At 35.0% G+C, this 60,948-nt stretch overlaps 2 protein-coding genes across 2 annotated transcripts; one reads left to right on the forward strand and one right to left on the reverse strand.

The window, feature by feature from the left end:
* Window positions 1-37,247: 37,247 nt before the first annotated feature.
* On the reverse strand, window positions 37,248-38,189 carry LOC123655875 (DNA replication complex GINS protein PSF1-like). Its single transcript, XM_045591621.1, has 3 exons — window positions 38,005-38,189; window positions 37,814-37,878; window positions 37,248-37,717 (listed from the first exon to the last, which is right to left on the reverse strand). Exons 1-3 carry the CDS (start codon window positions 38,074-38,076, stop codon window positions 37,267-37,269), a joined length of 588 nt encoding a protein of 195 aa, XP_045447577.1. The 5' UTR covers window positions 38,077-38,189; the 3' UTR covers window positions 37,248-37,266.
* A 4,586-nt stretch (window positions 38,190-42,775) lies between these two features.
* LOC123655957 (NF-kappa-B inhibitor cactus) lies at window positions 42,776-60,278 on the forward strand. The gene is made up of 5 exons (XM_045591693.1): window positions 42,776-43,359; window positions 47,221-47,546; window positions 56,100-56,188; window positions 57,456-57,650; window positions 58,272-60,278. The coding sequence occupies exons 1-5, from the start codon at window positions 43,007-43,009 to the stop codon at window positions 58,347-58,349; spliced, it is 1,041 nt and encodes a 346-aa protein (XP_045447649.1). The 5' UTR covers window positions 42,776-43,006; the 3' UTR covers window positions 58,350-60,278.
* Window positions 60,279-60,948: the final 670 nt, after the last annotated feature.

A 60,948-nucleotide genomic window follows, 5' to 3' on the forward strand; every position in this document is an offset into this window, starting at 1 on the left:
CCAACTCTTTTCATTTCTGTACTGGAGAATGTTTTTAGGTATCTAGAGAGGGGTTGTTGGGGCATAATTGTACAAGGTAATATAAAATAAGGTGTTAACCTTATAAAAATTTAGCAATTATTATAATAATTAGCAATTATTATAATTAATATAAAATTAACACCTTATAAAAATTATAGCAATAACTTTTACATTAACATTGCTTTTTAATTATTGAAGGGAGTGTGAAATATGAAAATAGGACTTTTTTTAACCACCTTCAAAAAACGAGGAGGTTACTCAATTCGACCGTGTATATATAATTTTTTTAAGTATGTTCGGAGATAACTACGTCGCTTATGAACCGATTTTCATTTTTTTCTTGTTGGAAAGAGATATCCCAAGTGTGGTACCATGATAAGGAAACCAGGATCTGATAATGGAATCCCAGAGAAATCGAGGAGAACCTTCGACAGTCGTAGTGACGACTATTGCGTTGGTTAATTTTTTTCGTCTACTTCCGTATGAATATATATTTTTATCTGTGTTCGCAGATATCTTCGTCGTCTATGAGCCGAATTTGCTGATTCTTTTTTTGTTAGAAAGGTGATATCCCAAAGGCGGTACCATAATAAGGAAGTTAGAATATGATGATGGAATTCTAGAGAAATCGAAGGGAACCTCCGAAAATCACAGTGGCGACTTGTGCGTTTGTTAATTTTTTTTTTCGTCTACTTACGTTGTATTACTTGTCGATGTAATTGAAGTCGGTTATTTTCGTTTGCTAGCAAACACAATTATCATGCTATGTTTTTATTAATTTCATTTAAATCAATGACTTGTACATAAAATAAATCTTTTGTTATAAAATTTTACACCGTCAGAGCATCTATCTAGGACTGATGACATGAGTGCGCTAGGCTTAATTTTCCGATCGCATTGATAATAAATATATTAGAAATAATAAATACAATAAATAAACGCCTCTAAACTCAAACGTCTCGCAAGATTTTAAATCCAAACTAATATCTATATGGCCTATTATGCAAAGCGAACTTTATAGAGCAGAGATTCAACACATTATCGATCTGCTGGTCGCAAGTACAACAACTATGTCATAAATATGACATAAATTATTTATTTAATTATTTATTTAATATGAACCACCAACAGAATAACATGTTTAAAAAAATTACATTTAGTTATATGCTAAGGTATTAAATATATACATATAATTGATGACATAATAAACGATTAAAAGCAGTCGAAACATGCACTGTCCACACCTTTTTGATCCTAGGGTAAATATGCCCATTTCTCTGATGCTACGAGTTGTAACCATGGTACAACTCAGACAAACAGACGAAAGGGCTTAAAAAATATTGTTATTTTCCATACTGTTTATTTCCCACTACAGCACTGCTATAAAATAATGGGGTAAATGTTCTTCAATTATTATCTTTATTGACTTTAGCAATGCTTCTGACATTGTTGACCTTGGCTTACTTTTCGCTTATCTAGCTCGCTTAAATGTTCAAAACTTCGTCAGGCAATTGTTTTTATTTTGTCTTGAAAGGCATCATTAGATTTAAACTATTACGACTTCTACTATTGCAGCGCAGTCATCCCTCTATATAGTGCAGTCAGGCGGTGAACTTTTTCGCAATTTTTACAACTACCTTTACGTCGAGGTAAGTTTCATCAAGAAAAATCTGTTCAATATCTGGAGCGACTTGTGAAGTTACACATCCTTACAGATTACAGCTAATTATTACTTCTCTCAAGCGCTGTTGTGTTCCTGTGATGATCGAGGTCTCCTACTGGGAAAAATATTTATTTATTTATCTACACATAAATGTCTTTTTTTTTTTATTCAAGTGATATACATCTACGGGCTTTTGAACCCATGTCCTTTTTATTCTAAAAACATGCAATTTTTATTTTTATTTTTTTTTTATTTCAAGGTAGTATACACATAAATGTTAAGTGCCCTGCGGTTACCAACCCGGCTGCCCAGTATGATGACTACGGGCAAAACACATGAGTTCGTTCCATAATGTTTGGCGCGAACTTGAGTAGGCCTATGTCCGGCATTGGACTTCGATAGGCTGAAGTGAAATCTCTATTGAAGTTAAACAGAAAACTGTCTACCTCCGAAATTGTGTCCACATAACATTAATAATAATAAATATATACATATTTCGATTATATATAAACTTAACACTAAACTGATGAATAAATAAATAATATTAATACTAAAAATAAAAAATATATAGTACAAAACATAATACAAAGTAAATAGTACTATATATGAGACACATAAAAATTAAATACACATAAATTTTAAGTTTAATTATATAAACACGTTCAACATAAAAAGATCATCTGCTCCTAACCTGCCCCTAAATGCCTGTGTTAAAAAACAAAAAAAAAGTTTGCTAAAAAAAGTTAGATAACATTCGGTTAAATATATACAATAAATATGTTAATATCAAACGCAGACGAAATTGTATAAATTTGTTAACTTTTATTTTTTATACTTCGAAGCGAACTTAAATATTTTTGCTCAAACAGAATCACAACGTTAAATAGACCGTATTCGAAATTTCATTTGAATAATACAAATTTCGTCATTTAATCGTAAGTATAGCGTCGAATACAAATATGTTGTAATCATCGTTGATGCAGCAAAAAACAATCATTGCGATGGAAGCGATCAGGAAGCAATCGCATTAAATTGCTCATTAATCTCGAACTGATCGCTACGTAACGACGAGTCGTCATCAGCGCCATGATACCACTGTTTATTTAAACTAACCTACATTCAATACGTCCGGAGCAGTATTTTCCAGGAAAGTCTACTGCGGATTTCCAGTCGTTTAAAACAACGTTTTGTATACATTTGGGTATTTTCCAAATACATTTTCTTCAAAATTTCATATCTTAAAGCAGGGATTTACGTTATACTCTGACTAAACTGTATACATTTGTGCTCTGTTTACCTTTTAATAATTAGTACTATAAAAAATAATTTTTAATAAAAACAAAAACCGACTTCAAAAAGGAAACTAAAAAGTGAAAAATAAATTTACTTAGTACAAAGTAATTCGTATTTTGATTTAGTTAATCAGAAATGATTAAATAAATATTTTATAATTTTGAAGTCGGTGCCAAGTAAAACAATAACTACTCTAGTATCTACTCGTAAGTTGTATTCAGTTTTCTTTCATAATTTGTTTCATTGACTATTAGGTTGAATACTGTGATTATTTTGTTATTGTTTTGACATATCTAATAATATTTTTTGTACTTGTTTGTTGTGTGTGTGTTGTTTGTATCTGTTATTGTAGCCAGGTTGTTGTAGTATTTACTTGGCACCAACTTCAAAATTATAAAATATTTATTTAATCATTTCTGATTAACTAAATCAAAATACGAATTACTTTGTACTAAGTAAATTTATTTTCCACTTTTTAGTTTCCTGTTTGAAGTCGGTTTTTGTTTTTGTTAAAAATTATTTTATTTTACAATTTTTAGTGATGGGTAGACCTAACAAGGATGCTTTTTCTCTTATGTCGGGGGTTCGGAAACATACACAATACACAAGCACAAACACCCAGATCATGACAAACATCTATATGGCCAATACAAATGTCTGTCGTGCGCGGGGATTGAACCCACTAAGGCCAGCGCAACAGCCGGTGCTGTGACCGCTGCGCTAACGCGTCGACATACTATGAGTAAAGTTCGCTATCAGGTGTACGTAATAACAACCGGGACTGACAGCCTAGCGTGTAGCGAGGCTAGGTTGGGAGAACCACAAGGATTAACAACTAGACTGAAAATAAATATTTGTATAAACATAAATATCCACTCCGAGCGGGAATAGAACCCGCGACCGTCGGTGTCGGTGGACCGGAGGCGCCGCCGACACGGCACATGCACCATTATATCAAAGCGGTCGTCAAACAGCAAAAGGTAACTGCTGTAAATTGTTAAGAAATTCCCTCGAGTGTTTATGGGCTCCATCATCAAACCTGGTCCTGCGACACAGATGATCACACAGCAGGTAATTGCTATAAATCGTTGAAAAGTTCCCTCGACTATCTTTCGTCTCCGTCATCAGACTTTAATGGCACTTGTAACTCATATAGGTGCAAAGTTCTCATCAATAGAAACAAATTAAGTTCAAACAGCAGGTAATTGCTATAAATCGTTCAAAAGTTCCCTCGAATATCTTTCGTCTCCATCATCAGACTGTAATGGCACTTGTAACTCATATAGGTGCAAAGTTCTAATCAATAGAAACGAATTGAGTTCAAACAGCAGGTAATTGCTATAAATCGTTGAAAAGTACCCTCGACTATCTTTCGTCTCCATCATCAGACTTTAATGGCACTTGTAACTCATATAGGTGCAAAGTTCTAATCAGTAGAAACGAATTAAGTTCAAACAGCAGGTAATTTCTATAAGTCGTTGAAGAGTACCCTCGACTATCTTTCGTCTCCATCATCAGACTGAAATGGCACTTATAACTCATATATATGCAAAGTTCTCATCAATAGAAACGAATTAAGTTCAAACAGCAGGTAATTGCTATAAATCGTTAAAGAGTTCCCTCGACTAATTTTTGTCTCCATCATCAGACTGTAATGGCACTTATAACTCTTACGGGTGCAAAGTTCTCATCAATAGAAACGAATTAAGTTCAAAAAGAAGGTAATTGCTATAAATTGTTGAAGAGTTCCCTCGACTATCTTTCTTCTCCATCATCAGATCGACTCCAGACCTTTATTAAATAGTAGTGCTTTATAGTGCTTAATGAAAACATGATTAAATTTACTAGTCACCCTTACGATTTTTGAAAGTTTCCCTCGATTTCTCTGGGATCCCATCATCAGATCCTGGTTTCCTTATCATGGTACCAAACTATGAATATCTCCTTTCGAACAAAAAAAGAATTATCAAAATCGGTTCATAAACGAAGAAGTTATCTCCGAACATACATAAAAAAAAATATATATATATATATACGGTCGAATTGAGTAACCTCCTCCTTTTTTTTGAAGTCGGTTAAAAATCACACTCTGACTCATAAGAAGGAGAATAAATTGACATTTTTAAAACTATTAAAAAATACGACTTAAATTATGAACAGTAGGTAACTTTAAATTATTAAGAACCCTCACCTCCTGTTCGTCGTCATTAATTCTACTGATAATGAATACAAAACATAATATTAACAACATCTTTACACACAGCAGGAAACTTCCTGCTCGAAATATGGAGCAACCCGACTGTAAGTACCTCGACCTTACAGAAGATCACAGCTAAATAATACTGTTTTAAGCAGTGTTGTGTTTCTGTTGGTAAGTAAGGTGACCAGAGCTCCTGGGGGGAGCCATACGCTTGTTTGCCGACCGTCGTTGTAGTTATATTTAAAAAAAACTATATAATCTGTATGATCCCCGAACATGACAAACATTTGTATTGGCCATACAGGTGTTTGCCGTGGTCTGGGTGTTTGTGCAGTCCTAGTGGGTCTCCCCACCGTGCCTCGGAGAACACGTTAAGCCGTCGGTCCCGGTTGTTATCATGACACCTGATAGCGATCGTTACTCATAGTAGGGAATATATCCGCCAACCCGCATTGGAGCAGCGTGGTGGATTTAGCTCTGATCCTTCTCCTACGTGGGGAAAGAGGCCTATGCCCAGTAGTGGGATATTACAGGCTGAGGTGTTACTATTTCATGTGCGTAATATTAATATTTCTATTAAATTTTTAGATAACTGTCATTTTAAATGCTCGGAAAACACTTTCCAACAAATCCACGTCCACAAATATAGGGAAAACGTTCGAATATGATTTAGGATGAAAGTGGAGTGCTTTAAGCGACGCTGTGTCAACGTCAGGCATAGTTTTTCAAGCATCGGGCCCCATAAAAATATTTGATACTATTTTGCAGTTTATCGGCCATGTCTCGTGTCATATATCTGCGACGTAGCTTTGATACGTTGGTTTTTTGATTTATTGTTTTACGTATATTTTTAATTCCTACTATTAGTTTACCATTTCCATGTATATGGATTGTATAAAATAAGTCAATTCAAAGTACAAACACATTTTTCAAAATTCTAATGTATGATGTTAAAAAACATAATATACAATTTTTTTTAATATAATATCTGACATTAAAGAAATCATCTGTTCTCGCTTAACACTATCGAAAGTCATTAATCTTAAAGAAGAAGAAGAATATCAATTCATTGCATAAATTCAAACAATTCATTAAAGTTTAATGAATAAGACAAAATATATATGTAGAAAAGGTCTTAAATTATTTTATTGTTTTATTTGTTCGCACTTTTGTCGTGTCACGTACGTAACTAAAAATTATTTCAATTTATCGATACCATTAATCCCGCCTTTTTGTACAATTTAAAAATGTATTGTGCAATAGAAAAATAAATACTCTACATCGTAAACAAACATTGGCGATTAAATGTTATCTGTGTATATCTGTTTAAATTAGGGGTTAACAACACAATAAAAATAAAAATATATGGTATCAAAAAAACCCAAATTCAATTTACATCAACGACCGGTTTATTAGAGGCTATAATAATAATAATAAACTCACCGGTGCCAGTACTCGAACGCGACGGAGTCCGGCTCTACTGGGACCTGCCTATCGCCACAGACAGGACGATACTGGCGAACAAGCCTGATATCGTGGTGATGAACAGGGCACGGTCGAGGGTATTTTTAGTGGACATCACCGTCCCGCATGACGAGAACCTCGTGAAAGCCGAGACTGAGAAAAAACGTAAATATCTGGATCTGGCGCACGAGATTGTCGACATGTGGGGTGTGAGGTCTGCTGAAATAATCCCTATCGTAATATCTGCCAACGGTTTGATCCCGGTTAGCCTCGCTCACCATCTGAGGCAACTGGGGATCCGGGACGGTTCGCTCGCAGCCAGGATGCAGAAGGCGGTGTTACTTGACTCGGCTAGGATTGTCCGCCGGTTTCTCAGCCTACAGCCCTAACCCCCGGCCGTTTGATCTCCCTGCCGGGGCGTATTCCTCCACCCGCTTATATTTATATATGTAAGTATAAGTTAATTTACTATATTATTTATATAAGTAGTTATTATAATATATGTATCAGATACATCCGCCCGCCCAATACATAATAGATTCTATTATGTATTGGGCGGGCGGAGTGACATTCAGTAAGATAATAATAATAATATCACTTTATTGCAACTAGGAATAGCATACATAGCAAAGCTTAATATTAGATGCATTTAGTGCTATGGGCGATCTTATCACTAAATAGCGATCTCTTCCAGATTACCCAAGGAGCTAGCAGTGTAACAGGCTTGCGCAACGGTCATAAAGTTTAATCAAAATACATATACAAATTCATACATACATCCATATAAATACTATAATACAATAATATATATATATACAAAAACAAACATAAATACACATACATACACCAATTAATAAACGTACGCAATAGAGAGATGGGTACAAACAGTGAAAATAAGCATGCATAGAGATGTTATTATGCTATGTGATCTACGAGCTATGTGATCTATGAGCTATGTGATCTATGTATTCGGTTTGAATTTGTCCATTTTTATGAGGGTTATGAGATAATTTAAAATGATACTTTTTTTCTATCGCCCCAAATTTTTTCATTCATCTATCGCGTGTCGCACCGTGTCGCCAAGGCTATTTATGGCGGCGCCCATAGCTCGTATCAGCTGACCGAGCATTTATATTCTCACTTGTTCGTGCAAGCGTTCCGCGGTATTTGTGTTTTGATGTGTGTAAATGTTCTTATTCACTAATGTTTCAGTTGCATCGTGATTTTATAAAACCACACAATTCCGTTTTATAGGGAAGTCGTAATAAAATGAGAACGCATTTATAGCAATAACATAAATTACTCATCAGATCTATAGAGTTATCTAAGAACCAAACATCATATAAATATATACATACAGCTGTGCCCGCGGCTTCGCCCGCGTTGAAATTAGTGTGTCACAAAGTTTTTCCGGCAAACTTCCAATGAAACTTTCATCAAAATCGGCTTAGCCGTTTCGTAAACCTTCCTCTTGCCAATGGTGGAGCTCTCTCTCCAATGGTGAAACCGCATGAAAATTCGTTCAGTAGATTTTGAGCAAATTGATCACATACACTTTTGGGGACTTTGTTTTATAATACCCTAACTGTTGCCCGCGACTACGTCCGCGTGGTTATGAAGATATGCATTACTATTAAGATGTTTAACAAAAATTATTTTTTTATTTCAATTACTTGAAATGCTTATCAAACTGAGTAACTTTTTAAAAGGCACAATTAAGTATAATTCATTAGTTCTTTTTATAAAACCTCTCTCTATACACCACATTTTTAGTTTTATTTTCAGGCTGTATATGTTTCATACAAACTATCAACCCCAATTAAACCCCCTTAGCGGTGGAATATCGTAAAATCCGTTCTTAGCAGACGTCTGCTAACTATAATCTACCTCCCTGCCAAATTTTATCTTTGTCCAACCTGGATGGATAGACCATCCAGCGGTTTTTGAGTTCTCGTGATGAGTGAGTTAGTGACCTTTCTCTTTTATATATATAGATTACGATGCACTATTTGGACACTCCCTCACCATCTATAGAGCATATAATTTAAATTTCAAGTCTCTTACTTCAAAACATAAGACTTTCATACAACCTTCCGACCCCCGTTTTATCCCTGTAGTGGTCGATTTTCTTAAAATCAGTTCTTAGCGAATGTCTACGTCCTATAAGAAACCTACCTGCCAAATTTCAAGTTTGTAGCTGTTATAGTTTCGGAGGTTTCGTGATGAGTGACCTTTCGCTTTTATATAATGTATAGATATAGATAAAATATGTATGTATTACCGAACTATACGAAAAATAAAAATAAATATACCTATTTATTGGTTTCATTACACATTAACCGGACACAGCTATAGGTACCATATAATTGTGTTTGCTCGCAAACGAAAACAAAATTACTTTAATACATCGATAAGTAATACAATATGGATAGGCGACAAAATAGTCAATTTTAAACACATTTTTCTAACGCTGACTCTTTTGCAAATCTTATTAATAGAATTGATAATGATTTTTTTAAAGTCTCGAAATATGCAATGTTGTAATTTATTAATATACAATGTAACTATTGAGATCACGAGAATCATTCTTTAACACTCTTTAATTTTGTTGGTATTGTGATAACAACATTATTATAGAAACATTGATATACCTTAGAGATAAAATGTAATATGTGGTTAGTGATGTATTTCTGTGGTAGTTTCTGTTTCTATATGTGGGAAACTATTATTAGCCTTATGTTTCTATGTAAAATGTGTATTTGTGAAAGTATTTTAGCTGTTGTTCCTCCTCAGAATTAAATAAATAAATAAAAATAACTAAATATGTTAAAAACAACAATGAAACAACTTTTTCAGACTTTATCGCGGCTTAAGTTTTTTAGATGCCCGACGTGTCGGATACTTTACAGCAACCATGGTCGCGGGAGGACTACTATTGAATTTTTTGCAGGTTCTTTTTACCAAATCTATATCCGAATTAGTACTCTCTTCCAATTAAATATAATTTTTAAATTAAATAATAAGCAGAAGCAGCAAAAAAAAAAACAAGTTTGTAAAATGACGATTGCAAATTGCCTTTGAATCCTATAAAAGGAATCCTCGATTGGAATTTGATTTACAAATTACGTGTAGATTTGTAAAATAATACATTTTTATAACGGTGTTAAAAATTTCGTGGGGAAAACCAGTTACATAAATCAGGAATATTGTGACGCATGTACTTCGCGTTATCTAGACCAAATAGTGTTTGGTAAAACCCTCGTTTTTAAATATCTGATTCGATATCATTTAATGATCATAGTTATACTTCGTTTTTATTTTTTTATTTTCATATTTATTAATTGATTATATGTATAGATACGCTGTGTAAATGTCGATAAAATTATTTATTTGGTATTGGTGTTGGAAAGGAAATATCCTAAGTGTGGTGTCATGATAAGAAAACCAGGATCTGATGATGGGATCTTAGAGAAATCGAGGAAAAGAGGGAAACCCTTGAAAATCCACATAACTTTTTACTGGGTGTAAGGATTTTGATGATTTTCAATTTAATCGAAAGTCGATGTTTATCATGTGGTCACATTTAAATTTCATCGAGATCTGATTACAACTTTTGGAGTAATCTTTGATAATGCGTATTTACTGGACTATTTTTTCGTCTACCTACATTGTATTACTTGTCGATGTAATTTAAGTCGGTTTTTTTTTCGTTTGCCAGCAAACACAATTTAATTTTTAACTGACTTCCAAAAAAGGAGGAGGTTCTCAATTCGACTGTATTTTTTTTTTTTTTTATGTATGTTACATCAGAACTTTTGACCGGGTGGACCGATTTCGACAAATTTTGTTTTAATCGAAAGGTGGTGTGTGCCAGTTGGTCCCATTTAAATTTATTTGAGAGCTAACAACTACTTTTCGAGCTATATCTAATAATGCGTTTTTACTTGACGCTTTTTTCGTCAATCTACGTTGTATTATACCACATAACTTTCTACTGGATGTACCGATTTTGATAATTCTTTTTTTGTTGAAAAGAGGATATTCCTAGTTTGGTACCATGATAAGGAAACCGGGATCTGATGATGGGATCCCAGAGAAATCGAGTGAAACTCTCGAAAATCCGCAATAACTTTTTACTGGGTATACCGATTTTGATAATTCTTTTTTTGTTGGAAAGGGGATATCCCTAGTTTGGTACCATGATAAGGAAACTAGGATCTGATGATGGAATCCCAGAGAAATCGAGGGAACTTCTTGAAAATCCGCAATAACTTTTTACTGGGTGTACCGATTTTATTAATTTTTAATTTAATCGAAAGCTTATGTTTGTCATGTGGTCACATATAAATTTTATTGAGATCTGATAACTACTTTTTGACTAATCTTTGATAACGCGCAGTTACTTGACTATTTTTTCGTCCATCTACGTTGTACTACTCGTCGATGTAATTGAAGTCGGTTTTTTTTCGTTTGCGAGCAAACACAATTATTTTTATTTTATTATTATTATCAGTAGATGCTGCTTTTTCCCAGTAGTCACAGCAACAGACTGTTACTCGAGTAGTTCGATCTCTGCTCACAGGAAATATTTGAATAGATCATACAGATAGATATTTGTCGTAGTCTGAGCGTTTGTGACTATGTTGTATCTGTTCTCTGACTTCTGACACAGGATTACACTCTATTTACGCTTCAATCTGTAATATCCCACAGCTGAGCATAGGCCTCTTTCCCCATGTATGAGAAGGATCAGAGCTTAATTCACTACGCTGCTCCAGTGCGGGTTAGCGGATATATTCCTTACTATGAGTAACGATCGCTATCAGGTGTACATTATAACAACCAAGACCGACGGCTTAACCGGCTCTCTGAGGCACGGCGGGGAGACCCACAAGGACCGCACAAACACCTGGACCACAGCACCACCAATACACAAATGTTTGTCATGTGCGGGGATCGAACCCGCAACCACCAGCGCAATAGCCACAAACCAGTGCTGTGACTGCTGGGCCAACGCGGCACATTCTACTTCATCATTTCCGCCTATTGCAGTCCACTGCTGGACATAGGCCTCCACAAGCTAGCGCCAAAAATGGAGTGAACTCATGTGTGTTGCCCATAGTCAACACGCTGGGCAGGCGGGTTGGTGACTGTAGGGCTGGCTTTGTCGCACTAAAGACGCTGGTGCCCGTCTTCGGCCTGTGTACTTCAGAGCCAGTAGTTGGATGGTTTTCCCACCATATGTCGGCTTCATAAGTTCGAAGGTGGTAATGGAACTGTGTTATCCGTTAGTCGTCTCTTACGACACCCACGGGAAGAGAGGGGGTAGCTATATTCTTTAATGCCGTAGCCACACAGATCATGCTACTATTCTCATATTATTCTTTCGGACACATAATATGGAATTTCATTCCTATTAGAAGCTGTTAAGAATAGCAAGCATTCTTAACAGCTTTTAATAGGAATGAAAGCAAGACAAGCCATGGCAGATAGACAGATAGACAAAAATTATAAAAAATGTTATTTTGGTATATGTACCGCGTATGTATCCATGTGCATTTAGTAAAAAGCGGTTATTTTAATATTACAAACAGACACTCCGATTTTATTTATTTGTATAGATTTAATTGTTGCGTCGTCAATATAATTAGTTATACTTAATAACGAACATCCGACAATAAACCCACGTTTTTTCCCGAGCTTGATATATTTGTTACGCGGGGAATTAGGTATTTTTCTTTTTCTTTCTTTGCCTGTAAAAAGAGTGTTCCAGAAACTTGAAAACGTGCAGTGTCTGATGTTTAAACTTGTCAATATTACCAGGTCTTATTAGCTAAAATATGACCTATGTATAATATATATTAGATAGATTTTATTAAAGGAGCACAGCTAAATAATTAAGAAAAGAAACAGGTTATAAAGTGTAACAGTTAATAAAGGATTTTTCTTTTTGCAAACATAGTATTACGGTCACCAACCCGCCTGCCCAGCGTAGTGACTATGGGCAAAATACATGAGTTTACTCCATTTTTGGCGCGAACTTGTGGAGGCCTATGTCCAGCAGTGGACTGTATTAGGCTGAAGTGATGAAACATAGTATGACTTTAAGCTTTATACCGATTAATAAAAATAATTTAAAATGTGTATTTGTAATAAATCACATTTTTCAATTTTCGGTTCTAGACTTTTCAATAGAAAATGCATCGGTCTGTAAAAGTATAAAGACAAAAATAGTTAAGTAATTTTTTGGGCTTCTCTCGGTCTCATAAAACCTTACCTCTATAATTCGTTTTAGTCTCCCTTGCATAGACGGCCAGTTATAGCTTTAATATATGTATTTTTACTTTACTTTAAAATATACCATAACTGTACAATTTTATATAATTTACAGGAAACTGAATATTACCCGCCAACCCGCATTGGAGCAGCGTGGTGGATTAAGCTCTGATCCTTCTCCTACATGGGAAAAGAGGAGCGTAAAGATTGCATACAGAAAATAATTTAATATTTTATTTTTTAATTCCATGAAAGCGAAGTAACAGTTTTTTTTTTTTAAATACATGTAGGTCGGCAAACAAGCATACGGCTCACCTGATGGTAAGCGATTATCGTAGCTTATAGACGCCTGCTACACCGCAAGCATTGTAAGCGTGTTGCCGACCCTATCCCCCCAGAAGCCTTTACATACCTTACCACAGGAACAGAAGACTGATAGAAAGCAGTATTATGAAGCTGTCATCTTCTGTAAGGTCCAGGTACTTCCCCAGTTGGGCTGGATATTGAGTAGGGTATTCCCTACTGTACCCTATCTCAGTTTCAGTAATAAATCACTCACATAATTCAACTAATGTCAGATAAATATACAATCAAATAATCCAACTCATATCAGAGCTAACGGCAAGTAAAAATAAACATTTATTACTTCAAGTAACATGATAACCTTATTTTTAGTAAATATACATTAAATTATGTCAAGCTAATGTCATATCTTCTTTGAAGATCTAACACATTACATAAGATTGTTTTGTGATGTTGATACGTTCGCCAGAAAATTGAGCATTTTAACTAATCATAAACAAACATCATTAAATAATATTTGTATTGGTGTACAATTAAAAAAACGACCTTAATTTACAATACAAGTATATATATATATATATATATATATATATATATATATATATATATATATATATATATATATATATATATATATATATATATATATATATATATAATATTATTATATAAATATATATATATAACAATAAATATTATTAGGGATAAACCAAAAACTGTACATGAACTGATATATATGCAGTCAAATGGGATTGGATGGGTTCAAAGTTGAAAGGGACCACTTGACATACACCAGCTATAGAATAAAACAAAAAAATCATTGAATTCGGTATAATCAGTAAAAAAGGTCATAAAAAACAGTCGAATCGAGAATCTCCTCCTTTTTTTAATCGGTAGAAAATGTGTAAAATAAAGAACAAAGTAATCTATAATATATATAAACGCGAAAGGTCATTCATCACGAAATCTCCAAAACTATAACACCTATAAACTTGAAATTTGGCAGGTAGGCTCCTTATAATACGTAGGCATCCGCTAAGAACGGATTTTATGAAAAACGACCCCTAAGGGGATAAAACGGGGGTTGGAAGTTTGTGTGAAAGTCCTATGTTTTTGAAGTAAGAGACGAAGTAGTGAGGAATATAAAATGTACTCTCTTTAGATGGTGAGAAGGTGTCCAAATAATGCATCGTTATCTATATTTATAAAAGAGGAAGGTAAATAACTCACGCATCACGAGAACTCAAAAACCGCTGAATGGTCTATCCATCCAGGTTGGACAAAGACAAAATTTGCCAGGGAGGTAGATTATAGTTAGCAGACGTCCGCTAAGACCGGATTTTACAATATTCCACCGCTAAGGGGGTTTAATTAGGGTTGATAGTTTGTATGAAACATATACAGCCTGAAAACAAAACTAAAAATGTGGTGTATAGAGAGGTTTTATAAAAATAACTATTAAATTATACTAAATTGTGCCTTTTAAAAAGTTACTTAGTTTGATAAGCATTTCAAGTGACTGAAATAAAAAAATAATTTGCGTTAAACATCTTAATAGTAATGCATATCTTCATAACCACGCGGACGTAGTCGCGGGCAACAGTTAGTGTATTATAAAACAAAGTCCCCAAAAGTGTATGTGATCGATTCGCCCAAAATCTACAGAACGGATTTTCATGCGGTTTCACCATTGGAGAGAGGGCTCCACCATTGGCAAGAGGAAGGTTTACGGAACGGCTAAGACGATTTTGACGAGAGTTTTACTGAAAGTTTGACGGGAAAACTTTGTGACACACTAATTTCAACGCGGGCGAAGCCGCGGGCACAGCTAGTAATTAACATAACTGTTTTCGTGTAACATTGTATAGTTTTTCACTCCTAAAAAGTTCGTAATTTTGACATATCGCCGGATATACGAAACACAACAACGAAAAGTAATTGAAAACATGACGATTTGGAATCGTACACCCAACTTTCATATTACCAAACTAAAACCAATAACATGGCGCTTCAACTTCCAGAACTTTGCGAGTCTCGCTTGAGACTTCACTGCTTACAATTGGAGTCTTTTAATGACGGGATCGTTTTGCCGAAGCGATTGCGATTCAAAGTCTGAACCTTTCCAGTTCATCACGATGTCGTAAACGGTACGAGGTTGGAAGGCATTTATGATGGTCGTAAATCGCTCCACCATCGCTTTACTTAATAGCATCTTTATGACCGAGACCTCGCGATTCAGCGATCTGATGGGCAACTTTCTTAACGCAATTTGAACTTCAATTTTGTATAAGTCAGTTCTATGATGATCTCTCGATAAAACTTAAGTGCGTTAATGTTTTAATCAGTTTGGCATTGAAATGGATCTCGATACAATAAATATAAATACAATATTTCATAACATCCACACGGTCGTCTGTTCCTATGATAAGTGTAATGCTTGTCACTGGTAAACAGCTGACTGTTATAGCTAAAAATATATTTTTTAATAAATATACATGGATATAATTTAAATGAAACCCGCGGCGCAGTAAGTACCACTACAAACTGCCCCAACGGGCTAGTCAAGATACAAAACTGAAAATTGACACAAAAATTTTAATTTAAAGTTGAGCCTATTTTTTGCTAATAATACGTATTAAGCTTCCTAACGAAAATGCTAGGACACAGTACCTAACTTTTTAATATATCATACTTTAGTTTAGAAAGAGGGAAGAACTCTAGGAAGACAAATTGTCGACAGTATTGAAAGAGAAGAAATTGTTTGGAATTCCAACTAACGATATTTTACCACTAAACAGTAATTTATAAATAATTAAGGCGACGGTTTTCCCTTATCGTGGTTTTCCTTAAAAATGATTTGAACAATTTTGACGTATTAAATACTAAGAAAGAGAAGATAAAGATTCAACTTTTTATTCTTTTTTTTACTTAAAAACGATTTATGAGAAACTAGCAACCCGCCCCAGCTTCGCACGGTTGCAAAAACTATGAGTGTTCCTCTACTATATTATGCATGTATTATACATATAAACTTTCCTCTGTAATCACTCTATTTACTAAAGAAAACCGCATCAAAATCCGTTAGCGTAGTTTTAAAGATCTAAGAATACAGATAGCGGGAAGCGACTTTATATATGTAATAATACTGTTTAGCTGTAGCAAATTTTACAAACAACTCTTGTTTGCTGCAACGACATAAAAAATAAAACTTTTAACCACACGAATGAAGCAAAACTTATTTAGTATTAGGCCTGCACTGTGTCTTAGATGAGCGAAACAGAGAAAGAAAATGTACTCTCACGTCTCTCTCCTGCTCCGTTCGCCTCGTCTGATCATCAATCTGTTTTCATCAATCTAGTACTAACTAAAAATATAGTTAAAAAGGAGTATTGTTAAGCACTTAAAGATAATAGTTTTATTGGGAAAAAATTCTATCTATTGGATTTCCTGACTCTTGATTTCAAGACTCAAAAGAATGTTAACAAAATTTTATAACTTACTTTACAAAAAAATGTTTTTTTTTATGTTACCATATAAATTTTCTGTGTGGCTACGGCAGTAAAGAATATAGCCACCCCTCTCTTCCCGTGGGTATCGTAAGAGGCGAGTAAGGGATTACACAGTTCCACTACCACCTTGGAATTTAAAAAGCCTTTTGGCGCGAACTTGTGGAGGCCTATGTCCAGCAGTGGACTACGATAGGCTGATATGTGTAAACAAAGGAAAATTTTACAGTCCGCCTTGCGAAGATTTGATTGGTTAAAGGATTGATCAAGGATCAGACCTGCAATGTCTAACGGAATAGCCAGTTGCTGTGACCATTGCATCACCCTTCATTTATTTATTTATTTTATTTATTTATATAGGAAGCCAACGTAGTATACAGTGGTTTCTATCATAATTATATAGTTAAACAGAATATCTTACACTATACACCACACTTATAAGCTAACTCAGCATGCAAATACACTTTAAACAGTTGCTTCGAAACTTATACTAACAATAAATATCTATCTTATGAAAAATTAACTCATCAATAAAAGTATAAAACAAACTATCAAAAAAAATTACAACAATTAAAACCCGTGCTAAAACAGTAAAAAATATTTAAAAGAAAAAAGTTAAAATATGTAGGTATATGTAAAAAGAAAAAACAACAGAAGACAACAATTAATATGATAATACATCGGGAATTCTATGCATAAATATAAAAATTATAAATGTAATATATCTATAAGTAAACCGTTTGAGGTACAAGAAATCAGCTGATTTAAAGTATAATATGGAAAGAATGTTCATAACTTCATACAGTAGGTAATTTGAGTTCAAATGTGTTCAATCATTCCTCAACAAACGTGACGTCAGCTAGCAATCACGCGATGTTTACCATTCTTACATCTTATTGTTTGTTTACTCAAACGACGGAGATCTTTTAATGACAATTCTATCCCGGTTTCCCCCACTTGACATTACAGGATACGTCAACCCATTAACATCTCATTGGTTTTTGAACGACTTCAAAAAAAAGGGTAAACTGTATTTTTTGTGACACACTCATAACTTTTACGGAGTGTAATCGTTTTGATGATTATTTGAAAATCAAAAGCTGCTTTTCGAATCCCATTTAAATTTGATCGAGATCTGGCGAGTGCTTGGAGTTATAAGTAATAATGTGAATTCAATTGTCTACTTTTTCAACTGCCTACGTTGTGTTAGTCGATGTAAATTAAGGGTGTTTTTTTTTCGTTTGCGAGCAACACAATTATTCCTGAATAACGAAACATCACACAAAGAACGAAACGCAATTACGTTTCGTAAACTTCTAAAACCACTCTAGAACTAAACTATGTTCAATTGGAGTTCGATTCTAAATTAAATTTGTTCACACGCGGCTTTTGAATAGTTACAAAATAATTCCATTTAATTTAAATTGCTATCACTTGTTTTACGTTGTAATAAAAACAATAACAGTACCTAAGTGATATCTTTACTCGTTATGTTTGGTTTTTCCAAGTGGCGTAGTAGGGGGGGGGGGGGGGCAAGGGGGCATGCCCCGGGCGCTACTGACAAAGCGGCACCAAATGGTCCGCAAAACAAAAAATTCCTGGACACATTATATGATTTCCGAGGGGTGGGGCTAAAAAGGTATTGTGTCCTGGGCACAAGCTCAGCTGGCTACGTCACAGGTTTTTTCTCATTAATATTTGAGTTCTTAACCTTCTTCTTTCGGATCTTTAATTATAGATAAAACCTAAAAATATGACAAGTACATAATCTACAATGCTCTGAATCAAATTCCAGTTCACTTCAGTTGTTGAACCCATGACTCAAGTGTGATCTCACTGAAAGCTGATAAGTACGACAATAAGTTTACTCGTCACGTTAAATGATTGATTTATTTTTTCCTTCCGTTTAAAAATGCCCGAACCGCAAGTCACATGGTGTGTGTCGAGTGGGAATTTATTTTGAAACACACTGAAATTTATTTATTTTCCTGAGATAAAAATATCAACAAATATTGATGTGTAAGTTTTTAAGCCTTCACGATGACTATTACGCGATTTATAGTTATCATTTTGAGATTTCCGGTATTTCAACGACTTTGTACGCGTCATAGTCGGGGCGTCCCGTTTTTTTTTTTTTTTTAATGTTACTTACGTCCATTAAGATCAAATATAATAAGTAAGATTTACTTTGATTTTAATTTATTTGGAAAACAAAGAATGTACCTATATATCGTATATAAAACCTTTTTATCAATAAAGTTTCCAACAATAATATAAAGATATAACATCATGTTATTTTCAGCGTGTACTTTTATCCATATTAAACAGTATATATTTATTGTGAGATTTATAGAACATAGGTAGACATTTTTTAATATCATATCAAAAATCGACCGTTTCAGCGGGGATCGAACCTACATCTCCGACTGACCGTGTTGGTGCTCTAGCCAATTAATCTATGGAACGATGTAGTCGCTAGATCGAAATTTTTGATATGATGATTTTATGTTTGGTTCTAAGCGACCGCGGTATATGTAGACATGACAATAAATATTTTTGTGTTGATGAAAATACTACAAGTCGCCTGTGGCAGATATGATCGCAGATATAGTCATAATGTTGTATGTATATAATGTTCAATGTACTTTTTTAATTCTTTACATTCAAAATTTTATCGACATTATACATATTATAATTCACAACTTAAGAATTAATTATAATTATTTACAAATATTTGCGGTGTAAGTCATGTCCGCGCAATGGTGCCAAGTCTGCGGGCGGCATTTCCCCTTTGAATCATAATAGCGATTCGCAGACAAACCAGAGACGTAGAGTTAAGTGTTTTAGAAATGAAAGTTATTTATTGAACTAATATTAGTAACAACTATAGTGTACTTGTGGCTAATCTTCTCAAGCGAGTAGATTAAAATTTTAAAGATTGTATTAATTTATATACCTATTTATTATCTATATATTAGTACGTGAAGCAAAAACTTTATACCCCTTTTCACGAAAATTGTGCGGACTGAGGATTATGACATTTCGCAAACTAATAGTTTATATAGAGCACCTACAAAAGCTACTTGTTCAGGATCCATAAACACACACAAAATAAACTCAAACAACAACACTGTAAATACACATATTTGTAAATTTCATACATACAAAATATTCGCTATAAGCAACACTGCGACCTCTAGCTCAACAATCAATAGCTGTGTCCATGCCAAACTTTCATCAAATTATATCTTGTTGATAATGTTTTTTTATTAGTTATGGAGTAGTTATGGAGTCAGGTGAAATTAAAGAGATGAGGGAGTTCCAGAGAGCAATAACCTTAAAACGAATTCATTTATCTTATAAAAAATTGTTATTAATATTTTCACAAGTGACTCACGGTACGATTGGTAAAACCTTTTTTGAATTTTCTCATTCGACCCCTAAAAGTCATTGTCAAGTCATCCATTCCATCATTAACATCCGCGTTGGTCACAGAATTTCGTATACGTATCTAATTTCAAATGAATTCACTCGATCGACTTGTAGTGAATCAGCTGTGAGACGCTGGCTTTTCAAGTTTAAGATTGAATACAGGTAAATAAACATAAGACATAAAACGGGGAATCTACTGTGTTTCATTGGTCATTCTATTCTGATATTTCGGGACTGTTGCTAGCTGCTTGGTTGAAAACGCTTCTATACTAATAAAAAAGAACTGTCTCAAAGTAAAAAAATTAACAATTCTTAAGTGACAACAGGAATCAGAATAGATTAAAAATAGTTTTGTTGTAACTCGACGCTAAAATACCTAGTTATCGATATAGCCAGTCAATGTTTTATCTAGTAAAAAGAATGAAATAAAAAAAAGAATGAGCGAGAGTCCATATGAAATGCAAGAGACGCCACATCAATAGCAATGGGACCTTTGGACCTTGATGACAGTTTACATAGATAAATAAATAAAATTGATAAGGTACTTTTTATTGGCCATATAAGTGTTTGCCGTGGTCTGGGTGTTTGTGCCTCGGAGAGCACGTTAAGCCGTCGGTCCCCGTTGTTATCGTGCACACCTGATAGCGATCGTTACTCATAGTAGGGAATATATCCGCAAACCCGCATTGGAGCAGCGTGGTGGATTAAGCTCTGATCCTTCTCCTACATGGGGAAAGAGGCCTATGCCCAGTAGTGGGATATTACAGGCTGAAGCGTTACTACTGAATGATTTTATTAGGGTTCCGTACCTCAAAAGTAAAAAACGGAACCCTTATAGGATCACTTTGTTGTCCGTCTGTCTGTCAAGACCCTTTTTCTCAGAAACGCAGATATTAAGCTAAAATTCATATCAAATACTTAGGTCTACTGTCCCTTCCTTCCCGTGAACTCAGAATCTTGAAATTCGTTACGAAGCAACGTATTATAGCACAGATAAAGTAAAAATTGTGAAAAGCATAAATTTTTAGTTACATTATATAGTAAAAAGACTTTTAATAACTTTTTTACGGAACCGCGAAAATGGTGGGCGAGTCTAACTCGCACTTGGCTGATTTTTTCGAAGAGAGATGAAATATATTATGCATATATTATATTTACTTAAGTAAATGGTTTATGGTAAATGACGGAACGGAATGTTCTATTGAAAAATTTCTTTAAATTATTTTGAGGAATATCTCAATTTGGAAATTATTATGTTGAAAAGATTAATTCTTGTTCGAAACGAATCGATGATCCTGGGACAGTACTTTTAATGCTTTCATGGCAGATCTATTCATTGCCTGAAATTGACCTAGTTCGTTATTGCAAGCTGCTGATAATATAAAAAACAGGAGTAAAATGGCTTTATTTTAAATACCAGGATCTTCCTATACCAGTGGTTGGTAGAGGGTTCACCGCCCTTAGGATGTCACGGTTTTAAAATCGCATCACTCTCATTAGCATTAACACCACTTGGACGCTTCATTTGCGTCCAAAGTACAAGATGCTCATTTTTCCAACCTATGTGCGGACTGTGGAATGACCTTTTTTTTCTTTTTTGAGGTTTTCCCTAAGCGCTAGAATTAGATCTGCTGGCAAACAAGCACCCCTTTTTATATATGAAAAATACTATAATATTGGACTTATTTTACTTAGGTCACGATGAATCAAAACTGTATTTATTTAAATAATTAACTAACGTTAATATAAATATGTACTGTGTGGCTACAACAATACTAAAGAATATAGCCACCCCCTCTCTTCCCGTGAGTGTCGTAAGAGGCGACTAAGGGATAACGCAGTTCCACTACTACCTTGGAACTTAAAAAGTCTTTGGGGTGGTGTGAGGAACAACGTGTTGAGTCCCTCGTCCGCCCTTGAAAAGGGAGGATCTTTCGACCAGACGGGAGTTATGTTTGGTGGGCTACCGACCCCAACGGTTGTTGTCGGGTTCTTGTATATATGTACTCAATCACTTTGATAACTTTTATAGCGCGATGTAGGATACGTCAGTTTTCTCTAGTTTGCGTGTCGCGCGATAGATGTCGCTACAAGCCGACCGATGGCGGTATAACCATCCAACGGCTGGCTTTCAAATACACAGGTCGAAGACGGGCAGCAGCGTCTTTGATACGACAAAGCCCGCCACCAACCTGCCTGTCCAGCGTGGTGACTATAGGCAACAGACATGAGTTAATGCAATTTTTTGGCATGAACTTGTGGAGACCTATGTCCATCAGTGACTTGCGATAGGCTGAAGTGAGTGTGTGAAGTGTGTGAAACCAGGGGTCATCATCACACATCATCATCACATCAGCCTTTCACCAGGGGTCATAGCTAGTATTAAATAATAATAATTAAGTAAAGCTTGTGCTGTGTGGTTACGGCACTAAAGAATTTAGCCACCCCATCTCTTCCCGTGGGTGTCGTAAGAGGCGACTAAGGGATAGCACAGTTCCACTACCACCTTGGAACTTAAGAAGCCGACCGATGGCGGGATAACCATCCAACTGCTGGCTTTTTAAATTCACAGACCGAGGACGGGCAGCAGCGTCTTCGGTGCGACAAAGTCAGCCCTGCGGTCACCAACCCGCCTGCCCAGCGTGGTGACTATGGGCAAAAACCCCCATGAGTTCGAACCTAAAAATAAGGCCCTCAGTTCCCGGCAGCCCCACTATTCCCGGCTACGGCAGCGGCCGTGGTAACGGTGGGGTAGAGGGTGCTAAGAATCACCGGGGTACGGGAGGCTGCCATAGAAAAATATTCCTGGCTACGTATAATGGACGCACGCTACGGTTGGACCATCACCTCACCGAACTTGAGGTAGAACTTAGTCACATTAAGTGGAGCATACTGGGGTTGTCTGAAGTCCGAAGAGAGGGAGAGGACACGATGATCCTGGACTCCGGGCACTTGTTCTACTTCCGTGAAGGTGATGAGCTTTCCCAAGGTGGCGTCGGTTTTCTGGTTCACAAGACTCTCACTAACAACGTTGTGGAAGTCAGTAGTGTGTCGACCCGGGTAGCGTACCTTGTACTTAAGCTCACCGACAGGTACTCCCTGAAAGTGATACAGGTATATGCGCCGACCTCGGCACACTCTGACGATGAAGTCGAAGCCTTGTATGAAGATATTACAAGGGCCATACATGGCACTACTTCGACCTTCTACAGCGTTGTTATGGGAGACTTCAACGCTAAAGTGGGAGTACAAGGCCGCGACGGATCGAGCATCGGACCACACGGATTGGGGCACAGGAATCACAGGGGGCAGACGCTTGTCAACTTCCTCGAATCGGAGGGGCTCTTCTTGATGAACTCATTTTTTGAGAAGAAGCCCCAAAGGAGGTGGACATGGCAAAGCCCCGATACTGTGACGAGGAACGAGATAGATTTCATCATAGCGGATAAAAGGCATATATTCAGAGATGTCTCAGTGGTTAACAGGTTTAACACCGGCAGCGACCAACGGCTAGTACGGGGCACTCTGAATATATGTCTCCGAAAGGAGCGGACCCGCTTGATGAAATCTACTCTCCGACCTACGCTGCCCCAAATACTATGTGGCTCCGAGCAGTTTCAGTTGGAACTCCAAAACCGATTCGATTCGCTGGAAACTACTAGCGACGTGGACGAGATAACCGACAACGTGGTGAAGACGGTGTGTACACTGGGTCGCAGGCACTTTCCACCAACAAAGCCAACGAAGCAGTCCAAACTTTCTCCCGAAGCCTTGGATCTGATGCGGCAGAGGCGCGAGTTGCCGGCTGCTTCGCCAGAACAGAGGGCTCTTTCCAAGAGGGTACGGAAAATTATTCGCCGAGACCTCCGCTGCTCAAATACGAGAGAGGTTGCTACTCTGATTGAGCAGAATAGGGGGTCCAAAGTTTTCCAAAGACCATTGGGGAGAAGCCTTCTTGCGAAGCTTAAAACAGCAGATGGCAGAACCGTCTGCTCTCGCCCTCAGGTCCGAGAAGAGGTTGAGAATTTTTATGGACAGCTGTACTCGTCGAGCGCACGCAAGCCTGCGACTTGGGACACCGAAGATCCACGGGCACCATTGTTGCGCCATTATTCGGAGTGTATCCCGGACTTCGAAGAGGATGAGATTGGTGCAGCGCTCGGGCAGCTTAAAAACGGAAGGGCCCCGGGGGATGACGGAGTTACCACTGAACTCCTTAAAGCCGCAGGGCGACCTGTCCTGAAAGCCTTGGCAAGACTATTTAACGCCGTCATCCACCGAGGTACCACGCCGGAGGCGTGGTCCAGGAGTGTGGTGGTGCTGTTCTTTAAGAGAGGCGATAAGTCTCTGTTAAAGAATTACAGACCGATCTCACTTCTGAGCCACGTCTATAAGCTGTTTTCGAGGGTTGTTACGAATCGTCTCGCCAGAAGACTCGACGAATTCCAACCACCAGAGCAGGCTGGATTTCGAAATGGCTACAGCACCGTGGACCACATCCATACTGTTCGGCAGATTATCCAAAAGACGGAAGAATATAATCAACCGCTGTGTATGGCATTTGTGGACTACGAGAAAGCCTTCGACTCCGTCGAGACCTGGGCTGTCCTGGACTCTCTGCAGAGATGTCATATCGACTGGCGATATATCGAAGTACTAAAATCTATGTACGACGCGGCGACGATGACCGTTCATGTCAATGACCAAAGAACAAGACCTATTTCCCTCCGGCGCGGGGTAAGACAGGGGGATGTAATATCACCGAAACTGTTTACCACTGCGCTAGAGGATGTTTTTAAGACCTTGGATTGGGGGGAACGGGGCATCAACGTCAACGGTGAATTCATCTCTCACCTTCGTTTCGCCGACGATATTGTCATCTTTGCGGAGACGCTGGATGAGTTAGGCCAAATGCTGGCCGGCCTAAACGGGTCCTCCCGACGTGTCGGTCTCTGTATGAACTTGGATAAGACGAAAGTTATGTTTAACAACCAAGTCATACCGATACCGGTATCGGTCGATGGTACCCTTCTTGAAGTTGTTCAGGATTATATTTACCTAGGCCATACTATCCAACTAGGCCGCAACAACTTCGAGAAGGAGGCCGATAGGAGGATTCGGTTGGGCTGGGCGGCGCTTGGCAGACTCCGTCGAGTCTTCACTTCGAAGATTCCGCAATGCTTGAAGACAAAAGTTTTCGAGCAATGCGTCCTGCCTGTGTTAACATACGGAGCCGAGACGTGGACACTGACCAAGGGACTGGTCCACAAGTTTAAAGTCGCTCAACGTGCAATGGAACGGGCTATGCTTGGGGTCTCTCTCAAAGACAGGATTAGAAATGAGACTATCCGCGAGAGAACGAAGGTAACCGACATAGCCCACAGAATTAGCAAGTTGAAGTGGCAGTGGGCTGGTCATCTGTGTCGCAGGACCGATGGCCGTTGGAGTAGACGGGTCCTAGAGTGGAGACCGCGTCTTGGCAAACGCAGTGTGGGACGTCCTCCGGCCCGTTGGACCGACGATCTACGTAAAATTGCCGGGGTAGGCTGGATGAGGATTGCGGAAGACCGGGATGTGTGGCGCGAACTTGGGGAGGCCTATGTCCAGCAGTGGACTGCGATAGGCTGAAGTGAAGTAAAGCTTTTATTTTTACAATTTTTTTTCCTTGGACGTCATAAATAAAAATTACGATGATTAAATTGTTTCTTATATAATAACACCATTGTACCAAACTGGTCGCTCGCATTAACTTCGTGTAGTATTATTTTAAAAATAGGGATCAAGAGTTGCGGAAGTGCTATAGCGTCCCCGCGATGCCGCGATAAGCGCGTTGGCGGAACAGAGATTTTAATCTGTGCGATTCGGACATACCCTACGGTACCCCGGGCCGCGGGCACCCATAAGGGGTTTCCTCTGGGTCAACAAGAAAAAGAGCAAGCAGCATGTTGAGCATCTTGCTCAAAATCTGGAGCAGCCCGACTGGGAAATTACCTCGACCTTACAGAAGACCACATATAACCTATATAATTATATAGACCACAATAATATTGCTCTCAACCAGTGTTGTGTTCCTGTGGTGAGTAGTGACAAAAGGGAGATTGGGATTTGGATCGGCAACCCGTTTGTGATATTTTTATCAAGTGACTTATCAATTTTCATCTGTCATAAAAATTCATATGAAATAATTGTACAAAACCTTTGTTCCTCTTAAATCCACACAGAAGAAATATGTAATTCCTATTAAATAATTAATCGTAACTTTGGAGATTCCCAATAAAATGCAGTAATGCTAGAGCTACCTTGGCTACGCCACCAAACCATCAATATCGCACTAATGTGAGTCAGTTTGACATACATTTATTCTACGAAATATAATAATTATCTTTAACTAGCTAACCCCGCGACCTTTTTGCATACATATTTTAATTCGTAAATATTCCGATTTTTTTTTATTATTTTCACACAAATCTTGTACTAATGATTAAAAAAACTATTCAGCCATTTTGATTCATTTGTTCCGTAACTATACGCGTATACGAGTATTTTAAATTTTGGCAATTTATTTTCAATTATATATTATTAATGTACCCTAGACTCGTACAATAATAGAGAAAATGTTGTTTGTCTATTCATTATACCAATGCTAGTTAATTCAAATATATATTTGACGACCTTACGGTAACTTTTGCCTTGATCTGAGCCAGAACCAGAGAGGGCACTTTACAGGTTCTTGTTCGTAGACTGGATTAATTATGTTACCGACTTCAATTACATTGACAAGTAACACAACTTAGGTAGACGAAAAAATAATCAAGTAAATACACGTTATCAAAGATTACTCAAAAACCATCAGATCACGATCAAATTCAAATGAGACCACATGATCAATCATATAAAGCGGTACACCCAGTGAAAACTTAGGCGCTATAACATCGCAGGTTAACGAAAAAATAGTCAAAAAAATACATATTATTTGATATAACTCGAAAAGTACTTGTCAGAGCTCAATTAAATTTAAATAGAATCACATGACACGCGGTACCTTTCGATTAAAAAAAATATCGAAATGGGTCCACCCACTCAAATGTTCTGAGGTAACATTTAAAAAAATCATTTGAATTAAGAACCGACTTCTTCTTTGTCAATCAGTTAAACAATTAAGGAGCTTTGTAAAGTATGTTTAAATTAAGAGGCTAAAAACTGTAGACCGTATCAAATTGCCGATAGGTATTCTGTGCTGTTTCTAATTTCTATTCTATTTGGCTTTTATCTCACTGTTCTGCCAGCGACACAAACTGTCACGTCGCGCTAGTAATTTAGAGAGACATTAAAATTTCATGTTTTTTAGAAAACCCACTTAAGATAAGTGCGTATCGTATCACTTCGTGTCGATTTATCAGAGACAATTATTTTGAAAATTGTTGTTGTTTATTATGATCATTTTCCTTATTATTAGACAGAAAATGCTCAATTTTCACAATGACACGTCATATATTTTTGGTATGCAGTCATAACATTAGCTGTCCTATCCTGTAGCATGTATGTCCTGTTAGGGGTACATTTGTTTATAATCCAGTTACTATAATGAGTACTCTCGTATGAGTCGTAGCCCAACGTTGCTAAAGCTTCATAAATAAGCAGACTAATTAAATTTAGACTAAAAAAGTTTTTCTTATAGAACTAGGTTGCCAAACAGGCGTATGGCTCACCTGATGGTAAGCGATTACCGAAACTTGTAGACATTTGCAACACGAGATACATCGCAAAAGCGTTGCGACCCTACCCTGACACTCCCCAGAAACCCTGGTCACCTAACTCTCTACAGAATCACAACACTACTTGAGAATCATGTTACTTAGATGTGATCTTCTGTAAGATCGAATGCCCTAGATTTTGAGTATGATATATTATATCCTTTTGTGCCCTACCTCAAAACAAACAAAAAGAATCTAGCAATATATCCTCAATTTTATTCTTAAATATTTTTAATTCATCTGTTTGGATTTAATGATAATGACTAATGAATGACTATTGACTATTTAATGATTTTCTTGCTTTTGGCCTTTTTAACTACGACGACGTTCATGGCGCAGCTATAATTTCTTTTGAAAATATTATAATGACTATATTATAATTTCTAAATATTTTACAGAAATTACATATAATATTAGTAAAAATTTAATTAAAAACGAGATCAATATTCCTACAGCCAGGTTTAACCCAATCGAAATATTTTTTTCCTGAAATCGTTTTCCTAAAAATACACGGGATGAGTAAAATACATATTTCTAACAAAAACTCTCAACGTCCCATAGTTGCCTACAGTTCGTATTACCGACCGGGTTTTCCTCCCCACCGGGAAAACCTCGCATTAATAATGTTTATTGATGTTAGTCGACTAACAAACACCTGACGGATGTTTCACGATTCTTCTTCACGTAGTTAAGAACAAATAAATTCTGGAACATTTTATTATCTTGTGTAATACTAGTATTAATAGAGAATTTTCTGTATGTAAAGTTTACATCGCTTTTATTTTAGCCTGTAACATCCCACTACTGGGCATAGGCCTCTTTTTCCATGTAAGAGAAGGATCAGAGCTTAATCCACCACGTTGCTCCAATGCGGGTTGGCGGAAATATTCCCTACTATGAGTAACGATCGCTATCAGATGTACACGATAACAACCGGGACCGACGGCTTAACGTGCTCTCCGAGGCAAGGTGGGGAGCCCCACAAGGACTATACAAACACCCAGACGATCGAATAGAAGATCGAACCCGCAACCGCCAACGCAACAGATACAATCCATGGCTGTAACCGTTGCGCTAACGCAGCGTCACTGATATTATAGTTTAAATTTATCTGCTAGTTGTAAACCGATTTTTAAAATTATTTTAGCCTTTGATTAATAAATTATTCCTCGGTGCCATAATTCCCTAAAAATAAGTCTTCGGATAAAACATTGAGCATCTGTAATAAAGATCAGAAGAAAAAGCATTACCGACTGCATCTCTATCAGCTTAGCCAACAAGTTCAAAGGTGTTAAATAGAGATAAAGCTCCTAAAAATATGAAAATGACGTCTAGAAAAAAGGGTCGGAAGGATTTTCTGGCACGCAAAAAATTGCATAATATAAATAACAAATTATGTTGCAAAAAAATCCATTTTTTGTTAATAATAAATTTTAAAAAAAGTTCCTTATAGAGGAAATTTTCAATTAAAAAATCTGAACTCCTAGAGTTTTATTTCTGTTATTTATAATTTCAATTTAACTCTGAAAATAGGACTCCGAGCGGCCGCTAAGGCATGCACGCGCCGCCGCCAAAGCGAGTACGTCCGACAATATAATTTTTGTTGAGTATTAAATATTATATTAAAATTTTAAAAAATATGGTGTATTTATTATAAACACTTGAATGGATAAATTCCCATTGGAAAAATTAAAAAAAATCTATCCATAAACAAAAAGGGCTTCTTGGAACCTTTCTTATATATGGACATACTCAATAGGACGTTGATAAAGTTTTTTTTTTTAATCATATAATTATATTATTTATAATATTTTTTTTAAATTAACAAAATATAAAATTATATTTTGCATAATCTTTCAGACTAAATTTATTAGTGATAACGATTTATATTCTGATATTTCATAATCCACGGATGTAAACGCCAACGTATCTTATTATCTGGACGACAAAGCTAAATATATATCATGATTATCGGCATGGCTCAATAACCTGTCCTTGATATTCGTAACTAGATAAAAAAGTGTCAAACTACACATTAATTTGTATGAGAGGCCTTAGGCCTTGCCTCGAATGTTAGAGTAGAGGCACTTGCCTTGCTATGGTTGATTCCGTCTTTTAGTTCAATTCCTTTTTAGAGTTCCGTACTTCAAGAGGAAAAATGGAAGCCTTCTAGGATCACTTTGTTGTCCGTCTGTGTGTCAAGACTCTTTTTCATTTGAAGCATCGCAAGCGCGTTGCTGACCCTATCCCCAATTTTCCCTAGGAGCTGTGTCACCCTACTCACCAACAGGAACACAACATAGCTTGAAAGCAGTATTATTTAGCTGTGATCTTCTGTAAGGTCGAGGTACTACCCCAGTCGGGCTGCTTCATATTTTGAACAGGTAACTTCCTGCTGTGCTCTACCTCAGTTAACCTTATCAGTATGTGGTTAAACTGGTCCCTAAATACGTATAAACATCACATACAGGTAAGTTATAAAGTCACAATAAAGAGTGCATAGTCAAATCGTATTACTTACTAACTAATGATATGGTTTTGACCTCAGGTTTAACACTAACTCAATACGAATTGTGTCAGAATTTTATCGCCAGTAAGCAACCAGATGTATTGATTATCGGAACTGGCCGGAAGATGATGTCATTTGACACTGAAAGGGCGCGGCAAAAAGAGCGATTGGCAATATATCTTGATTGATTAGTAATAGTACTAAGATATCTTTTATAAAAATTTACATAAAAACTGTATCCGCGGTTGAACGACCTACGCATGAGATGTCAACGTGTTATTATCAACATTATTAACAGATATGATATTGGACATAGTAGAATAAGTTACACGTTATGGAAATATAAAATAAACATCATCATCATCATCATCATCATTCCAGCCTATTGCAGTCCACTGCTGGGCATAGGCCTTCACAAGTTCGCGCCAAAAATGCGTGAACTCATGTGTGTTGCCCATAGTCACCACGCTGGGCAGGCGGGTTGGTGACCGCAGGGCTGGCTTTGTCGCACCGAAGACGCTGCTGCCCGTCTTCGGCCTGTGTATTTCAAAGCCATCAGTTGGATGGTTATCCCGCCACCGGTCGGCTTTTCAAGTTCCAAGGTGGTAATGGAACTGTGTTATCCCTTAGTCGCCTCTTACGACACCAACGGGAAGAGAGGGGGTGTCTATATTCTTTGGTTTAAATCACACTTATAATACAGTTTATTCGGTTCCGATTTATCAACGAAAACTTCCTTAATCTTAGTCCACAATATTTTCTGTTGTCTAAAATTCTTGTTCCACAATTTGTCATTTACGTGAACCTTAAAATTAAGAAAATTTTCTTGTGTCATATTTTTTACTACATACGGTTCTCCTTTTGTTTTTGCCCATCTTACAAGTAAACGCCATTCATCTAGTGTGTAAATAGTTTTTGAAGAAGAGGACCGCTCTTTATGGGCATGCACACTGTCTCCCTTGTTCTGTGTATGTCCCTTTTCAAGAAATCGATGTGTGATTGATGCCTTGTACTTTTTGGCTGCATACAAATATGAAAAAAAGACAAAATAATCTATTCCGATTTTGGCCAGCAAAACTATCTGACCAGAAAAGAAATTCTTTGGCTCCTAATTCTATAGTTTTTATTTACAATTTCGAGATATTGACGCGTAGTAGTTTATTGATATATTCTTCAGTACCGTAGCCACACAGTTATAATTAATTAAATACGAATTATTGGGTATAGCTCAAAACGTGCCGTCATATATCCATTAAATTCAAACAAAACCACACGACAAGCACCAGCTGTCGATTAAAAAAGAATCAAAATCGGTGCACTGAGTAAAAATTTATGAGATAACACACATAAAAACAAAATAAAATAAATACAGTTGAATTGAGAATCTGCTTTTTGAAATCAGTAAAAAAGCAATAATGACTTCAATTGTTTATATATCGATTAGCATATCGGTTGCCCAATTTCAAAACACAGTAAGGGACAAAAATTGTTTTTTTCAAATTGATTTCGAAAACTTTGTCCTTTACTGTGTTTTGAAATTGGGCAGTCGATATGCATTCGATATAGCATGAGTCGTACTATTAACGCTAGTCGTTATTGACATGACACAAAGGGGATTGAACTAATCCGTTTGTCAATAAGTCAAAATATGGTTTGACTGCGTATGTCGTGCTCATCTATAGTGACTTATCTGACAGTGAACTAGACAATTGCTTGCAAATACAAAGGGATATGACAAAGCGAATGTCGAAATGTTAATCAAAGTGTTGAATCATTCGATTACTGTTTGATGCAGAGGTCAAATCGTCTAGTTAATAAGCTAGACATCGCGATTTCAACCACCGCTCATGAAATATATTCGTATTAGGTAGATATGTTATTTGATAGATTTATTTATTAAACTTTATTAAAGTTATTAAGAACAAATTAATAGCTAAATCATGTTATTCGGCTCAAGATTATATTATTAGAAAAGATATGAGCTTAGTGGGCCTGTACTCCATGCAAGACATGTTTCACTGGCAAAATGTCGGCGGCAATCAAAATCTGGATCAACACGTCTGGGTAAGTAGTTCAACCCCACAGAAGATCACAGCTAAATGACAATGCTTGCAGTAGTGTTATGGTCCTCTAGTGAGTAAGGTGGTCAAAGCTGCTGGGGAGGGCTGCGGTTAGGGTAGGCAACAAGCTTGCCATACTTCTGTTGTTGCAAACATCTAAAATCGGTTACTACGGTATCACATCGATATCACCACCTATCGATGGCACCCTAATACTATGAAAATAAGTGTGCTCTATACTTCCGGAACCCTTTCGTCTTACTGGCAAAAGATGAGTATGAAGCATTCCACAATGGCGGCAAAAATGACATCATTAAAACTGATCAATAGATCCCAAAATGAAATCATATTCTAGCAATCCAAAATAAATGTAGGTAGAAATTCTAAATATATATTAAAGCTATGTTTCATCCTGATCGTTTTTATAATTGGAAAATACTCTGTGGTCGACCGTTACGATTCCGGTAAATAAATTTAAAAAACCCGAAACCACAATCCCACATTATTCATATGTTATCAATAAAAAATACTTATAAAAAAAATCTTTATTTTTACCCGTCTTATATTTTTATCAGCCTACAAAAGAAAATGAATCGTCAATAATCTCGGCTACTGCCAGTAGGTATGTGCTGTAAAGTAATATATTATTTGTTTCTAAATGCATACGTACATATTTTATTTTAAATTCGGAACTGCTATTTTAACAAAACATGTTATTTATACTTTTAAATAGTAAATACATCTTCAAATAAAACAAAAAATAAATATATAGGTTAACAATTTACAAAGATACTAGCAAACAGTCAAGAGAAATATCTACTCTAGCAAACATACTCGCCATACATTGCGAACATACCCTGCGATACCAAAAAAAAAGGTTCCACGTGGGAAAAAATTCCTAGCTCGTTTTTAAATTTTGCTAAATATTTAATACAATGAAATCTCTTTACTTCAGACTTCTTTTACAATTTACTATTGTTCAACTACAATTCTTATAAAATTTTACATTTGATTCGACCGTTCGTAAAAGTATATTTATGGTTGCCCGGTAACCATCTACATTCACATCTGCGCACTCAAGCTTCATCTTACAAATACTTCTTATTATAACATCATTCGAAGGCGAGTTCCTTGATGGCGTCTTGTCCGTTGCACCCGTTGTTCTCAAATATTGACACGCTGTTATATATGTACCTAGTGTTTAATAGTAACTTGGCGAAGTTAAAGCAGTCTGGCAGTCTATACCAAAGTGATGCAATGGCCCCGAATATGATAACATAGATAGCTAGAACTTGTAACCCATTCCACTTAGATCCAATACGAACACTTTATTGTTATCTCCCGAGAAGAGAACAAGCTAATATACCCGGCGCAGGTGTGCGGATGAACTGCAAGGTTTTATCAGCGTTATTTCTATCCAGTCTATATTGCATCAAGTGCACGCCGGCCTGAGTTCTACTTATAAACCGCTTAGAGAATTTTATTTTATAGCGACCATTTATTTTAAGAGATTTTTATTCTATACAGGCGATTGTTGGTTCTGAAGTTGAGTACTATTATCAACTTTATGAAAACCTTTTTTATTCGTTAGTCGAAAAATTCTTGAAAGTGTATTTCTTGAGATTTTTTTTTAATCCTTTTACTTACCTATTAAAGACACGCTTCATAGAAATCAGTTGTTTTTTATTGATATGTAAAATATAGGTTATCAAGAAGGTTATTTAGAATAATATGATTATTCTTAGAATAGAATAATTGCTTCTGAGAATAATATGATTTTAGTAGGTACGATGAATCGGAATTATAGAAAAAAAACCCACTTTTGGGGAAATTAAGAATAGGCACAGGGAAAAACCTTTTCAAAACCGTTTCTCTTTCTCCTTTACAGAAGAAAAAAAATTGTTTTTACATTTTTACACTACAGGAAAGGACGCCGCGTTGGCGCAGCGGTCACAGCCATGGATTGTAACTGTTGCACTGGCGGTTGCGGGTTTGATTCCTCGCACATGACAAACGTTTGTATTGACCATACAGGTGTTTGCCGTGGTCTGGGTGTTTGTGCAGTCCTTGTATGTCTCCCCATCGTGCCTCGGGGAGCACGTTAAGCCGTTTAGTTAAGCACGTTAGTAGGGAACATATCTCTATTAAGCTCTGATCCTTCTCCTACATGAGGAAAGAGGCCTATGCCCAGTAGTGGGATATTACAGGCTGAATCGACTACAGGAAAGATAAGCAGCAGTAAAATTATTGTCTGGCTCTGGACTCAACTAAAAAATATATGTTACTATTTTTCAGTAACCGATATACACATTAAATAACTTAAAAAAGTCCCATCACAGTTTATTTATAAGCATGCCTGTGTATTTAGCTCAAACATTCCGATTTAATACGGTAGAGATCATAAATTAGAAGTAAAACTTGAAATGTTTGTTCTAACCGAACTACTCTGCACCTATCGTCCCTCGAGCTATTTGCGAGCCACGTTAGCGTCATATAAATTTAAATTATAATTCATGTAACGAAGGCGTACTCCTCGAACTGACACATAGTCGATATGATACATATATATCGTACATATATGTACATGTGTTTGTATGAAAGGGACTCGTAAACTAAATCCTTCAATGATATCCTTTCAGTTTATCGTTTCCTAGACGTCCCAAGTTTTGGCCGCTATGACATATTTTATGGGAACTGCAATCTGTAGTGTAGTTATATTTTATAGTCAACACCGTTCTTATATATCATCATTACAGCCTAAACAGTCCACTGCTGGACATAGGCCTCCACAAGTTTACGCCAAAAATAACGTGAACTCGTGTGTTTTGCCGCACCGAAGACGCTGTTGCCCGTCTTCGGCCTGTGTATTTCAAAGCCAGCAGTTGGATGGTTATCCCGCCATCCGTCGGCTTCTTAAGTTCCAAGGTGGTTGTGGAACCTTGTTATCCCTTAGTCGCCTCTTACGACACCCACGGGAAGAGAGGGGGTGGCTAAATTATTTAGTGCCGTAGCCACGCAGCACTCTTATATATTGTCTTCTAAAAATAAAAACTGTAAGATTGGGATAAGTGGTAGTTTACTATGCCATGTCACTAACAAATACCAATCTTTTCTCTTTATAATTTTACTAGTTACTTAATTCACGAAAAATAATTTTTTAGAACCTTGTTTTTGCTCTCCTGTAAAATAATGATTTTCAACTAGTGTCATTTGCCGTAGACGGCATTTGAAATGAAGATTCAGGACAATACGTAAGCTACTTTTCATCCTGACATTCCCATTGGATCGGAAAATACGCCGGACGAATCCACGAAGCTAATTATAATATGTATAAGCGATGACACACAATCATAGAATTGTAGATTTTCACCAACTATAGCTACAATGTATTTAAAAAAGGTAAATATTTAAGGAGCTGATTGCTGGTTTTTATAAGTCATTACTTTGCAGAGAAGAGAGAAAGAGAAACTTTCTATAAATACAAGAGGGTAAGGTTCTCGCTCAAGATTTTGATGAAATATTTGCTTTGTTTGAAGTTACGACTTACATACATAATGCTACCTATGTTCCTCCCATCAACCAACTAAGATTGACTTAAATTTATACGCATAATTATCGACTAAGCCAGAATATTTTCTCCGATTAAAAAAATATGAAATGAAAGAATTCTCACTGAAGCGACATCTATCTGAAAAACGAGTAAATATTCGTTTTTATAATGAAACAACTTTTACGGATTTTATCGCAGATTATTAAGTTTTTTAAATGCCCTAGTAATATTAGGTACTTAGTAGAATTAGGTCTGATCTTTAACTAAAATTTCCGCACTACATCGTCCTTCATAATTAATCAAACAATACGGTATAATGTAGCAGTGTAGCTTTCCAGTGCTAAAATTTTTTTCACACAAATGACACAAAAAAATTACCTACCTAACAAACTTCACTGCTTTATAATAATACTATTAATAGATTTATTTATTACATTTTTAAATGCGTCGCTATTTGTCAGCCATTATCCATATCGAAGAAATCAATAGGCCATATAAAATTACGCTACGACCAATCAGACCCTAGCATCAACAAAAATAATGCAAAAGCGAGGTCCGTCAATAGCATTAGACATACAAACAATGTTGCACCTGGTTTTGTATGGGTGAAGCTATGGGTGAAAACTAGTATGTGATATTTACATACAGAAATAGTTGTTATTCAATAAGAACACATGTTTCTTTGTTCATACTTTATTAATAATATAAAATATCACATATCAAATGCCTTTTTATTTTCTTTAAGACAATAGTTTTTTAACCTTTTCAACATATCAGACCTGCACGTAAGATCCAAATGTTCATATTGTAAAGGCACCAATTTCAGTAGAAATAGTTAACTTATTAAAACAGGTTTAGATTAATTTGGTAGTACTAATTTTAACCGGCTGCAATAAAAGGAGTAGGTTCTCAATTCGACTGTATTTTGTTACCTCAGAAATTTTAACTGGGTGGACCGATTTTGATCTTGTTTTATCGAAAGGTGGTCTTTCACTTGTTGTCCCATTTAAATTTGATTTATATATGATGACTTAATGTTTGATAACATATTTTTACTAGTTAATTATTTTGTCTACCTACGTTATGTTACTTGTCAATATAACTGAAGTCATTTTTTTTTCACAATTAAGTCTAACAAAACTATCTAAATATTTGCCCAATACAGCAATTTAAAAAAAAGTTTAGGCCATTGGCGGTAAAAAGGTTAACACAAACAATCACTAAATGTCCCATAGTTACATTATTTGTTTTAAAACCCCTTGTCTTATTAAAGTTTGGCATTCTACCGTCGGTAAGAAGTGTCTGCTGTTCTTCTTAAGCATTATAACGTCACCGTCTTCTAGCTCCAATTTACCATAATCCGTTATGCATAGCACCTCAATGTATAGTGATTTCGGAGGTCTAAGATTTTCCGTAAGATCTATACCATTGTACCCTATATCTTCACCAAGTGACCTCATGTATGAAGCGAGGTTAGTTGAGTATTTTGTAAACCATTCATATTCACTATCCGAGAGAAGTTCCCTGACATCTGGTGGTAAAACTGAGCCAAATTCCCATCGTAATGTTTTAATTTTATTCATTCTATTGTAAAGGTAGGCGAGTAAACATCGCTTGTTTCTTTCTAATGCAGAATGTCGAACTTGTACTGTTGTCCATAAAGATTTGTTTTCCGTTGTTGCATTCCTACAAAAATATTAAAAAAATCCAAATATTTTTTTCTTTACAGATTATTTACTAGAATGTTAAACGATAATTATGTTCAAGTAAGTGGATACTTACGCATCAACCATATTCAATTTAAATAGTATGTGCATTTCTTGAATTATTTGCCGAATTTTTTCATCCTAAAATAAATTACTAATTATTAAAGCAACAACGATAAATCAGTTAAAACAATAATATAACTTAACAATGAATTAAAACAGGAAGAATACTTCTAAAAGAAACAGATAATTTGGAAAAAAAATTACATTATACATATCAATTGTATCTTGATTTCTCTCAGCCTCCTTTAACAATTCTATTACTTTCTCTCCAAACATTTTAAAAACTCAACTAGCTTTTAAAACATAAATAAGTTATTTTTATATAATTCAAAATAAGTTAAATCGAAAATATTTACTTTAAACTTCTATCATATTAGTAAAGTGTCAATGTCACATTTACCACCATGAGCATAACATGAGCATAACACTAATTTATGTCACTAAGGTTTTTTCAAATACAAATACCTATATTAGTATTTTATGTAAATTACCAATATAAAAATTAGTATACACCACAGACATATAAGAGGAACAGACTGTACACAAATTACACAAACACTTAGACAGTAATAAGCAATATCTCCATCTTGTTCTCACTCGTCTGAATTTCAAATACATCTTTCTTTGTCTTTCAATGTAGTAACACAAACACACACATAGACAAAACAAAAATTGAAGCAATCCGCCATATTGATAGATGACGATAGAAGACACATGGCTTCCTTGCAAAATCGCTTAAGTGTTTTTTTTTCTTAAAAATATTGAATATTAATGTGTAAATTGTGAAAATAAGACGGATTAAATATGGTGAAGTGCAGTGCCCCACGGTGTAGTAGTGCTACATATAATAAAACACCTGACATAACATTTCATAAGTAAGTATTGTTAAGCAAAATAACTTCGCATGAGTTTTTTCGTTTATTTTGCTAATATTCATACTTAATTCAGCTAAATATAAACATCAAGCGTTTGTTTTACGTGTATATTTTAGTAATACGTATGATACCTAGCAATTTCACCTAAGTTCAGTTAAATAATATAACATCTTACTTCCCTGAAAATATGTTTGACAGTTTTGGTACTTTAGTTATTTGGAGGGGCCGGAGTCAGATTTACTTCATATATTTTATTAGATTTATTTTATTTTAATGGTTTAGGTTATTTCCACATTCTTGCTTGATACATTTACTTTTTTCAGGTTTCCAAATGATGTCCATTTGAGAAATTCCTGGTTAGCAAACATGAACGTGACGAATTGGCAGCCCACAAAATCTTCTGTGTTATGTTCAAAACATTTTGACAGTCGTAATATCGATAGAAGTGGCTTTCGTGCGAGGCTATTTCATAGAGCGATTCCAACAATATTTGATTCACTGTTGCAAGAGGTACGTTACATACATTTCATATGGTTTCCATATGTAATGTGATAGTTATACTTTATAAAAAAATATAAAGTGGTCAGGAGTAGGGTACTAAATATTGCAGAAAAATATATAAATTCCATTATTATCATATAATATCTATTTCAAAGATATAAATTGAAAAACTTCATTGAACGTCTTGCTGTAGGTGTACTATATGCCTTGGGCAGTTAATATGTTAAGTATAGTAGTTAGTAAATGATAGTTTATCTTCCTGTAAATGAATTTATCACCTATTTCATTCTTTTTATTATAGAATAAAGAAAATTTACCAAAACCTGGACCAGCAATGAAAAGGAGTGCTATTGGAGATATTGAATGTGTCTTGACCAAACAAAGGACTATACAAAAAAAAATAGAATCACAGCCATCTACTTCAAAGCAGAGTGATAAAATTTCATTTACAATACAGGATGTAAGTAAAAATTAATGTCAATGATAGAAAAATATACAACAATGAAGTCATATTATATAATCTTATTACTATTACTTGTATATAATGTTTACAACATTTTTACTCATCTACATGTATATTTACAGATAGAAGAAAGCGAACCTGCCTCAGCGACATCTGCCAAGGAGCAGCCTATTAGAATAAAGGATCTTCAAGAGGAAGTAATGAAGTTGAGAAGCATAATTAAGCTTAAAAATAAGAAAATAAAGGCAATTGGCCAAAAAAACAGAAGGCTTAAAAGCAAAGTGTCAAAGTTTTCAGATGTAATAAGTGATTTAAAAAAGAAACTTAGTTATGACGATGCTCATATTTTATCAAATATACCAGTAAGTAATAAAGAATTTTTTGTGAGATATATAAAAAAAACGCAAAGATCTTCGTTAGAAAGATCATATTCCCCAGAGTTGAGGTCTTTTGCACTTCAACTACATTTCTATTCTCCGAGGGCATACAATTTTGTACGCAACACTTTTAATACAGTGCTACCTCATCCAGCCACATTGTCACGCTGGTATAAAAAGGTTAATGCAGAACCAGGATTTACATCTGAAAGCTTTGACACTTTAGAAGCATTGGCAGAAAATAGAAAACATAAAATATTTGTTAATTTAAGTATTGATGAAATGGCTATAAGAAAAGGGTTAATCTGGGATGGAAGTACAAATAAATATAAAGGGCATGTTGATACAGGTACGGATATTTCAGATGACAGTCTTCCTTTGGCAACACAAGCGTTGGTCCTGATGGTTACAGTAATAAATATGAATTGTTCGTTGCCTATAGCTTATTTTTTTATAACGTCAATGACTGGAGAGCAACGGGCAGGTATTGTAAAAATGGCAATAGAAATGCTTTATAAAATAAAAGTTTATGTTTGTGGACTGACTTTTGATGGTGCTGCATCAAATATAAGTATGGCGTCATATTTGGGATGCAACTTTTCTATCAATAATTTAAAACCATATTTTATATTAAACAACATAAGGGTTAATGTATTTTATGATCCGTGTCATATGATCAAACTTATACGAAATACGTTAGGTGATTTGGAGACATTAATTGATAAAGATGACAATCAGATAAAGTTTAAGTTCCTCAGCTTATTGCTTGATTTGCAAACGGAAAAAGGCTTACACCTCGCAAATAAACTTAAACAAGCCCATATTTTCTTTTCTAAACAGAAAATGAAAGTGCGTTTGGCCACACAGCTGTTTAGTAAGTCAGTTGCTGATGCGTTAATGTTCTGTAAGGATAATGTAGATGATTTTAAAGATTGTACAGCTACAGCAAAATTTGTAAACATTATTAATGACATATTTGATATACTGAATAGCCGTTCTACCTTAGCACCAGGTTACAAAAAAGCATTATGTGCTGCTAATATTCATAAAGTTTTAGAAATGTTTGAAATTAGTAAAGATTATATTATGAATTTAAAACTATCTAATGGGAATTTAATAGTAGCTTCGGCCCGCAAAACTGGTTTCATTGGATTTATAATAGACTTACAAAGCGCACTCAACATGTTTGAAGATTTAAGTGGCAAAGAAAAGTTCAGATTTGTGTGTCTGTATAAAATTAGCCAAGACTTTCTTGAAATATTTTTTGGAAAAATGAGAGCGAGGGGTGGTTATAATGATAACCCTAATGTCATTCAATTTAAATCTGCTTACAAGAAAAATCTTATACATTCCAAAATTAAGCTACAAAATGAAGGCTTTAACGTACCTAATCAGATACTGACCGTAAGTTCAACAAAAGAAACCATTGAAGCTGTTAATGTAACCACCCCGAGTTTCGAAAGAAATGTGATGGATCTATGTCAGATTAATGAAGACGATGTTGATTGTTTTTTAAGTAATGTACTTTATTCTCCATTAGATGATTACACATATCACGTAACAGTGTATATTGCAGGATTTATTGCAAGGAAAGTGATTAAAGTAGTAAATTGTTCGATTTGTCAATCATTAATGATAGGCGTAAAAGAAAATTTCTTGTGTTCACTAATAAACAAAAAGGATAGAGGAGGTTTGATTTATCCATCAGATGGTCTGATTAAAATTATTCAATCATGTGAGAAGATTTTAAAGATGATTAAAGGCAAAAATATTAATTACAATTCTATGATTTCATATATCGGTGATTATTTAAATTATGACACATTTGATTCGCAAAATAGAGATCATGACTATAATCACTTGCATTTATTAATTAGAATTATTATTAAGTTTTACGTAGATTTAAGGTGTAAATACGATGCAAAACAAACTAACTTAACCGAACGAAATTATTTAAAAAAAATTGTATTATTTAAAAATAAATAATTCGTATATTCTTTTTAGTTTCATTTATATTTTCCAACTCCATCATATTTATAAATTACTAGCTGTCCCGACTTACGTTGTTCTGTTTTAACTAGTTATGAGCTGGAATAAATAAAATTATAACCTATATCTACAACTAAATTTAGGCCTACAACAACACTTACAACCTATACCTACACCTTTTCCAATATTTCTCACCATTCAAAATGTTAACAATTTCCTTTTTCTCTGTACTGATACGATTATTTTAGGACCAAAATTAGCCAAACCGGTCCAGCCGTTTTCGATTTTAGCCAGACATTGGAATTGCAATCAATTTTTTTTAAATAAGATAATGCGTCTTGTAATTTTATAAATTGACAAGTACTGAATACGGCCCTGGAATTGTTGATGTGTGTGTAGCTGTGTCTGTGTTGTATAGTTGCCACGGTTTTGTAGCTGTCACCTTCGGTCTGTTCCTCTTATATGTCTGTGGTATACACTTTATTTTAATAAAATATAGTACCGTATATCATTACATTATAAAAATGTTAGCATACTTATAACATTCATTATTGATTCACTATTTCACGAATAACAGCAAAGGAATTATATTAAAATATAATTAGTATAAACTTTATAATAAATCGAGATATAAGAATAGGTATTTGTATTAAAAGTCCAATCACAATATATATGAAGCAATTATATTTTGTTTAGATTATCCGATTGATGTGAAATTCCCTTCTACGCAGTTGTTGACGTCTATAAAGTTCAAAGTTGCAACGACGCTATCGTACACACTAAGCTCATTCATTCTCGTTCACACACCTATTATACGTTTTCCATTTTGTGATGCGGTGATGCCAGTTCGTTGTCATTGCGCACGCGTACTTGCAGCGATACAGTTGCTTCTTTGAGAGCAAAACAATACATTACAAAACATGTTATTGTAGCATTGCTAACTATAATAACGTTTTTATTGAGTTAGTTTGTGTAATTAAATTTAATTTGTGATAATCAAAATGAGTGCCAAAAAAGTTTGCGATACAAAAATTTTCGAGGACGAGACGACGGACTCTGGATTTTTATCTGGACCGTTGAGTGAACAGCTGTTGTCGTCAGACAACTTGGACACGAGAGATGAACCAGTGGATAGTGACAAAAACAAAAAAGTGATCAGTGAATATCCAGAGCTCGACAGTGGAGTGGATCTGTGCTTGTCTGAGTGCATGTCAAATGTAAATCTAAGTGATCCCACGCCCACGGCCACGGCCCAGGCGCCCTTAATAGTTATTGAGAGCGAGACCACACAGCAAAAGAACCAAGATATCCCACCCCTTTCAATATTGTTCCAGCAGGATGATGATGGAGACACGTAAGTTACCTTCTCATTATTTCTTATTATTTCTTTCTGACTTATTAGAAGATTATGACAACAACATGAAACAAGTTTGAACATGATATAGAAGTGATAATTTATGTTTACTTTACCTTATGTTTCCTATTAATAATCACAGTCATAATAATAATATGACATCTGCATGGGAAGTAAAAATAAATATGACACAGACAATAATTATCATTAACTGTTCTTGCATAAGGTTCACATTCCAACACATGGAAACTAATTATTTTTCTCAATAGCCTTTTATTGCCATTAATAAGTAAACTTTTAGTGTTGAAACTAATAGTGTCTCTGTGTAAACAGAAAATTACAAAATGAAAATATATAACTTAGTTTAGAACATTTAAAAATACATATTTTTAACAAACATACATTATATCAACATTTTTTTTCATATAAAAAACTGTTTTCATTAAAAAAAATAAAAAACACTTCAATTTACATCAGCCAGTACTTAATACAATAAATTAATATAGAGGTATTTGAAAGAATAATTTTATTTATTTATTTATTTTATAGGTTACATATCCACAGAATACATATAAAACATATTGAATTATTATTAAATCATTATGTCATGAAGCAAGTGTCTTTAAAATCATTACATCACATATATACATATATTTAAAAATAGTACAATGAAATTCAAAACTAAATATCCTACTAATCTTCTATACAAATAAATAAAATTGGAGTGTCTGTTTGTAAAATTAAAATAACCACATTTTACTAAATTCATATGTATGTAAACACAGTACATATACCAAAATAACCTTTTTTTTTACAATTTTTGTCTGTCTATCTCTCTGTTTGTTCCAGCTAATCTCTGAAACGGCTGGACCGATTTTGAAGGGACTTTCACTGACATATAGCTGATGTAATAAGGAGTAACTTAGGCTAGTTATATTTTAGTTTTTTTTTATAACTGAACAATAACTATTTTGTTAAATTCCACGCGAACAAAGTTGTGGGCACAGCTAGTTATTGAATAAATAAAATGTCATTGTAATATCATTGTCAAATTCACTATACACAAACTGTTTAATATGTCAAAAAAATGAAAATAAAAACAAATTTTAAAAAAGGGGGTTATTATTAATAATCAATTAAATATGCATTATTGCGGATAACTCAAAAAGTGCTCGTCTGATTTCCATCAAATTTAATATGGCCTTTAGATTAACAACAAGCCATATTAAATTTGTTTGAGATATATTTGAAAAGAAACAAATATATTTGTATTGTCAAAATTGGTACATCCTATTAAAAAATTATGAGGTATACATACAGTTGATTTGAGAAGTTTCTAATTTTTTTTTAAGTTGGTAAAAATATCATTAATAACGTGAAATATTATAAACATGTATTATACTTAATTAATTGTAGGAAACAAACAAATAATTTTACACACTTGGACTTCCTCATTTCGAACAACTCAAAACTTCCTGTACATATTAATATAAGATAAACTTAATCTTCATCCGACAATATTTCATGTGTGTGAATATTAAATGAGGTATATTGCTACAGCAACGACCACAGACAACTTTTTTGTAAATACACGCACACTTGCAAAAAGGCTCGAAGACAAATATTAATGACATAATACATGTTAATATGAATGATGTAAGCTTAAAAGCATTATCATATTAAAATCGTAATTTTGACGACTCGTTGGCGCAGTGGTAATAGCACTGGCTGTTGCGCTGGCGATCGCGAGTTCGATTCCCGCTCACGACAGACATTTGTATCGACCGTATAGATTAGTCGTGGTCTGGGCGTTGTGTTTGTGTTTCCGGACCTCCAACACGGGAGAAAATCCTACTGGGGGATCCGTTGAGTGTGAAGCATTTATAAATTAATTATTAATTAATTAATTAAAAATAAAATGGAATAAATAAATATTCCACAAAAAAATATTATTTATAATGTTGATTGATGTAAAATGCAATGTTTTTTATCTAGTTTTATTTTATTTGAATAACTATCAGCTCATAATAGATCATATCCTACTACTACATCATATCCTTTGTTAAGATGAAATCGTAGCTACCTTGAATTAGGTAAATAGTATTCAATTTAATTTATATTGACCCATACTGTTTGAAATATATTTTAATCAAGAATGTTTGAAAAATATTTAACTATAAATATGTATGCAGTGTTATTCAATATTTAATGCGTTTTCAATTGTCTTGTTGTCACTTTAGCCTATCACAGTCCACTGCTGGATATAGGCATCCCTAAGTTCGCGCCAAAAATGGCGCGAACTCATGTATTTTACCCATAGAGCCGCAAGACCGGAGAGCTAGCTTTGTCGCACCGCAGAATTATCTTGTCATAAACTTAAAAAAAAAGTTAATAATGTAACTAATGCCTATGTCAGGTGCTCAACATGCTGTATATTTACGGCCACTATTCCACTAGTGTGTGATGTCTACCATCCTATATTACTAATGGGAATAACATAGTTATTTGTCAATGGAAAATTTATTGAAATCTTAAGTTGTTTAAATCTTTATCAACAACAAACAATTGATACCATCTTCTGTATATTTTAGAATCAATACACACTCTCTCTATGATAACAGTTGTCTTTGATAATTTCATGTATTTTCAGATTATTCATTTGTTATTGAATGTTTAACACTTTTGTACAGAACACCCTGATAGCATAAATTGCTATATAATTATGTAGAATATGTAATTTCATAATACAGAATATAGCTACAATTATATTAGAATATAATTTTGACCATTAATGTTTCATTATTATTATTAATGAATATTTGAACGTAAATAATAACTTATTTTAAGAATGTAGTACTAGAATAATTAAAAATCATTGGAATTTGTAGAAATCGGTTAAAAAGTAGACATATGTAAGTCTTCTCAATTTTTATAAAGGGTCAATAGACTGGATTTCCCGCGCAAAGCTACCGATGTGATGTTTATTACGACAAGAACTGTTTTTTCTTTAACTATACATCTCCCGTTATTTTACTCATGTACACTTACATTTCATATTTTCATCAGAATGTTTGTTGTGTTAGATCACAGCTTCCATCTTGATGAAGAAAAAATACATATTTAGTAACCCGAGGAAGTTGTATAACTTCCTTGATAAAATTGCTAATAGAAAAAAAAAAAAAATCCGTTTCGTGTTATTATTTCCGTGTTCGCAAAAAAATAAACAAACTTTTTTATATTGACACATTAACCCAAGCTAGGAGCTGTATGGAATTATTAGTAATTGCTTAGTAATTGTTTATAATGGTAACTATTATCTTCGTAATAATTACATTAGTAGAATTTAACTAATAAGTTTTATTTATAAACATAAATTTTACAAATCTTTATCATTATTAATTATCATTTAAAAGGCGAATGATATAATGATCTAGTTCAACATATTGTGGTATAAAATACGTCGGAACTTTTTACAAAAATATAATTTACTATCATCCCGCCTCGGCTTCCCACGGGTATATAACAAAAATTTCAAAATATTTTTTTTCCCTTTTTGTTTAAATATAATATAGCCTATGTCGCCCGCGGATAGTGTAGCTTCCCAACAGTGAAAGAATTTTGCAAATCGGTTCAGTAGTTTCGGAGCCTATTCAATGCAAATAAACAATCAAATCTTTCCTCTTTATAATATTAGTATAGATATGTATTGAATGTATATTATATATAATTGTTCACACACATTAGTCAGCTTAAACTATTAAGCTAATTAAGATAACTAACATCCTTCTCCTACACATTCTATAGCACGAAAAAGCATAAATAGATGTAATAAATATTAATTAATACTAATAATTTTTGTAGGCAACTCCACATCGCAGCAGTTCACGGCTGTGAAAAGTCAGTGGGTACCCTGATTAGGGTGTGTCCTGACAAGGCGTGGCTGGATGTCCCTAATGACTATGGCCACACGGCCCTCCACCTCGCGGTCATGAGCGGTCACGCCGTGGTCACTAGGATGCTAATCCGCGCTGGCTCCTCCCTAGCCACCAGAGACGTGAAAGGAGAAACGCCACTTCATAAGGCAGTGATTGGAAACCACCTCGAGTGCCTACAAGCGCTTCTATCGCCAGTACCGGAACAGGCGCAAAGGAAGCTGTCAACCATTTTGAATCAGAAAAATTATCGAGGTATGTATCTTCTTAGATTTGTTTTTGTTTATTACGAAACAGACCACCTATCGATCTTACCGCCTATCTCTGTATCAGCTATCAATGATAAAAACAGATGTCATCGAAAAGATAATGGCTAGTGGCTACTGTTGCTAGGTCGTTTGTCACTCCTCCTTCGTTTAATTCCGTTATCACAATGTAGGTCCGGGTTTTATCGTTCCTAAATCAACGATGCATTTCTATACTTTTAAAGTAAATCAAAGTATTAAAAACCAAATATTTTGTCAGAATTTTTTTTAATTATCCCGCTTTAAAACTAAATCATGCGATGGTGTTGTGTTACAAGAATTTGAAATAAATGACATTTAATTGAAACGAAGAGTAGAGGTGACATACAGCTACATGGCACACTACTACACTTACAGCGGTGACACGGGGTCAGAGATTGTCTCATATTAATAAAAGAGCTGGGTCTTCAATCAAATCAACCAATCAAAAATCTTCCGACCATTTGAACATTTTAAAGACATTATATAGATATTTTGAGTAATCCACATAGTACCAGCGTCTGAAATATGAATGCATGTATTAGCCGTTATCCGTAATCGTATCAACACCGTCGACCATTAGAACATGTTAATAGGTACATATATTTCAGGTCATTCGCGTGTTACGTGCATGTCTTTTTTATATATAACTAGGTCGGCAAACAAGCGTATGGCTCACCTGGTGGTAAGAAATTACCGTAGGTTATAGACATCTGCAACACCAGAAGCATCGCCCGCGCGTTGTCGAGTCCATCCCCGATTCCACCCAGGAGCTTTGGTCACCTTACTCACCAACAGGAACACAACACTGCTTGAAAACAGTATTATTTAGCTGTGATCTTCTGTAAGGTCGAGCTACTTACCCGGTCGGTTTGCTCCATATTTTGATCAGGAAATTTCCTGCTGTGCCCTACCTTAGTTGAACCATCTATAGATACAATTCATCTATCTTTTTATTAAATACTACTCCAATGATACGGAGTTATTAATCTTTAATTAAAACGTGAAGCAAAAACTTTGTACCCCTCTTTACGAAAATAGCGAAAGAGTGCAGAACGCTAACATTTTTTTTATTATGCATAAAAATATATGTTATAAATAAAATAAATTACACACACTACCGTGTATTTGACACACACACGCATATTATATTCATTTGTTAATTGTCAAAATATGTAGTCAAATTGAAAATTAAAAAAAAAAGGTTCTTTATTTTCATTATTTTTTCGTTTTGTTTAATTTAAATTTTTAATTATAGTCGAATTTCGACCTCTGGGAGGCCACTAGTAAATATAATTACCAGATTATGTAAGCTTGTTTACATCATTTACACGTGCATTTTTAACTGTCTTGTCATTCATTTAGTTAGCCAACACGGAAATCCCAGCGCTGCAATGCCCTTAATTGTTTTCCATATAGCATATTACGTACCGGTGATTCACAAGTAAATGCCAATTACGGTTTTCCTATTATTGTTGTTTTAAAATCATTTTTGTTTCTAACGAAAATTGATAACGTTTTGATTAGCTTTGCTTTATTAGGGTTTTTGAATAACAAGAAAGGAAAGGGTTTCTAATAAATGGAGAGGCGTTTTTTTTTCAGTTATAATGCAAAAACTACTGAACCGATCGGAATAATACTTATACCATAAAATGCAACGTGTTTCGGAGGAGTTTTTAGTATATGATATGTTGGTTATATGGTGGGATTTATGGTGTAAAAAAATATGGACGGACAGAGGTCGCTAGTCCTTTGTTTTTTGTAAAAATTAATACACTAATTCCTTCTTTATAACTAAGAGCAATTGTCATTACATAATATTGTAAATTTCCAAATGCTAAAGTTAAATATTTTATTATTCATATACTAGATATCTCTACAAAATGCGCTATCGCTCAGGAGTCTTGACCTCAGATAGGAGACGTTAAAGGCCTTTTTAAAAAGCAGTAAACAAATTCCTCGTTCTAAGAAATGTAATGGTTTATATTAAATTTTTACGCGTAATTTATCGAAGTTATCTTTTATTTAATTTATTAAGGGCCTGTTTTATTGGTTGTGGACAACGCTATTTGACGGATGGCGGTATCCAAATTTTTTTGTAAAATTATTCTATGCCATTATTTATCTATCGGCCTATGTCCAGCTGTGGGCTGCGATAGGCTGATGTGACGATGATGAGTGATGATATTATTCTCTCTCTCTCTCTCTGAATCCCACTATATTTATGAGCTCTGGTCACCTTACTCACCAGCAGGAACACAATAGTGCTTGGAAACAGTATTATTTAGCTGTGATCTTCTGTAAGGTCGAGGTACTACCACAGTCAGGCTGCTCCATATTTTGAGCAGGAAATTCCGGCTGTGCCCTACCTCAGTTAAACTAACTTACAAGCAGGAAAAATTTCTCTACAACTGGTTTAACAGCAGCTAAGGGTCAATATCATGAGACATTAAACGTGTGAATGAGATGATGGAAAGCGATAGAATGTCAATGGCTGTAATTGCATAACGGATACAAAAGCGGTTTGCGGATATCAAACCCTGTTCACCTTCTACGAGGCATTGTCCTCTCGAGCATCACCCATCGCGACGAGCACGCAACACCACGTCATCAGATAAAAAATCAGTTTCACTAGGATCTTGAATTGAATTGTAATTGAAACGAGTCGATACAGACGTTGCTTACGCGCAGTCACTCCGGTTCCAAGGTCCGCCGTGCCATCGTATTCCCACATCATCAGGAAAATTATAATATAATACGAAATATATATATACAAGTGTTTTGTAAAATTCAAACATCCCTGATTTGTCATACAAATTACTTAGAAATAGTGACTTGAATCTTTGAATCATAACTCTAAATAAATTTTACAAAACGGTTTAGTTTGCGGAAAAGATGAAATAACGAAATGATTTATTTAATTTAATACTCATATTAATTAAATATTTAAACATGTAACTATACGATAAGATATAGTTGTACTTATTAATCATTTTTTTGGCAAATGACCGGTATTTAGTTTTTAGTTACTATGCTTTTGAGACTGATCGATGATAACCCATCTGACAAAATTAAAAAATGTCCCTATCGAACGTGGCATCAAACTTCTTTTAAATTTTTTTTTAATTTATAACATTTCTTAAATAAATTAATCATAGTTAAGCTGAATCTCCCACTCATTCAAAATGAAGTTTCTATTTAGACGAATCGGAAAGAAACACGACTCCAATTTTTTAAAAATCAATAATAGTAACGAAAATTTAAACACTTTCCAATCAAAAACTAATCCATTGTACCACAACAAGTATGTAGATAAAATATTGGCTTTCATTTTTAATAAACAAATGTTTGAACTAAACTTGCTTAAGAATGTTCACAAATTATGTTATCTAACTACAAATATTGTATGACAGACAATCGCTAGTACAACAATCAGCTATGAATTTTCCAAATCATTTTTTGAATAACACAAACATAATTTACGAGTAATAGCCTATAAGCAGCATTTGTGTATGTCATAGTGCCTCGCTTACAAAGAATTTTCTAAAACTTGACTTATAAGTCGTTCGATAAACTAGCTTAAAAGAAAATACTCATCAAATTTAGTTTCTTAAACTATGTAACTTACAATGCATACGCGATAAAATATATCCATGTAAATTAAAATAACACGAAATAATTCTCACGGCAAACAAAACAGATACAAAAGTAAATTTGGATTTCCCTGTTGTTTATAAATACCTGTCGAAATAATAAACTTACGTTCGGTTTTTCCGACTTTATACAATGTTTTATTCTCGCGGTAACACTTTCAGCTGTGTTCTTTATTTGCATACGGATTTACCCACCTGTAACCTCGTTATTATATATTAAAATCCTAAGTATTAACATCGTCCCCTTAGATATGTGATTCTTATCGGAAGTATCAATTTAAATGGGATTATTAACACACCTGCGCTTTACCAGTTTTAATGTGAAGATAAATTTGGAATAACCCATGTAAATGTCGAAGATACCGAACAGAGAGCGAAGTATATTTGCGGTAGGTTGTCCGAGCGCGGTCACGACGACCCGTGGGTATTCCCAAATTCGCTCGCGTAACAAAACGAACCGGCTCGCAGTGAAAGCATGTGCCTATTCGTCAAACCAAACGCCTGGTTTACCCCCGTCTGAGCGCTAATTGGTATGTGGTTACGCCGTTACGTGAACGTAAAGAAGTCACGGGTTTTTCTTTTATATTTGTATGGTTAGCGCATAATAAAGATTGCAATCAATCAATATCATATTCGGTGCAATACTTGTCGCAGAATGTTATATAATAAAATTTTAAGTACATCGTTTAGCTGTTTATGCAATGGTGTCAGATGTTCAGTTAGTCCGAAACGTCAAGGGAAACCAGCACGAAATAATTTGTCCAGGAAAACCGCAGAGGTCGACGAAACGGCGCGGACGTTCTGCAGCCGCTTTAGGACAATGTTCACCGGAACGATGATTCTCTGGGTTATACCCACGTGAAAGTACACCTTCGAGATACAAAGCATTCACCGCGACGGAAATCCCACCAGGCTTTACTGCTATCGCCCGATTATATAAATGCGCCGTCTTACTTTTACTCCATATAATTGCGCTTGGTATCTTTGTTTACTTAATTTTTTTGTTCCTGTAACTTCTTATAGAGTAGTCGAATCGTTGTTAATATTAGTTGTTTTAATAATAGCTTTGATGTTTGAAATTATTTTCTCTATACTATTCTTTTAGTTTGTTTTTCCTTAATTGAATGCTACGTTAAAGTTTCAACTTTCGATTGACACATTTATTGTTTAGCTAGTCGTTCGCCTATAATAAACCGTACTTGAAACGCACTCGAGTTCATTAAGTCCGTATTAACCGCCATTTGTCCTCCAGCAACTTGCGTACACTTTCGTGGTCGAAGACGATCCCTGACACGCAATAAAAGATAAATCACCACTCGATCCGGTTTTTTTTTTTGTCAATAATAATATCTGTAAAACAATAAATACATAACAGGTGATATTTATTTTAAAATTTAATTACTTTACTTGGAATTCCCATAGCGATAAATTATTATAAGTACTTCCACACAATGCCTGATAATTCTGACGTGATTCAAATCAAACTCATTGAACATTTGTACATTGTGTAGTTTGTTTATCATACATTGTAATGAAAGGCAGAAGACGTACTTTGATAACGGCACTTAAGTATATTGAGGTTGAGCCAAGCATAATGGATTTTTTTTTTGTTAGCTAGCTGATGTTTTGATCGATAAAGAGAAGTTAGATATCCATACATTTGCATTTTAAAGAATCGATATGAACATCGTAATGCGATTCGTTCTTTGTTCGTTCGTTTGAAATGGCTAAACTATCTCCAATCGCCGCCGGATCTAATTAATCGTTCGTTTATTTGTAATTGAACGCCACATACCGCACTACCAGCAGACGTTATCAGTTTATATATTTTTATTGTGCGTCGGGTTTTTCCAGTTTTCGACCTGGTTTTTCATGTTCTTGACTTGTATGTTTATCATGAAAATTTCATCATTTGTCACGGCTCGTGCGCGACAAGGCCAAATATTTGTATTCAACGTAGCTCATGGCGTAAGAAAACATTCGATGCAAAACATAAACATTAACTATATCTATTCGCGACTTGTACTAAAAAAATGCTAAGTTTTAAAACACAAGAATTGTCCAGAAATTTGTTTTATGTAAAATCGGATTCACTATTACGGAAATATCGAAAATGTATCGTTAGCCTTATATGGCGACGGCAGTTCGCTGGCACGTCGGTCGTCACATTGTTGGGAAAACCCCACCGCTCCCTCCCCCGCTCCGCTCCGTCGTCGCCGGCGCACCCGCACGTAACATTTAAATACCACAGAATATTTACAGCCTCGTGTCATGCGTAGTGCTCTTACTACACTACTCCGGTGCACGACGATTTATGACTAAACGGAAACTATTCGCAAACTAAACATACACAAATCACGACTCTAACCACGTATTGTTATTATGTAATAGCAATTACTATCGATTTTTTTTCTTAAGATTAAATCTAAACAATGTCGTCGATAATAAATTCGATAGATTAAAATATGTATGGTTGTAATAGATATCGATGTTTCTAGTAAAGTCGATGTCCACGTGTCGTCGAAGTGTGTTTCACACTATGGAAAACAGTTTGCCGTGACGTAGGTTCGGTCGCCGTGAATCCTTAAGAAATTATTCAAATGAAATGAATAAATTTAAAGCTTCTAAGAGTTGTATTTCTATTTGGTGTAGTAGACACGGTACGTGATAATAATTTGTAACGTTTCATTGCTCGAATTACTCATATTTGCACGCGCCGTTGTCTATTCAAATATTGAAATTATTTTGGAGTCATCGTTGCAAATTAGAATCACATGACTCGAGGGATATTCCGTCGAGATGAAACGGCGTTTTATTATTTTAAAAGAATGTCTATTATTATTTTAACTCTTAAAATAAAACGGAATTTCAGAGTTGCTCCCGATTCTTAAAGTAAAAAAGTTTGGAACACAGCCGGTTATTTTCATAGCGTTCGCAAATAGCTTTGGACTGTTTCCAACATTCACGACTGATTTCGGAATGGAATGGCGATAGAGCGGACTAAACTTCTTAAAAGCAATGATTTACGTGAATAATTACTTTCCGTACATCCGCTTTGAGATCCCGTCTTTTTAACCGACTTCCAAAAAAGGAGGAGGTTCTCAATTCGACTGTATTTTTTTTTTTTTTTTATGTATGTTACATCAGAACTTTTGCCCGTGTGGACCGATTTCGACAAATTTTATTTTAATCGAAAGGTGGTGTGTGCCAATTGGTCCCATTTAAATTTATTTGAGATCTAACAACTACTTTTCGAGTTATATCTAATAATGTGTTTTTACTTGACGCTTTTTTCGTCGACCTACGTTGTATTATACCGCATAACTTTCTACTGGATATACCGATTTTGATAATTCTTTTTTTGTTGGAAAGGGGATATCCTTAGTTTGGTACCGTGATAAGGAAACTAGGATCTGATGATGGGATCCCAGAGGAATCGAGGGAAACTCCCGAAAATCCGTAATAACTTTTTACTGGGTGTACCGATTTTGATAATTTTTAATTTAATCGAAAGCTGGTGTTTATCATGTGGTCACATATAAATTTTATCGAGATTTGATAACTACTTTTTGAGTAATCTTTAATAACGCGTAGTTGCTTGACTATTTTTTCGTCGATCTACGTTGTATTACTTGTCGATGTAATTGAAGTCGGTTTTTTTTTCGTTTGCGAGCAAACACAATTATATATGTATTATAAAAGTTTTCTGATTCATATTTTATTTAAATATTTTTTTCCACTTTGTCGATCTATCGTAGATCTAACCTTGAATCCATCACTGACGCGTACGACCATTTCAAGAAGTGTTGACTTTTACCCTACTACGCCAAAGCCAAAAGAAGGGTTACAATTTTAGCAGTCCATGTATGTATGTATGGTATGTTCATCTGTTCCCTCATATCTGCCTAACTACTACATATTACACATTTAGACAAATGAGGTGTTATAAAAAGCGTTCTATTTGTCCGTTGGTTATAGGCTACATCGTCACACTAAATTGAATGTAGCGCTAAAATAAATAAAATGACATACTAAATTATTTATACTCTTTTTTTGTTGGTAATGTGATTAATCAAAGCTAAATACGTCATTTCAAATCTTAGTAACTTTCATCTCATTTAGAGTCCAATACTAAAAGAATACTACAGTTCATCCAACATTCAAAGTTATTATGTAAACTTTACATGCAGAACATTCTCTTTGTTTTAATTTGTCTAATTGGCTACGTCCTGTCTATTTAGATAACATTCCTTTTGGTATTCGGTTATTTTAAATATTTAGGTAGAAACGTGATCATTGTTGAACTTAAAGCGGTTTTCCTCTTCTCAGAGGTACGTTAATTAAATCTGATATTTTTTTAAAATCTCTGTTATATATTTGATTTGGTTCCTATAAAATATGACAAGCGAAAAAACCTAATTATTAATCTGACAATTTTCCTCAAACAAGTCTGACGATCATCCGAGGCCCCTCGAGCAACGAAACGTAGGAGAGCTTTAATTTCGTTAATTTTTTTCTTTTTTTTTTATATGTGCGTATGAAAAAAAAAACTTGATCAAAAGGAAAATTGTTAGTTGTAGTAAAAATGACTTGATAATAGTAAAAAGTGCATCTTAGATTTGTACAGTGATACCAGACTGCCTATTTATGTTACTCTCTTATTAAAGAGCTATTTTGCCATACAGATTTTGGTATATTTACCTACTGTTTGCATCCTAATGACGTCATTGTGGTTTTAAGTTAAATAACTTGCAGTTCGACCTTTATTTGTAACACTGATCCCTAATCTAAAACCGTGTGAAAATCTTACACACGAAGATTTTATGCCTGTTAAATGGACCATATTGAATGTGTGTCGTTCCTTGTTCCAGGTCAGACGTGCGTACATCTGGCGGCCAGTGCGGGCCACATCGAGGCGCTCCAGACGCTCATATACTTCGGAGCTGACGTCAACGCCAAGGTACGAAGTCAACAATTGTTATTAATTAAACGGATGACCGACACATTGGCCCGTTCAATCAAATCATAAATAATGCTGCCGTCATATTCATTTTAGACAATTTATTTCCCAATTAAAACGTAACTTTGTTTAATGATGAAGTGGATTGTTTCACTTGCTGGATGTCCAGCAAGATATGGATGAGCCAGATAGATATGGATCTATTTTGTTTTTCACAAGAGTGGCGTCAAAAATATAAATATATTGATAACAAGTATCTCTATAGCATATTTGCGATAATGTAGGAAAGCCCCCTATCAGTGAGTTGTTCTGTCTAATCTAATCACACACGGCTTAGGGTTTTTCGTTTCACGTGTCTAGCGCTTGGCAACCTTGCGCCCAGAGTGGGTTAACCCCAGAGTACTCCGGCCGTGAGATGTTTCATTGAAAAAAACCATACATTTTCCTTTTGAACGATTCTAATAATGTCATTAGTTTTGTGTAATAAATGTTTGTCATACATTTTATTTACGGTCACCAACCCGCCTGCCCAGCGTGGTGACTATGGGCAAAACACATGAGTTCACGTTATTTTTGGCGTAAACTTGTGGAGGCCTATGTCCAGCAGTGGACTGTATAGGCTGTAATGATGATGATGATACATTTTATTCGTGGAGGGTTGAATTTGTTTGCGTTTTCGTAGGACTTATTATAAATTAATTGTAGTCGTATATATTAAATTAGAATGCTGCCAAATTGCCACTTAAATGAACACGGTCTTTTTACTGATTACAATTTACAGAGCTTAATTAATTACAATTCTTAATTGCAGTTTGAGTTTTGAAGATCATATACTATTTTAAAAAAAACAAACAAGATAACAAAGTGATAACAATTTGGATGTTAGTTAATCATATTTATGATTTGACTTATTAGAACACTAACAGTAAATTTTGAATTTTAAGGACCACATTCCATTCAAAGAATCATTGAAAACTTTATAATGATAAAAATGTACTGTCGTTACAAGCTGCAAGCGATCCAAATAATATTTAAGTAAGTTCTCAAAATCTTACAGAAGATCACAGTTAAATAAGACTGTTCTCAATCAGTGTTCTATCACTATGGCGAGTAAGGTGACCAGAGCTCGTGGGGAGGATCGGCGGTAAGGTCGGCAACACGCTTGCGGTAATTGCTTTGCCTTAGGCGTGTCGGACGCTGGTTTGCCGACCTAGTCGTATAAATGTACCGTAATGGCGGTAAGTAACGGAGGATCGACTGTGTGCAGGAGGGCCTGGCGGGCTGGACGGCGCTGCACGTGGCGGCGCGGAGGGCGGACGCGCGCGCGGCGCAGCTGCTGCTGCAGCGCGGCGCGCGCGCGGCCGAGCGCGACTACGCCGGCCGCACGCCGCGCCGCCTCGCGCGCGACTCGCGCCTGGCCGCGCTGCTCGCGCACGGCGGCGACAGCGACAGCGACGACGATGTGAGTCCGCAGGCGCTCGCCATCGCACACGCGCACACACACGACACACGCATGTACGCATGCACGTACGCACGCACGCACGCATACACATACACTCTCATACACACACAAGGACAAACTCACACACGCCTGTCATAGATTATATTTGAATAACTTGATTGTTTTTTTTTTTTTTTTGTAACAAGAGGATCAAACGAGCAAATGGTATCTGATCTTTAATTGATACCGACGTTCATGAACGGAACAGTATTTCCATTATTTAACTTTCTACTGCTAACTTTCTTTAACTTTCATTGCTACAGCTTAATCTCGTTTGACAAGATCTTTATAATGAAGTTAATGTCTAATTCGATTTTTCAACTAACAAGTAGATAGAATGATAAACGCTTGGGCGGTTGTTATTAACGTTCGAAATTCATAGTTCGTAGTTGGTACGTATTTTGCGTTATCACTGACAACTTGACGGTCCGAAAATATAAAATTTTATTTTTATGAGTTAACTCAATGATTCTTATATTACACATTCTACATTGAAAACATATCAGTAGCACAATATCACTTGTTATTTTCTAAAATATTTTAACATAACATAACAATTCTAATATCCCCGTTATCTTCCAGGCGTACGACAGCGACAGCGACAGTGAGAATCTGTTCGAGAAAATTCGTCAAAGTAGTAACCCCATCAACGTCGCCTGATGAAGTACCACCACCCACATCACCACCACCTCTGCCCGAGGACCCACTCTCCACTCGTCCCACTCGGGACTCTGAACGAGAAGGCCCCTCTATGTTCACCTCAGCCAACGTGACCACTTTACTATCGCCGCTCTGGAGTTATTGTGGACACGCACTGACTCCAGAGCGGCGGACGTAACCATTACTATTAAACCAATCATAATAATAAAATTCAATTAGTTTATCTATAGATAACGACAAATAACTTTGTATACTTAAAAACTATCTTAAAGCAAAATTGTTCTAAGTTATTGTACATCTGAGGGTAGTTTGCAATTTACAATCTTTGTTTACTATAACACAAGACGGCGATCAGAACTCCGTAAATAGGAATATAAGCTTTAAACAGTATGAAATAAAAGTTTAATTAGTATGCTGTCTTTCTTGCTGCCGCTCTGGGGTTAGTGCGGTCACGCACTGACTTCGAAGCGACAGAGTACAAAGTACTTATAAAACAATTAATAAATCTGTGTACTGAAATTGATCACATATAATCATTGCTGTAGTACGTTTCAATAGAATTTATACCAGAGTGACTATTTTTGAAATACTACAAAAGATATAATTCCAAGTTCTATTGAAATGTAGTACAACGTCGCTGTTTCAACAGTACTTCATGCGTTATACGTATGTAATCTCTGTTCATATGTTACATATATGATTAACAGCATCGTAGCTTTACTTGTATTTGTCATCTATTTTTCTTTATGTTATCTGTATTCTAAACTGTGTAAATTTTTAAATCCTAAATTTTTATATCTCATAAAGTAAGTTTATCTATGATTTTTAAATTCTATTTTATATGTAAAATGCTGTTAATCATTTTAAACTAATTATCATTTTCTTACATATTGTAGAGTGCAATGTACTTGCCCTAAAACATTGTCAATCAACTTTAATATTCCTTTGAAGTCTCTTATCAATTGAAGTGATAATAAACATGTCAATTGTAATATTATTGAAATGTTTATCTGTCGATGACATATTTCTTGGTAATGTCGCATAGAAATTTAAATAAAATTTCCTAAATATCGTGACTTAATAATGAAAGTCTGACTATTTTGTCGGTTTTCAAAATTATATTGAGACTGTTGTCTTAACCACACAAATCAATCTAATTTGTGTCCTCTCTATGTGACACGGGCACAAATGCACAAATGAAAGCCATTAAATTGTGTTAATTAATCAAAACCTTGTGACTGTATAAAAATTGAATTAGTGAGTCATATATAAATGATTTAATTGTTTCGTTAGATGAGCCATTGTCGTGAATTTCATATTAAATTGGGCCAATACTTGAGCATTTCATGTGCTGTGTTACACCATGTTTAGTATCGTTTTATTAGAATGTATATAATTCGTTACAAGATCTTTCTGTAAGAGCTTGTTACTATGAATGTAAAACTTTCAAACTATTTTTACAAATTTGTCTACATTGTACTAAAATGGATTATACGAATGGGGACGTCTTCCTATATATTCAATATTGTATGTTACTATTATGTACTATTAAAAATATGTTATGTATATTCTTATTTAAACGTATATTAGGCCGGATATATAAAAAATTGAATAATTCAAAAGAATTTCATTATATTACTACATATTAGTAAGGTCTTGACCCAACTTTCGTGAGAAAGCAGTGCCTAAGACCGTTTATTATAATATCGCAAGAGATTTTTCTTTATAGAAAAGTTTGTGAACGCGATTAGTTAACTTAGACAAATGTTTGTTAAGAATCAGCTGGTTATGTTAAGCTTAGTTATATTATGTGAGACCGACCGCCGAGGGTCGGCGTACACGATCGTACGGTCATATCTTTAGTTCATACATTGTGACGTGAGTTCTACTAGTCTCTGTACATTATTAAATTATAACTTGTTTAAAAAATACAGATATTTTATTTCACACGTAACGAATACTTAGTGATACGTAGATATACACAGCACCATTGATTAATATGATCTAATATTATTAAATCAGATAACTTAGCTTAAGACTTTGAAACGAAACCGCCTCGTTATATCAAAGATTCTTTAACGTATATATCTCAGTGTGATAGTGTACGCCAGTCCTAAGACGAAAAAAGGTAATGGAAACGAATTCGCATAGTACGGCTAAGCTACTATAATATTATGTATCATATATATCTTTATCACTGGTAATATATTTAATAATATATCAGATGCTCTTTGATTTCAATCCTATGAACCAAAGAAATAAAAAAGGATAGGTGTTATATCCAGACGCTTAGCGAGCCTGTCGTGGTCAACATTACAATGAAGCTGGAAACTAGAGAAATGAAGTAATAAAATATAATATATTAGTATATGATGATGATGATGATGATTAGTATATCTCATAAATTATAGTACGAAAAACTATTTTTTTTTTCTTTCTTTATTTAAATTATATTATTTATTTTGTATCAAAATTTGGGATATATGATTGATGTGTATCTGTGGTCCGTTAGTGACCGGAAATTCAAGTGATATGGAAGTATGGAATAACAGGAACATTTACGTAAATACCTACTGTATTATATAAAATATATATTGCG

Source organism: Melitaea cinxia, chromosome 8, assembly GCF_905220565.1.
Source record: "Melitaea cinxia chromosome 8, ilMelCinx1.1, whole genome shotgun sequence".
Lineage (NCBI taxonomy): Eukaryota > Metazoa > Arthropoda > Insecta > Lepidoptera > Nymphalidae > Melitaea > Melitaea cinxia.

Coding starts and splice junctions, on each gene's coding strand:
- LOC123655875 (XM_045591621.1), bottom strand. CDS start 38,076: ATGTTTGGAGAGAAAGTAATAGAATTGTTAAAGGAGGCTGAGAGAAAT. Junction 37,879..38,004: donor ATACAATTGATATGTATAAT/GTAATTTTTTTT, acceptor AATTTATTTTAG/GATGAAAAAATTCGGCAAAT. Junction 37,718..37,813: donor AAATTGAATATGGTTGATGC/GTAAGTATCCAC, acceptor ATATTTTTGTAG/GAATGCAACAACGGAAAACA.
- LOC123655957 (XM_045591693.1), top strand. CDS start 43,007: ATGAGTGCCAAAAAAGTTTGCGATACAAAAATTTTCGAGGACGAGACG. Junction 43,360..47,220: donor CAGGATGATGATGGAGACAC/GTAAGTTACCTT, acceptor TAATTTTTGTAG/GCAACTCCACATCGCAGCAG. Junction 56,189..57,455: donor GAGCTGACGTCAACGCCAAG/GTACGAAGTCAA, acceptor GACTGTGTGCAG/GAGGGCCTGGCGGGCTGGAC.